We start from the raw sequence: 72,089 nt of genomic DNA on the forward strand, positions 1-72,089 counted from the left end.
GCCCATTGTGTCTACGACCCGTAGAAGGCCCATTGTTTCTACGCCCTGTAGAAGGCCCATTGTTTCTACGGCCCGTAGGAGACCTAGTGTCACTACAGTAAATATGTAGCCCATGGTTATTGTGGCCTAGTTTTAAAAAAATAGGTTATTGCGGCCACTAGCAAACCGTGGAAAAAGAACTGCACTCACTACAAGCAAACAAATAAACAAGACAACAAGGAAATAAATAAGCAAGCAACTTATGCTAGGCTATCACGGCTATTACACATATTACATCTACTGGGCATCAAAGTTCGCCACCAGTGCAAATAAATGCGCCGACAAAAGAATATACAAAACTGAGAGCACTTCAGAAGGCACTAGGCCTGGCCCGGACGGGCCTCGCAAGCAGCCGAACAAGCTGATGTGACCTCAGTTCTGTCAACGATAGATGCTTCATCCCTAGCTATATGGCACGATAGTGCGCAAGGCAGTCCTCTGACATCTTCATTACATCTTTGACTTCAAGTCGGAGCTAAGCTGAAGCAATCCTTTCTGCTTTAAGTTGAGACTGAAGAAGTCAAACTGATTGAGGTAGCGACTGCACAGAGGTTGTCTCACACCTGCTGGTGAGTAGCTTCAACTCATTGTCTTCGTCAAGACATGACCTTGGGGTCATCTCACTGTCCTCAAGATGGTTTGGCTCACTATCTTCCCTAAAGTTCTGCCTGGCATAAGAGATACGACTCTGAAAGAGAAACAAGGAGACTCGTAACAAGTTTCACAATTATGGATCTGTTCTGCATAAGGAACCTATTTTTACAACTACAATTTAAAACTAGTAGTTGTTGCAAACATCCAATTAGATGTAAACAGCAGTGGAGGAAATGTTGCCTATACAAATCTATACTAGAACAAAGTTTGAAGGCTTGAGAAGGATGAACTTACATGACATGTTAACACGGGCTGGACAAAGCCCTTCTCCATGTTGATAGAAGGATAATTCAATAAATTCCCCAAAGAAAATTCTTTATAAGCGTCGCCATTATTCTACATTTTGCAAAGAGTAAATATAGATCAAATAATATTGGAAGAAATAGAGGATAATGAAGCTCAGGTGCATACTGATGATACATAATCAAATAGCAATTAATTAAGTACAGCATTACAAGGCAAAAGGGCAAGAGGTACTCACAAGAGCAATGCAGAGCCCAATATTGTTGTGAGATCGTATGATCCTTTGACCAAGGAGATTAATCTGGAATTAGTTTTCACACAAGGGAGAGGGTAAGGCACATGCAGAAATTTAGGAGTTCAAATTATAGACAGTACCTGACGCTGGGCTCTCAGCAGTTCTAATAGGGGTTTGGCCACTGGAGTAGGGGTAAAGTGTGGTACAGTTGGGCCTGTGTTTTCTGTGGCTGCTGATCTATCTGATTTAACAGGTATCACTACCTTTTCCAAATACCTAGTTTGTACTCCTTGAGGATATGCACTCACCCTCTTCCTTTTGGACATCTATTACGAAAGAACAACATTTGACTGGAAAAACATAGTATGACGACACATGGAATAGGTACAGAAAATGGATAGGTATGGCATATACTCATATATGATGCTTAAACTAAGAAGATGGTGTAACAAAGTAGAAGTAATGCAAGAGGTCAGATGCAAAATATGTCCGACCAATACAACCAGGGTCGGGCCGGCAAAATCCAAGGCCCTGCGCGAAACTAAAAGGAGGCCCTATCTCACTAAAAATGAACTAACGAGCAATTATTGAAACACCAGATAGAAAAGATGAATAAAATAAAATTGAAGCTATATAGTAGCATATAACAATTGGAATGCGTCAATGTTTGACAATTAGACGAACTGTCTAACTCATCTAGTTCTCGGTCCTGTCTGGTTAAACGGTTGCACTGTGATCTTTAACTTTTGAGATAAGAACCGATCTGTAACAAAGTAACGATCCCTGCCAAAAGTTAATTAGGAAAATACAAATTAATTAGAAGTACGAACCAAAGTCAATCGGAAAGAAGAACACGCTAAGCACCTGAAGGCTGGTGTTAGTCACAGATCGATCCAACGAGGCGACGAGTTTGAAATTTGGAAGAGGAAGCTAGAAAGGCAACAACGGCCTGAATCCGATCGATTTGATGAGGTGAAGGCCACAAGATGATCATGTTTGCTGTAGCGAAGACCACGTGACCAGTCTCCAGATAGAGAAACGAAACGATCCAGATGGACTTCTGTAGTGATCCCTTTTTTCGACCGACCATAGCATTTCCATATTATCGATCGAAATATTGATCGAGCACCAACGCTCATGCGCTCGATGGCCTCGAGGCCCAGCTCCAGATCGACTTAGGCCCGGCTCCAGCGCCTAGGATTTTTTTTGAGAAATACTACTATGCCTATATAGTAAATTTGGGGCCCCTCAAAATTGTGGGCCCTGTGCGGGCTGCACATTTGGCACCACCATGGGCCCGACCTTGAATACAACCTTGCCAAGTTAGAGCAAGCACCTTGATGGGTGAATAAGATAGGTCATCCTCCACCATGCCAAGTTTTTTAGCCAGTGGATTGTTCTGCAATATTCCTCTCGTGCGCCCATTCTCATATTCATTTTGATAATGTTCAATATTTGACATGCATGAAAACATAAAAACAAGTGAGGTTATCTTTGTAATGCAGAAGTGATTCTAATCCAATACTGCCTCCCTGTAAACCCCTTTGTGCTATCTGTGCAATTCTTCTAAGAGATGCCATGCATGCTGTAATTTGGTGTGTGCATTAATATAATGTGGCCTACTACTCAAAATATGAGAGCTCCAGAAGTGATGACACTTCGCAGATGAGAACTTCAACATATAGTAAAGAAGAACAAGTTGACCTGACCTGACAGATTCAAATATACTAAGGGAGAATAACTTGACCTGACCAGTCGACTGATACTTCCATTTTGCATCATGCTTTTATATCAATAGTTATTGCATTATGGGCTGTTATTACACATTATGTCTCAATACTTATGGCTATTCTGTGTTATTTTACAAGGTTTACCATGAAGAGGGGGAATGCCGGCAGTTGGAATTCTGGCTGGAAAAGGAGCAAATACTGGAAACCTATTCAGCACAGCTCCAAAAATCCTGAAACTCCACGGAAGTTATTTTTGGAATTAATAAGAATTATTGAACGAAGAAAACACCAGAGGGGGCCCACACCCTGGCCAGGAGGGTGGGGCGCGCCCACCCCTACTAGGCGCGCCCCCTGTCTCATGGGCCCCCTGGTGGCCCTTCGGTGCCATCTTCTGCTATATGAAGGCTTTTACCCTGGAAAAAATCATAAGCAAGCTTACGGGACGAAACTCCGCCGCCATGAGGCGGAACCAATCTAGGGCTCCGGCAGAGCTCTTCTGTCGGGGAAACTTCCCCCCGGGAGAGGGAAATCATCACCATCGTCATCACCAACGATCCTCTCATCGGGAGGGGGTCAATCTCCATCAACATCTTCATCAGCACCATCTCCTCTCAAAACCCTAGTTCATCTCTTGTATCCAATCTTGTATCCAAACCACAAATTGGTACCTGTGGGTTGCTAGTAGTGTTGATTACTCCTTGTAGTTGATGCTAATTGGTTTACTTGGTGGAATATCATATGTTCAGATCCTTAATGCATATTAATACTCCTCTGATCATGAACATGAATACGCTTTGTTAGTAGTTACGTTTGTTCCTGAGGACATGGGTAAAGTCTTGCTATTAGTAGTCATGTGAATTTGGTATTCGTTCCATATTTTGATGAGATGTATGTTGTCTCTCCTCTAGTGGTGTTATGTGAATGTCGAATACATGACACTTCACCATTATTTGGGCCTAGAGGAAGGCATTGGGAAGTAATAAGTAGATGATGGGTTGCTAGAGTGACAGATGCTTAAACCCTAGTTTATGTGTTGTTTCGTAAGGGGCTGATTTGGATCCATATGTCTAATAGTACCCAAGCACCAGTCCACCCACATATCAAATTATCAAAGTACCGAACGCGAATCATATGAGCGTGATGAAAACTAGCTTGACGATAATTCCCATGTGTCCTCGGGAGCTCTTTTCTCATTATAAGAAATTGTCCAGGCTTGTCCTTTGCTACAAAAAGGATTGGGCCACCTTGCTGCACTTTATTTACTTTCATTGCTTGTTACCCGTTACAAATTATCTTATCACAAAACTATCTGTTACCTACAATTTCAGTGCTTGCAGAGAATACCTTACTGAAAACCGCTTGTCATTTCCTTCTGCTCCTCGTTGGGTTCAACACTCTTACTTATCGAAAGGAATACGATAGACCCCCTATACTTGTGGGTCATCAAGACTCTTTTCTGGCGCCGTTGCCGGGGAGTGAAGCACCTTTGGTGAGTGGAACTTGGTAAGGAAACATTTATATAGTGTGCTGAAATTTTTTGTCACTTGTTACTATGGAAACTAATCCTTTGAGGGGCTTGTTCGGGGTATCTTCACCCCGACCAGTAGAGCAAAGAGTTTCTCCTCAACCTACTGAACCTACTGAAAATATATACTTTGAGATTCCTTCGGGTATGATAGAGAAACTGCTAGCTAATCCCTTTGCAGGAGATGGAACATTGCATCCTGATTTACACCTTATCTTTGTGGATAAAGTTTGTGGATTACTTAAGCTTGCAGGTATTCCCGATGATGTTTTCAAAAGGAAGGTCTTCCCTTTATCTTTGAAGGGAGATGCATTGACATGGTATAGGCTATGTGATGATATGGGATCTTGGAATTATAAATGATTGAAGTTGGAATTTCACCAGAAGTTCTATCCTATGCATCTTGTTCATCGTGATCGTAATTACATATATAATGTTTTACCTCGCAAAGGAGAAAGCATCGCTCAAGCTTGGGGGAGGCTTAAGTCAATGTTATATTCATGCCCCAATCATGAGCTCTCAAGAGAAATGATTATTCAAAATTTTTATGCTCGACTTTCTCTCAATGATTGCATCATGCTTGATACTTCCTGTGCTGGTTCTTATATGCTGAAGACTAATGAATTCAAGTGGGATTTATTGGAAAGAATTAAACACAACTCTGAAGATTGGGGTTCCGACGATGGTAAGGAGTCAGGTATAACACCTAAGTTCGATTGTGTTAAATCTTTTATGGATACCGATGCTTTTCTGGATTTAGCGATAAGTTTGGACTTGACTCTGAGATAGTAGCTGCTTGTTGTGAATCTTTTGCTACTCACGTTGATCTCCCTAAGGAGAAGTGGTTTAAATATAATCCTCCCATTGAAGTAAAAGTAGTTGCACCTATTACAGTTGAAGAAAAGACTGTCACTTATAATGATCCTATTGTCCCTACTAGTTATGTGGAGAAACCACCTTTTCCTGTTAGGATGAAGGATCATGCTAAAACTTCAACTGTGTTCATAATAGTAATACTAGAACTTATACACCTCCTGAGCAAATCAAAGTTGAACCTAGTATTGCTATGGTTAAAGATCTCTTCGGTGATAATTTAGATGGGCATGTTATTTACTTCTGTGAACAGGCTGCTAATATTGCTAGACCAGATGCTAAGATACATAGACCTGTTGTAGGCATGCCTGTTATTTCTGTTAAAATAGGAGATCATTGTTATCATGGCTTATGTGATATGGGTGCTAGTGCTAGTGCAATACCCTTTGACTTATATACAGAAATTATGCATGATATTGCACCTGCTGAAATAGAAGATATTGATGTTACTATTAAGCTTGCCAATAGGGACACCATTAAGCCAGTCGGGATTGTTAGAGATGTTGAAGTCTTGTGTGGGAAGGTTAAATACCCTGCTGATTTCCTTGTTCTTGGTTCCCCACAAGATGACTTTTGTCCCATTATTTTTGGTAGACCCTTCTTGAATACTGTTAATGCTAGGATTGATTGCAAAAAGGATGTTGTTACAATTGGCTTAGGGGATATGTCTCATGAGTTTAATTTTGCTAAGTTTCATAGACAACCCCGTGATAAAGAACCACCTAGTAAGGATGAGATTATTGGTCTTGCTTCTATTACCGTGCCTCCTACTGATCCGTTAGAACAATATTTGCTAGACCATGAAAATGATATGTTTATGAATGAAAGAAGAGAAATAGATGAAGTATTCATTCAACAGGGTCCTATTCTGAAACACAACTTGCCTGTTGAAATCCTAGGGGATCCCCCTCCACCCAAGGGTGATCCCGTGTTTGAGCTCAAACCATTACCTGATAAGTATGCTTATCTTGATGAAAAGGAAATATATCCTGTTATTATTAGTGCTAACCTTTCAGAGCAAGAAGAAGAAAGATTATTGAAAACTCTGAAGAAGCACAATGCTGCTATTGGATATACTCTGGATGATCTTAAGGGCATTAGTCCCACTCTATGTCAACACAAAATAAAATTTGAGGAAGATGCCAAACCACTTAGAGATCCTCAATGATGGTTAAATTCTAAGATGAAAGAAGTGTAAGAAAGGAGATACTAAAACTCCTTGAGGCAGGTATAATTTATCCCGTTGCTGATAGTGAATGGGTAAGTCCTGTCCATTGTGTTCCTTAAAAGGGAGGTATTACTATCGTTCCTAATGATAAAGATGAATTGATCCCGCAAAGAATTATTACAGGTTATAGGATGGTAATTGATTTCCGTCAATTAAATAAAGCTACTAAGAAAGATCATTACCCTTTACCTTTTATTGATCAAATGCTAGAAAGACTATCCAAACATACACAATTTTGCTTTCTAGATGCTTATTCTGGTTTCTCTCAAATACCTGTGTCAGCGGAGGATCAATCAAAAACTACTTTTACTTGCCCTTTCGGTACTTTTGCTTACAGACGTATGCCTTTTGGTTTATGTAATGCACCTTCTACCTTTCAAAGATGCATGATGGCTATATTCTTTGACTTTTGTGAAAAGATTTGTGAGGTATTCATGGATGATTTCTCCGTTTATGGATCCTCTTTTGATGATTGCCTGAGCAACCTTGATCGAGTTTTGCAGAGATGTGAAGACACTAGTCTCGTCTTGAGTTGGGAAAAGTGCCACTTTATGGTTAATGAAGGCATTGTCTTGGGGCATAAGATTTCCGGGAGAGGTATTGAAGTTGATAAAGCTAAAGTTGATGCTATTGAAAGATGCCATGTCCCAAGGACATAAAAGGTATAAGAAGTTTCCTTGGTCATGCCAGTTTTTATAGGAGGTTCATTAAGGACTGTTCTAAAATCTCTAGGCCTCTGACTAATTTATTGCAAAAATATATTCCTTTTGTCTTTGATGATGATTGTGTAGAAGCATTTGAAATACTTAAGAAAGCTTTGATCACTGCACCTATTGTTCAGCCACCTGACTGGAATTTACCCTTTGAAATTATGTGTGATGCTAGTGATTATGCTGTAGGTGTTGTTCTAGGGCAAAGGGTTGATAAGAAATTGAATGTTATCCACTATGCTAGTAAAACTCTTGATACTGCCCAGAGAAATTATGCTACTACTGAAAAAGAGTTCCTAGCAGTCGTATTTGCATGTGATAAGTTTAGACCTTACATTGTTGATTCTAAAGTAACTATTACCACTGATCATGCTGCTATTAAATATCTTATGGAAAATAAAGATGCTAAGCCTAGACTCATTAGATGGGTTCTCTTGCTCCAAGAATTTGATTTGCATATTATTGATAGAAAGGGAGCTGAGAACCCGGTTGCAGACAACTTGTCTAGGTTAGAGAATGTTCTTGATGACCCACTGCCTATTGATGATAGCTTTCCTGATGAACAATTAGCAGTCGTTAATGCTTCTCGTACTGCTCCATGGTATGCTGATTATGCTAATTACATTATTGCTAAATTTATACCACCTAGTTTCACATACCAGCAAAAGAAAAAGTTCTTTTATGATTTAAGACATTACTTCTGGGATGACCCACACCTTTATAAAGGAGTAGATGGTGTTATTAGACGTTGTGTACCTGAGCATGAACAGGAACAAATCCTACGCAAGTGTCACTCTGAATCATATGGAGGACACCACACTGGAGATAGAACTGCACATAAGGTATTGCAATCCGGTTTTTATTGGCCTACTCTCTTCAAAGATGCTCGTAAGTTTGTCTTGTCTTGTGATGAATGTCAAAGAATGGTAATATTAGTAGACGTCAAGAAATGCCTATGAATTATTCTCTTGTTATGGAACCATTTGATGTTTGGGGCTCTGATTATATGGGACCTTTTCCTTCCTCTAATGGTTATACACATATTTTAGTTGATGTTGATTACGTTACTAAGTGGGTAGAAGCTATTCCAACTAGTAGTGCCGATCATAACACCTCTATTAAGATGCTTAAAGAAGTTATTTTTCCGAGGTTTGGAGTCCCTAGATATCTTATGACTAGTGGTGGTTCACATTTTATTCATGGTGCTTTCCGTAAGATGCTTGCTAAGTATGATGTTAATCATAGAATTGCATCTCCTTATCACCCTCAGTCTAGTGGTCAAGTAGAGTTGAGCAATAGAGAGATCAAATTAATTTTGCAAAAGACTGTGAATAGATCTAGAAAGAATTGGTCCAAGAAACTTGATGATGCATTATGGGCCTATAGAATTGCGTATAAAAATCCTATGGGTATGTCTCCATATAAGATGGTTTATGGAAAAGCATGTCACTTACCTCTTGAACCTGAGCATAAAGCATATTGGGCTATTAAAGAGGTCAACTATGACTTCAAACTTGCCGGTGAGAAGAGGTTGTTTGACATTAGCTCACTTGATGAATGGAGAACTCAAGCCTATGAGAATGCCAAGCTGTTCAAAGAAAAATTTAAAAGATGGCATGACAAAGGATACAAAAGCGTGAGTTTAACGTAGGTGATTATGTGTTGCTATTCAACTCTCGTTTAAGATTTTTTGCAGGAAAACTTCTCTCTAAATGGGAAGGTCCTTACGTTATCGTGGAGATCTATCGTTCCGATGCCATAAAAATCAACAACTTCGAAGGCACAAGTCCGAGGGTGGTGAACGGTCAAAGAATCAAACATTATATCTCAGGTAATCCTATCAATGTTGAAACTAATAATATTGAAACCGTAACCCCTGAGGAATACATAAGGGACACTTTCCAGAATGTTTCAGACTCCGAAAAGGAATAGGTATGTGGTACGGTAAGTAAACCGACTCCAAAACAGTTCTAATGGCAATTTTTCTCCGTTTTGGAATATTTAATAATTTTGGAAAGCAAGAAGTAATCCGGGAAGGACACGAGTCCTCCACGAGGGTGGAGGGCGCGCCCCCTATCCCGTGGCCACCTCGTGTGCCTCCTGGACTCCGTTTTCTTGCACGTTACGTATTTTAGTCGGTAAATATTCATTATATAATCTCCCAAGGCCTTGACCACCGTATCACGCAAATATCCTCTGTTTTCGTTTCGAGCTATTTTTTCTGACAGATCTAGAGCACCATGATGTCTCCAAGCGCTCCCAAGGACAAGTTTTTCAAGAGGGTTATCAACCCCTATCTCGCGGAGGTGCTGCAACACCCTCAAACCATTGAGATGCGTGAGGGGGTGCTGCACATCCGCGATGTGGAGGCACCAAGGCATACCGGAAGCATGGAGACAAAGCTTGAAACCATGGAGCAACAAGTTTTCAAGAGCCAAGGGATGGTGGAGCATGGACTCAATGCCAACCAGATGATGATCACAGAGTTCACCAACAACCACAAGCTGGATGCCAAGATCATTGGGGAGACCATCTTTAAGCTTCAAGAGAAAATCGAGCACCTCCAAGCCCAAATCTATGACCTTCAAAACCAAAACTGTGAGTATGAATATAGATTCAAGAGGATGAGTTTGGCTGCAGATTTGAGGATCCCGGAGACTCGATCATCCTTCTATGAGGGTGAGCCTATGCCTTGGAAGATGGACAACAAGCCTACATCATCAACAACTCCTACTTCACCACCTCCGAGGACATAATCACATGGGTATGGGCACTCCCTTGGCAACTGCCAAGCTTGGGGGAGGTGCCCCGGTATCGTATCACCAGCACACTCCTATCTTTACCGTTTTACTTAGTTCGATCCTTTTAGTAATACCTTGATCTAGTAGATTGAAATTTTGGTATGAATTAGTTTTGAGTTTTGCTTTGTGATCCCTTCTATGTAATCGAGTCCGTGAGCTATCTATAATAAAGATTAGTGTTGAGTCAAGGACTTTGCTATCTTGCTATGATCTTGAGAAAGTAGAAGAACAAAAAGAAATAAAAGAGTTCATATTGATCTTATGGATAGTAATGACTTCACATGTAAAAAGTATGAGGCATAAAAGTTGTTGAGAGTTGACAAACATAGTTTTGGTCATCGTTGCAATTAATAGGAAGTAATAAGGAAAGAGAGGTTTTCATATATAAATATACTATCTTGGACATCTTTTATGATTGTGAGCACTCATTAAGTATGACATGCTAAAGAGTTGATGTTGGACAAGGAAGACAATGTAATGGTTTATGTTTTATCACATCTCAGTTAAAGTATATTGTCATGGATCTCTCAGACATGTTGAGCTTGCCTTTCCCCCTCATGCTGGCCAAAAATTCCTTGCACCAAGTAGAGATACTACTTGTGCTTCCAAATATCCTTAAACCCAGTTTTGCCATGAGAGTCCACCATACCTACCTATGGATTGAGTAAGATCCTTCAAGTAAGTTGTCATGTTGCAAGCAATACAAATTGCTCTCTAAATATGTATGACTTATTAGTGCGAAGAAAATAAGCTTTAAATGATCGTGTGATATGGAAGTAATAAAAGCGACGGACTGCATAATAAAGGTTCATATCACAAGTGGCAATATAAAGTGACGTTCTTTTGCATTAAGATTTTGTGCATCCAACCCTAAAAGCATATGACAACCTCTGATTCCCTCTGCGAAGGGCCTATCTTTTACTTTATGTCTTTTACTTTTTGCAAGAGTGAAAGTGATCCTCACCTTTCTCTTTTTCATTTTCTCCTTTGGCAAGCACCTCGTGTTGGTAAGATCCTGATATATATATCCAATTGGATGTAAGTTAGCATGAACTATTATTGTTGACATCACCCAAAGGTGAATACGTTGGGAGGCAACACAATAAGCCCCTATCTTTCTCAGTGTCCGATTAAAACTCCATAACCACAAGTATTACGTGAGTGTTAGCAATTGTAGAAGACTATATGATAGTTGAGTATGTGGACTTGCTGAAAGGCTCTATTGTTGACTCTTTCTGATGTTATGATAAATTGCAATTGCTTTAATGACTGAGATCATAGTTTGTTAGTTCTCAATGAAGTTTTTGAACCATACTTGACATTGTGAATTGATCGTTACTTGAGCATAAGAAACCATATGACAAAATCTATATATGTTGTTGTTATAAGAATGATCATGATGCCCTCATGTCCGTATTTTATTTTTATCGACACCTCTATCTCTAAACATGTGGACATATTTTTCGATTTCGGCTTCCGCTTGACAAGCGAGGTCTAAGCTTGGGGGAGTTGATACGTCCATTTTGCATCATGCTTTTATATCAATATTTATTGCATTATGGAATGTTATTACACATTATGTCTCAATACTTATGGCTATTCTCTCTTATTTTACAAGGTTTACCATGAAGAGGGGGAATGCCGGCAGCTGGAATTCTGGCTGGAAAAGGAGCAAATATTAGAAACCTATTCAGCACAGCTCCAAAAATCCTGAAACTCCACGGAAGTTATTTTTGGAATTAATAAGAATTATTGAGCGAAGAAAACACCAGAGGGGGCCCACACCCTGGCCAGGAGGGTGGGGGGCGCACCCACCCCTACTAGGTGCGCCCCTGTCTCCTGGGCCCCCTGTTGGCCCTCTGGTGCCCATCTTCTGCTATATGAAGGCTTTTATCCTGGAAAAAAAATCATAAGCAAGCTTACGGGACGAAACTCGGCCGCCACGAGGCGGAACCTTGGTGGAACCAATCTAGGGCTCCGGCGGAGCTGTTCTGCCGGGGAAACTTCCCTCCGGGAGGGGGAAATCATCACCATCATCATCACCAACGATCCTCTCATCGAGAGGGGGTCAATCTCCCTCAACATCTTCATCTGCACCATCTCCTCTCAAAACCCTAGTTCATCTCTTGTATCCAATCTTGTATCCAAACCACAAATTGGCACATGTGGGTTGCTAGTAGTGTTGATTACTCCTTGTAGTTGATGCTAATTGGTTTACTTGGTGGAAGATCATATGTTCAGATCCTTAATGCATATTAATACTCCTCTGATCATGAACATGAATATGCTTTGTGAGTAGTTACGTTTGTTCCTGAGGACATGGGTGAAGTCTTGCTATTAGTAGTCATGTGAATTTGGTATTCGTTTGATATTTTGATGAGATGTATGTTGTCTCTCCTCTAGTGGTGTTATGTGAATGTTGACTACATGACACTTCACCATTATTTGGGCCTAGAGGAAGGCATTGGGAAGTAATAAGTAGATGATGGGTTGCTAGAGTGACAGAAGCTTAAACCCTATTTTATGCGTTGCTTCGTAAGGGGCTGATTTGGATCCATATGTCTAATGTTGTGGTTAGGTTTACCTTAATACTTCTTTTGTAGTTACGGATGCTTGCAATAGGGGTTAATCAAAGTACCAAACGCGAATCATATGAGCATGATGAAAACTAGCTTGACGATAATTCCCATGTGTCCTCGGGAGCTCTTTTCTCATTATAAGAAATTGTCCAGGCTTGTCCTTTGCTACAAAAAGGATTGGGCCACCTTGCTGCACTTTATTTACTTTCATTGCGTGTTACCCATTACAAATTATCTTATCAGAAAACTATCTGTTACCTACAATTTCAGTGCTTGCAGAGAATACCTTACTGAAAACCGCTTGTCATTTCCTTTTGCTCCTCGCTGGGTTCGACACTCTTACTTATCGAAAGTACTAAGATAGACCCCCTATACTTGTGGGTCATCATCGACCGCAAGAGAAGATGATCATCTTAAAGAAGACCAGAAGAGCAAGTAGATTGAAGATATTACAAGTCTTTCAATACAATGTCGGTTTGCCACCCATGATGAACCAGAGCACACAAAGAAATACTATTCCTTCTGGTCTCTCCATATGTGGCTCACATGCATTGAAACTAAAGTAGGAACATTTAGCTGACCAATTAAACATCTCTCAGTTTTACTAATATTAGCATAATATCTGATTTGAATTTGTATAACTAAGCTTGTTTAGCTCGATGGGTGGAGCAGTGCTATTATGACACAAACCACGTAGGCTGATCATGGTCATCATAAAATGGGGAAACCGTAAGCATGATGAGTATAGTATTGACCATGGCAGTGGGATGGCAGATGTGAAGCTGGAAACCGCGCAAATGGTAGTTAGCAACCGATGTTTGCTTTGAAATAACAGCTAAGATTTGGTATGGACAAGAAAGTACAGTCAACAAGTGACAAAGAAATGCAATTCTGCTGTCTCTCTATATGTCGCGACATGCATTTGGAAACTCAAGTGGGACCTCTAGCTAACCAATTAAATGTATGTTAACTAATATCAACATCATATCACAATCATATTTGAACAACTAAGCTTTGGAATGTTGAGTGTTGTGTTGTTTAGCTTGAAGGGTGGAGTAATGCTAGTGCGACAGAAAGCACCTACGTAGATCATAGTAGAGTAGATAAAAGGGGAAAACCCTAAGCATCAAGAGTAAAATCAGGAAAGTGGAACTAGCTGGACCAGTGGGTGGCGCAAATGCTTTTCGAAACGAATATAGGAACATTAGGTGTCCAATTAAACGTTCTTTGTTTTAGTGATATGAGCATCATATCAGATTCGTATTTCAACACGTAAGCTTTGGGTTGAGGTCTTGAGGAGCAGTGTTAGCACGACACGAAGGACCTACGATGATGGTAGTGAATATAAAGGGGGGAAACCATAAGCTTTACGAGTATAGTCACCGTGCCATGGTGGATCTGAAGGTGCAAACCAGACAAAGCTACTTCGCAACCAATGTTTGCTTTCAACTAGCCACTACGATTTTGTATGGACAAGAAAAGTACAGTAAACAATTTACGATCTATTTTCCGGGTGAGATCAATAACTTAAGCACATATGGAAGAGTACCACCTCTCTTGCGTTGCCGTGTAGGCCTCTGCTGATACATTGAGGGTGCTGCAAATGCAATGGCTGTCGGCGGTGGGGAAGAAGACTTTAGACGGCAGATGGCTGGGTCGTGGGATAAATCATGTTGTCGTGGACGAGGCGGTCATAGAAGCGGAAACAGCAAGGTGGACGATGGCGCCGATGAAGCGAGAGGACACGATGAAAGGATCCTGGTCCAGCGCCGTGGATGAGAGACGTCCATCTCTTGCAGTGGACGATGGGGTACAGGTAGCGGCTCCGGCAAGGTGGAGGATGGGGTGGCGAACGGAGGAGGCTGGCCGCAGTGGGGAGGTTGTCGTGGCGCCAACGGTGTATGAATGGGGAAATAGAGGGGGAGGGTGGATCTCAAACTTTGGGACACGCTTGTCTGAAATGTGGGAAAGTTATGAACTTATCCCCCATTTAAAATTTCGGACATCACGTCGGTTGGGGATAGGACGGTAATCTCGCATCTCCCAAATATTTGCCGGTAATGATTTTGGGCGAGGAGAGGGTGTTTTGCTACCCACGGTTGGCGCCCACGATGTATGAACGGGGCTGACAGGTAGGACGGTTGTGTCACGTCTGAGGGAAGTTACACATCTACCCCTATTTAAAATATTAGCCTACATCGATTTTGGACGAGGAGAGTTTGTTTTTCCGCCCACCATGTATGAATGGGGAAATGGAGGGAGAGACACATGTCTTTTGGACGAGCTTGAATCAAATGTGTTTTGCCGCCCACGTTTGGCGCCCACCGTGTCTGAATGGGCTCAGAGGCCGTCGTGTCATGTCTGATTGAAGTTACTAGTCTACCCCTATCGACAGCAGTGTAAATCTGGTCGATAAGGATGTCAAGTGTCAGGGGTAGACAATAATTTCCATCTCGCAAACACTTTCTTCGGGCAGCACACAAATTATAGTGGGTGTTTAGCCGCTTCGTTCAAAACTTGGGAGAATTAGCATTCACGTTTGCGCTGGGCCCTGGTAACTAAATTCAAATCCAATTTTTATTTGATTACGAATATCCATAGATAATTCTACGTTTTGTTATTTATTTCTTCAAAACCACAACAAAGATTTATTCCACCTTTATATATGATTATGATTTAGAAATGCCGTGATCTTCGAATTTAGTAGGTTGGATACACTTTGAGTCAAACAGTTATTTCATCCAATACAATATGCTCACACGAAAAATAGTTCACCTTATGTCAATCATACAAGTACTGAGTATTACCTTGCCTAAAAAAATTCGGATCATTACAACACATGGACAACATAGGGGGTCTTACAACATAATCCATTCAGAGACATGACACAACATGCAAGTACAATAATCTAATGACAATTTCAACTGGTATCCAAAGAAGAACCTGGATTACCCTGGGCTTCAGATAGCAGAAACAACAGGACCTCCTCGTCTTCAAATGCAACATTCTTACTTCCTCCAATTCTTGGGTTGCTTGCATAATGCGTGCCGCTAATGGCATAATTTCCAGCCTCAAGATCAAGATTACCTCATTCATGGCAGCCACACCATCTCTTTCTGCCTCTAGTAGAGCCTCAAGAACTATAATACCTATGCTCAGATTGCTCTCCGACGGTGTTGCCACTGAACTGCTACCATCTGGTAACATGGATGGCGCACTGCTTCCACAAATAGATTCTGGGGTTTACATTGTGTCCTAGTGGGAACGACATCCTGAAAGTTTTTCGCTGGACATAAGTAAGAGATAGTTATCGCATGATCCAGGCAGTAATCTTACATGGTAAACGACATATGAATTATTGCCGAGCATGGCAAGCTATATTTAAATGGTTCGAAGCAGCATCAGCCGAAAAGAAATTAAAATGGTAAGATGAAACTAGGGATGTTTGGCAAATAAACGACATCCACCAGTCCCATGTAGTTAGTTTTTGCTAGCTCCCTAGTTCATTTTCCTCAAAAAACAAAAACTCTTTTGAACTATCATACCACTAGTTGACTTTAATCGGGATTAAATGGGACCCAGTTGACATCCCTAGTTGAAAGGGAGTGTACCACTGCTATATTTAAGTTGCCAAGGCATCTAAGCAGTTGAAATAATCTGAGAAAGCACTTAACAGTGTGGCCTCATATAAACTACAAAGACAGTCTTGTGATGAAGTTCAGAGGAAAAGTTAAGGACTCAAATGAACTAGGCATGCATTTCTTTATGATAGTACAACAGGCACTACTGGCATATTGGCCAACTCAGGTATAGCATAACAAGTAACAAACAAGCATTCGAATTAAGCAATACAGCAAAGCAGACAACTAAACTATTTGTAATTCTGTAGGACTACAGGTTGAGGGCACAAGCCAAGAAAGCAGCCCACTCACATTACATTTCACATGTACTAAAACACACTCGCTTACCATATGTTGTCGTGAAGCCTCGCTGCTGGTGCAATGTTCTTTGAAGATATCGTCAGGATCCCGTGGTTGCAAATCTAGTTGTTGTAGTTTATTCTGCACCCTCTATTTAGGTAAAATTAACTTTAATTGCATGCACTGGTTCGAATTGATCATCAATGGTTCATCTAAACTAATGAAAGAAGGGTGTGTGCATACATGACAATATATCTGCTTCCCTCTATTTTTATGCTTGTTCGGGGTATCAGCCCCAAAAGAACAAATATTTTGCTTGATGGGGTTGGCAGCTCCATAATTAATAGAAGCATCAAATTAGTCATGCAACTTGGGAATATCAAGAACACATAAAAAAAGTAATGAACAGAGGCTCGGAGCAGTGATGTAATAGCTAGCATCAGAAAATGTAGGGTAAAACAAACAAAAAGCAGCGGAACCACATACTAGTTTGCTGATGTGTAATTAAGCATAGAGAACATGAAGCAGTCTGATGGAACCAACAGGTGGCATTAGAACAACACCACTATCATAAATATAGCGTGCAAGAAGTAAAATAGTAGGTGATGATATCTAGGAAGTACAGTAATACTTAGGACAAAACTAAAGCATATTAACTATATGTGCACTAGTATGTAATTTAGCACATGTAACATATTCACTGCCAGAAGTATGACCATACAGGTGCAAGCAGAATAACGTGTCTCATGGAAAATTGAATGATGCCCTGAAGAAATTCAAAGGTGCGGTGCTTATGCTAAGAAAGTGAACGTAGGCGCCGACCGTTGGATAATAGTATCTGATTCTCGGTGGCGTATGGGTATCGTTGTCATACTTGATATCTAAGGATCATAGATGGTGCTCGTGTTGCGGTTGAGTTTGGGCCGGCTGTCGCCGTTGCTGAAGTGGCTCCGGTGCTTCGGTTGCGGCGCCTGTCGACATACAAGAAAGCTCATCTGTGGTAAGTGAACAGTTGCACGATAAAGAAGAGAAAAACCAAAGGAGTACAAATCAAAATAACCTGATGAGGCTACGACGTCGATAAAGCAGGGCCGGTGGAGTTGAATATGGCGCCCGTGGAGCAGGTCTGGTGCAGTGGATGAAGGCTTCGGCGGGCGCGGTGTACGATGCTTTCGGTGAGGCGGATTTGTTGCGGCGGACGAGGGCTTGTATGAAGGGCCAGCGATGGGGCGGACGAGGGAGTCAGTGAAGGGCCTACACTGTGGTGGACGAGGGCGCTGGTTAAGCAGATCCGGTGTGGTGGACCATGATGGCGGTCATGGAGATCTGGAGCGGTGGAAAAGCCAGTCGCTGAAGCGGCTCCGGTGAAGTGGTGAGTTGGCAGTTGGGGGTTCCAAGGTGCGGAAGGTAGATCCGGCGGGGTGTGAGGTCCACCACTGTGGCGGAGGACTAGATTCAGCGGCTTGCCGTGGTTGGGGGGGGTCGGGAAGGGGAAGGGGAGGGGCTCTGGGGAAGAATGTTGGGGGCAAAGAGGGGAAAACAATGTAGTTTCCAAAGCAGCACTTTTCCGTTCATGTGGTAGGGGTAAAACAGGAATATCTCAGGGCTAAACTTTTGGGCGCGAGATATTTCGATGTGAGCGGGAAGTTTGAAAGCTTTTGGTGCTTGAAATTATATTCTGCTCTTGTACGGCCGACTATGATATCATGGCCGAGAATTCGTTTGTTTTGCACGCAAAAAAAAGTGCATGTTTTGAAAATCAATGTCTCCAACTCGAAACTTAGATTGCCCATTCAATTCAAATATGGTTCATTGAGCTAGTACACGCAAATATCATCATACGGTCCAATTCAAATGAAATTCCAAATGTGTTTATCCTAAATATGATGACAAAAGCAAAACTGTGTATGTGTATGAATAAAGTGGATGATTATAAAGTTTGAACATGCCCGTATGTGTATATCTCTAGGTTTGATATATGAATTTGAAATCATGATATCCCGGCTTAAAAAATGTACCTCCGTTAAATGAATTACAAAAGCTAATGTTGGAGTCGAATTCCAAAATTCCAATCTTAGGTTTGTAATTCTGGTACATCAAGGCATATCGCGCATGTTCAAAAGTACCATTATCTCATAGTCCAAACTGTGAAACAAATTGATCAACCATGAGTGCACACACTATTGACCATATATATCTCAATTACGCTAAAGTCCCTCAAATATAGACACCTCAATCTTTATCTGAAGCCACCCCCCACCGTCGCCCCCACACACAAGTCGTTCTCTCCCCCAGACACGAACACACAAGCACATTAACACCCCTCTCTCTTCTAAAGTCCAGACCCCAATATAGGTCTCTATCACTTTGTCTCTTGGGCATGCACACATCTCTTCCCCCACTCTCTAGGTCTCCCGGCATCTCTCTTTCCCAAGCACACGCACTATGTAGAGTGTATCTTTCCCATACACACAAAACATCGCCCCCAAACGTCTATCTCCCTAGTTATGTGGTTCTCGCACACTCACCTCACACACCACCCCCACTGCAAACAAGCACACTTTGTCTCCTTGTGCACCACTCTCCTCTTTCTATCTCTCCCACATGCGGACCTGCCCCAGCTCCTTCCATGTATACATATATGCCGTGACTCTTTCGATAGCTCCCAAATGTATCAGCGTTCTCAATCTCGCACGTTGTTCTCTACACCATCTATTCTAGATCTCTCATGAAGCCCCTATCACACGCACAATGACTCGCTTCCCTTGCGTCTCAGTACATAGGCCAATTTCGAACAACATCAACATTGTCTCCCTATCTATACGCCATTTATGGACACAAATGACCCCTCTCTCCCCCTCTTCCTCTCTCTCTCTCTGTCGCTAGCTCTCTCTCTCTCTCTCTCACACACACACACACACACACACACACACACACCCCTCTCCCACACACACTCGATGTCTCTTCCAAATAGTCTGCTCGCCCCGCCCGCACCCATGCTATCCTGCTACTACACATGTCATACCATTCCCCCTTCCCTTATACTAGGTTTACATCATTAGTGGTGTCTCTACTCCACATACACCCACTCCCTCTCACACACAAACACGCGCACAAACACACACAGACACGCACAAACACCCATTTATCTGGATCCTCATCTCTCCCCATGTCCGCATGTGTATCTCACACACTCACTCTCTGATTATGTATATGTGTCTCCATGTTACACAACACAAAGCCCCATGTACATGTCTCTCTATATACTCCACACACATAGACACAAAGAATCTCTTATCATTGCCTCAGTCTCTAGACATATCACACACACACACTTTGTCTCTCTGTCTCGCAAACATGCTCAACAAGGGTATGCCCATGAATAACTTACCGTCTATTCATCAACAGTCGTGGCAGTATGGCGAACACGAGACATGAAAAATAATAAATCTACACGTGCTTAGACCACCTAGTATGACTACTAGGACTAGAGCAAGCCGAAAGCATGCCACCGTTACCCCCTCCTTATCGGCGACGGGAAAACCTTTGTTTTACACAGTCGAGAAGTCATTGTGCTAAGGCCCCACATGCTGAGGCGTTGAACAGAATGTAGATCCTAGTTTACGGAAACAAGTATCGATAATACATTTGTATCTCCATACTTATATTTCTTCTCTTATAAAAAATCGAGTTGGTGATGATGGTACGCGTGCCATCTTGCAATATAGACCGTCCGATCTATATTTGACGGATGGAAATTAAACTGAAAGATACCCGCACCTCTCTCCACATTTGCAGACAGGGCCTTCCTCGTTCATCCTTATCTCCAACAACCTTATTGTCGAGCAATTAAAAAAGGAAACCTCTGGAACAAACTGGCCTGGTGACCGCTGCCAACGTCGTCCATCTACATGCCTCCACTCAGTCTGACCACCAATCACCACCATGCCCCACTCCTCTTCACCTTATCTCCTATTTCTCAAGATATCATTAGTTTTTACACATGGGATTACACCCGCATGGGTCAATCACAACAAGTGTTTTATAAAAAAATGCATCTTGATGTTCCGTGCAATGCACAGACATCTTGTTAGTACTCCTACAGAAGACTAAGTTGGTGATCATGGTGTGTCTGCCATCCGTCATTTCTGACCATTAGATCTACATCTAACGACTATGAGGTAACTTGTTTCCTTTTCTCACCAACATCCCACTTCTCTACCAATTTGCAGAAAAACCCATAATTAGTATCTTAAAACCAACCACATCCCTCCCTCACCTCACCAAAATAGCCCAAGGAATATATTTTGATTGAAACATAATATATCTCTAGTGATATATGTGTATCAAAATTAGAGTGTTTTGTATCAAGTTTGTGAATAAGTATTATTCTAATTATGATCCGTTGCAACGCACATGAACATTGCTAGCATTTCCAACCATGCAAAAAACATTTCCTAGTATTTCCATAGTTTCGAGTTTTCCATCAAGATATTAGTCACTCATGGTTGATATTAACTTTCAATCACGTACACATATGCACTATGTAACTAGCCTTGATTATTCGCTTCCAAAGCTTAACTTTCACTCCTACTTACAATATGTAGAGTATTTAACAAAAAACTACCACTTTCAACCAGCCCTAGGAAGAAACTATTGTACAAAAAATAGCAAAAACATACCCGAAATTTCTTAATCCACGTCAAAAACTACTAGCTAGTGCCGATTAGGCTCGTTTAAACCCATTTATGACAGGGTTGGCCCACACGTCCGTGCTGACGAGGTAGCTTGAACCAACACATTTTGTTTGACCATTGACACGAGGGACCCACATCTGACCTTCTATCCTGTTATTCCCCCTGGAATCATTATTTTTCCTGAACATTACTTCAAACAGTACTAATGCGTCTTCGTCGGTGGCGCCGGTGGTGAGTGAGTTGGCCGCCGCTCCGCGGACGGGCTGGATGCCACGCTGGCCTCCACACGGCTTGGCAGGTTGGCCCGAGCATGACTCACGAGCGAGCAAGTCGCTGCGCTGGCCTTTGCTCGAGCGAGATGGCTGGCCTTAGCGCGGCGCGCGCGAGAAAGCCGCCGCGCCACCGTGACAATCTAGCTAGCAAACCTTGTAGACAAGCAGCTAGACGGAGCTATCTTGGCTAGCTAGCGGCCGCGAGTGCCGGACGGAGCTGGTATCCGGGCTGCCGCAAGATGGGCTCCGTACCGCCGACGGTTTTGGCCTCGCCTTCTGCCGGTGGCGGTAGCTGCGTCCCATGGCCAAGGATGACTAGGTGGATGGGACGGAGGTAGGAGGTCACTCGGGGATTTTTGTGCAGACTGACATGTAGGTCCCATAAGTCATAACACGTAACTTCCCGGTCGAATAGAAGGCGTTGACTTAATGGGCGACATGGGTTGAAACGTGCCTATAACAACACTTTGTAGAGTAGTCGTTTCGTGGTAGGGCTGGTTGGTAAGGACATGTACAATGGTTGATAAGGTAGTCTTATCTTAAGTCTTCCACGCATGCAAGTGGTAGTAGTTTCTTGGCATTATTAGTGGTTTCTTGGCATTATTAGTGGTTTGTTGGCATGATTAGTGGTTTCTTGTAAGGAACAATGTACTACTAGCGACAAAAGGCGATTCTAGGTTGCATTGTACTCCAACGAGTACTACTAGTGGTCGCGGGAGTGTATACCTCGTTTTGTGGGTTCAATCCCGGCCGAACGCACGGCGGCCTTTTTTTAGTAGTAACTTCGCTGCGAGCCAATATTGTACACGGGTAGTTTGAGTTTTGAAGTCGAATGGACGTGCGGCACCACAATCTGGGTGCACTGGATAGCCTAGCCATGTGTACGGGTTTTCCTTCCCATCATCTCGTGGCTCGCGTGCTCGCCCTAGCTGCACCTCGCTTGCAGCTTCCTCATCAGCTAGTAGCATATTTAAACTAGCGCCTCCTGATTAAGCCCGAGGAGCCGGAAAAGCCTGGCGGGGCATTGGGAACTGTGCAATATGGCTTTGTACGTAAAGTGTTACTAGTACTCTACTATTCTGTAGCTTGTGGCATTGCACGCATGAACTTCACTCCATTATCGGCTCTACAAAAGAAATTCCTCTTGACGTAATTTTTTTTAAACGGAGGCAAAAGCTTTGCCTCATCTCATTCATAAAGAAGGAACTACTAAAAAGTTTGACGAGATCCATTACACCTCCACAAATGGAAGCGAATAGCCTAGTCTCGCTGTATCAAATAACTCAAATGTTCTGCCCCCGCAGTAACTGTCGCTGATAAACAGGCTGCTAGTGTGTGCGTGAGAGGAGCAGCTGAGTAGGCCAGCTACGCGCTTGAATAGAGCACCGAGAATACCCACTACACGGGTGTACTTTCCCTGCATTAATAGTACAACGATGGTTCTAGAGAACAGTAGTATCCTCCACTTCCAACTGTAGCTCCTTGGCTCTGAGATTCAAGAGTTCAAAACTGGTGCACTATACTATAAGTACAGTACATTGCACTACTAGTTGAGAAAGTAGTACTAGTATTGCTATAGTACGAGTACGCATTAAATAATAGCTTCACCCCTTCGCTAAGGAACGATTGAGGAGCTACAGTTGGAAGGGACGAGGCCCTGCGGTTACTATGCTCTTATCTCCTCCTCGCCAGTTCCTCCCCCCCCGAAAAGAAGGCAGTTCGTTGCTGCTCCCATGGATTTGCCAGGCAGTTCTCCTCCTCATCGGGGCTGGGAGACCTTGGACGAAGATCCTCTCGGAGAAATGCATGCCGCGCCGATGTCCTCACCACTGCAAGACTTGGTGATTCCCGCACCAACTTTTTCAAGACGGTGCTTAAACATGCTTAGGAAAAGGCCATGCTTGTTGGTATTCCATGCGTCCTCGAGGAGAAGGATCTTCTATGGGACAATCCTTCGAACAGTCCACCGCTCCCTGGCCATGGTTGCACGTTGACTCCGCTAGAGTTGCCAATGTTGAGAGGTAGTCGGATTTTGTCCGATGAGCAGGTCAGTCATGGAGTTTGATCATGTAGTACTTAGTTATTCCATTTCCATCCCATAATTTCTCCGCTGCCCATCGTCTTACATATAGGTCTGGGTCGGTGCCAACAAAGATTGGCTTGCATACCTCTGGCCGGATACCATCATCATTTTGCACAACAGCCACAGTAGTGCGACCGTTCCCGTAGACCCCTTCTCCACCATTGGGATCGGCCTTCCAGACCTGCTGGGCTTGAATACGTATGATGATGCCTACATGAGATTGAAGAAGATAGCAATTGCGGACCCGCTGACAAAGCAACGCGGCTACGACGATTACTATCTCATCGCGGTGTTTGACATAAGGATTACCATCAATGCAAGAGGCAAAAAGGCAGAGGCTAGCGGATGTTGGCGGCGATAGATTTGTACCCCTACATGTTCGAAGACACCGTGCGCCATCTAGGCCGCATCTTCGCAGTGACAAGCCAGGGGAATTGTTTCATCTGGTTGCCATCCTACGGTACGTGAGATTACAAACAGAATGCACAAACCATCATTTGCATCCCTAATGGTACTCCATTATTTTGCAGGGACCAGTCATCCCCCGATCAAAATAAGATTGCCGATCCTGGATGTGCGTTTGCATTCACGATTCGTTCTAACCTGGAACCTTGTAGATGACTTTGGCATATTGGGATCAACTATCTGAGCAGTCGTTACCCATGGTACCACTGATGTGCAACATGGTCACACAATCTACCACGATCGGACTGTCACCATCTACCCAGGTATTCCATTTAGTATTATATTTTTAACCCTCTCGCCTTCTCTTTAATTGTTATACAACGTACTAGTACTAGTAGGAACCTTGGAGGACGCGTATAGCTAGCTAGGCCCTTGAAGACTTGAACCCACTAGCTCCCACCATTTTTGTTTTTCCATGTCTTACTCTCTCATCCATGTAGCCAAGAGTGGCTATATATAATAAGCCGGTTATTTTACTTCCTCTATAGCGGAGTAGTACTATTTGTTGCATAGTATTACTGACCGCCATATTTGAGCACAACATTATTATGCATGGACCTTGACTATGTACGTCACCACGTGTCCAGATCTGAGATGCCGCGTGTACCAGATGAACGGCGCCGAGTTCGACCCCCGTGATGCTACGTGGGTGCCGAGGAACACTCTTGGAGAGTACTCGCTTTTCATTGGGGACAACTACCCCATTGTGAAGCGGATGCCACCTTCCGTGCACGACGCTGAAGGCCTGGCGTTCATGAAGCATGGTTGTCTATTCAGTGTGCACCACTGGATGAATGACATGCTGGGACACGCTATCCCTGATTTATGCCACTTCAGCTTGGATGAGTCTCCATCGTGTGGAACCGGACTAGAAAGCTGCGACAATGATTCCCGTTGCTCACTACTATGGATCGTGCCATCCATGAAGAACACCTGGGACTGGAAACTAGAGGAGGACATGTAGCCCATCTATAACGTGTAAGTGGAGTATGGTAAATTGTGAACGGTAGCGCTGTGAATATATGTAGACTAGTCGTGAACAAATTTATCACATGAATTGAAGATGAACTTGTGTGGCATACTGGCATTTGTCCTTTAGAATTTTTTACTAGTAAATGTGTTATATGTATTTGCAACTTGTGTGGTTGTTGCACGGGCTCTGATGACCCGCAAGTATACGGGATAGTTGTAGCCTCTTTCAATAAGCAAGAGTGTCGAACCCAACAAGGAGCTAAAGGTAGAACAAATATTCTCTCAAGTCCTATCAGCCACTGATACGACTCTATGCACGCTTGACGTTCACTTTACCTAAAACAAGTATGAAACTAGAAGGACTTTGTAGGTGTGATAGGATAGGTTTGCGAGAAAATAAAGAACGCGTAAATAAAAACTAGGGGCTGTTTAGAAAAAGAAGCAATAAATTAAATATAACGAGTGTGGCAAAGTGGTGGTAGGAGTTGTGGAATTGTCCCTAAGCAATTGACTATGTTACTAGACCGGTAATCGCTATCACAATTCTATTTGAGGGAGAGGCATAAGCTAACATACTTTCTCTACTTGGATCATATGCACTTATGATTGGAACTCTAGCAAGCATCCGCAACTACTAAAGATTCATTAAGGTAAAACCCAACCATAGCATTAAACATCAAGTCCCCTTTTATCCCATACGTAAACAACCTACTTACTCGGGTCTGTGCTTCTGTCACTCACGCCACCCACCATAAGCAAATCATAAACATATTGCAAACCCTACAGCGGGAATCCCTCACGCTTGCACGAAACGGAGGGCACAATAGGACATCACCAATAATAAAACATGCAACTCAAACCAATCATAGCAATTCACCAATCACCAATAGGACAACGAAAATCTACTCAGGCATCATAGGATGGCAACACATCATTGGATAATAATATGAAGCATAAAGCACCATGTTCAAGTAGAGGGTATAGCGGGTTGCGGGAGAGTGGAGCGCTTGTTATAGATGGGGGAAGGTGATGGAGATGTTGGTGAAGATGACGGTGGTGTTGGTGAAGATCCGGTGATGATGATGGCCCCCGGCGGTGTTCCGGCGCCACCGGAAGCAAGGGGGAGAGAGCCCCCTTCTTCTTCTTCTTCCTTGACCTCCCCCCTAGATGGGAGGAGGGTTTCTCCGCTGGTCCTTGGCTCCCATGGCGTGGGAGGGGCGAGAGCCCCTCCGAGATTGGATCTATCTCTCTGTTTCTGTGTTTTGTTCTGGCTTTGTTTCACCGTTTCGTGTATATATGGAGATCCGTAACTCCGATTGGCCTGAAACCTTCACCGTGTTTTTTTTCCGAATATTAGCTTTCTTGCGGCAAAAGAAGAGCGTCAACCACCTTATAGTGGGCTCATGAGGGTAGGGGGCGCGCCCTCCTGGTACGGGCATGGGCCCCTACCTCGTGACCACCTCGGGCACTGTCTCGCGTGGATTTTTCTTCCGGAATTTTCCATATTTTCCAAAAATAAGCTCCGTCCGTTTTTATCCCGTTTGAACTCTGTTTGATATGGGTATTTCGCGAAACATAAAACATGCAACAAATAGGAACTGGCACTGGGCACTGGATCAATAAGTTAGTCCCAAAAATAATATAAAAAGTTGCCAAAAAGTATATGAAAGTGAATAATATTGGCATGGAACAACCAAAAATTATAGATACGACGGAGACGTAGCAGCATCCCCAAGCTTAATTCCTGCTCGTCCTCGAGTAGGTAAATGATAAAAAAGAATAATTTTTGATGTGGAATGCTACCTAGCATAATCTTGATCATATGTCTAATCATGGCATGAATATTAAGACACGAGTGATTCAAAGCAATAGTCTATCATTTGACATAAAAACAATAATACTTCGAGCGTACTAGTAAAGCAATCATGTCTTTTCAAAACAACAAGGCCAAAGCAAGCTTATCCCTACAAAATAATACAGTTTGGCCATGCTTCATTTTCGTCACACAAAATGCCCCCATCATGCACAACCCCGATGACAAGCCGAGCAATTGGTTCATACTTTTTAACGCACTTCAGCTTTTTCAACCCTCACGCAATACATGAGCGCAAGCCATGGATATAGAACTATAGGTGGAATAGAATATAATCATGGAGGTTATGTGGAGAAGACAAAAAAAGAGAAAGTCTCACATCGACGCGACTAATCAACGCGCTATGGAGATGCCCATCAATTGATGTTAATGCAAGGAGTAGGGATTGCCATGCAATGGATGCACTAAGAGCTATAAGTGTATGAAAGCTCAACAAAAGAAACTAAGTGGGTGTGCATCCAACTTGCTTGCTCATGAAGACCTAGGGCATTTGAGGAAGCCCATCGTTGGAATATACAAGCCAAGTTCTATAATGAAAATTCCCACTAGTATATGAAAGTGACAACATAGGAGACAATCTATATGAAGAACATGGTGCTACTTTGAAGCACAAGATATGAGACTCACTACATGAAGAACATGGTGCTACTTTGAAGCACAAGTGTGGAAAAAGAGATAGTAACATTGCCCCTTTTTATTTATTTTCTCTTTCTTTTAGGTGGGCTTCTTTGGCCCCCTTTTTTTTATTTAGGCTTCTTTGGCCTTTCCTTTTTTTCTTTTTTTTTCTTTTTTTTTCATGGGGCAATGCTCTATAATGATGATCATTACACTTTTATTTACTTACAACTCGATATTACAACTCGATACTGGAACAAAGATATGACTCTATATGAATGCTTCCGGCGGTGTACCAGGATGTGCAATGATCTAGCATAGCAATGACATCAAAAAACGGACAAGCCATGAAAACATCATGCTAGCTATCTTACGATCATGCAAAGCAATATAACAATGAATGCTCAAGTCATGAATATGATGATGATGGAAGTTGCATGGCAATATATCTCGGAATGGCTATGGAAATGCCATGATAGGTAGGTATGGTGGCTGTTTTTAGGAAGATATAATGAGGTTTATGTGTGATAGAGCGTATCGTATCACGGGGTTTGGATGCACCGGCGAAGTTTGCACCAACTCTCGAGGTGAGAAAGGGAAATGCACGATGCCGAAGAGGCTAGCAATGATGGAAAGGCAAAAGTGCGTATAATCCATAGACTCACATTAGTCATAAAGAACTCATGTACTTATTGCAAAAGTTTATTAGCCCTCGAAGCAAAGTACTACTACGCATGCCCCTAGGGGGATAGATTGGTAGGAAAATACCATCGCTCGTCCCCGACCGCCACGCATAAGACAATAAAAGAAACACCCCATGCTTCAAATTTGTCACACAAGGGTTACCATACGTGCATGCTACGGGACTTGCAAACCTCAACACAAGTGTCTCTACAATCCACAACCACCCACTAGCATAACTCTAATATCACCATCTTTATATCGCAAAACTATTGCAAGGAATCAAACATATCATATTCAGCGTTCTACAAGTTTATGTAAGATTTTATGACTAACCATGTGAATGACCAATTCATGTCATCTCTCTAAATAGATATAAGTGAAGAAAGAGAGTTTAATTCTTTCTACAAAACATATGCCCACGCTCTAACAAATATAAGTGAAGCAAAAGATCAATCTACAAATGGCGGTTTTCTATGTAAAGAGAAACAGACAATCCAACTTCAAATGATATAAGTGAAGCACATGAAGCATTCTATAAAGCCATACTCAAAAGATTTAAGTGAAGTGCAATGAGCATTCTATAAATCAACCAAGGACTATCTCATACCATCATGGTGCATAAAATAAAAATGAAAACCTAATTGCAAAAGACGCTCCAAGACTTGCACATAATGCATCAATGAAACGAATCCGAAACATACCGATACTTGTTGAAGAAAGAGGGGATGCCTCCCCAGCATCCCCAAGCTTAGACGCTTGAGTCTCCTTGAATATTTACTTGGGGTGCCTCGGGCATCCCCAAGCTTGAGCTCTTGCCTCTCTTCCTTCTTCTCATATCGAAACATCCTCGATTAAACACTACATCCACACAAAAACTTCAACAGAAAACTCGGTAAGATCCGTTAGTATAATAAAGCAAATCACCACTCTAAGTACTGTTGCAAACCGATTCATATTTTGTTTTTGCATTGTGTCTACTGTAATATAACTTTTTCATGGCCTAATCCACTGATATAAATTGATAGATTCATCAAAACAAGCAAACTATGCATCAAAAACAGAATCTGTCAAAAACAGAACAGTCTGTAGCAATCTGAACATCCACCATACTTATGGTACCCCAAAAATTCTACCAAAATTAGGAGAAATAAACAAGTTGTACAGAAAGACAGTGCAAAAGGAATCAGAACCATTTGACGTTCCAGTTAAAAACGTAAAATCGCACACTACAGACAAAGTTTCTGTCCTGCACCGCACAAACCAACAAACATTGTAAACATCCTAAAGGCAAACCTTGACACATTATTTTTATAATACAATGGAATTATACAAGGGGATACTTATTTTTGATGAAAAGTTTCTGTAATTAGGATTCACAAAGTTCTCATGGGCATGAACAAAGTTCAAGGACGTCCCCCACTTTCACAATGCTCGTCTCTCTCACTTTCACTTCTCTTTTTGAAAAGTTTTGGGTTCCCCTCTTTATTTTTGTTGTTTTTAAACTATATGAAAGCACTCAACAGAAATAAATGACTCTCTAAAACTTCCGGGTTGTATCCCTCGCAGCGCTTTCTTTAAAGCCATTAACCTAGGCATATAGTGCTCAAGTAATGAATCCACCTGGATCCCAAGGTATATCAAAGCCAATTTTAATTAACAATGATTTGTAATTTAGTAGTGAGCACAAAGTAACATATATCATGCAACAACGAAGTCTAACTCTCTTCCTATGCATCGGCATGTCATAAAAGAACAATCATGCACACCAAGTAAAGGCCAATGCACAGTATAAGCAATTTCTTGCAATTTTATCGTGTGGGAAACATCGAGAGGTGGAGATATAGTTCCTCTCTCATAATAATTGCAAGTAGGAGCAGCAAGCACATGCATATTACATTCATCAAAATCATCATGTGCAATGGTAAAAGGCAACCCATCAATATAATCCTTAATAAGCACAAACTTCTCCGATATAGTGTAGTCGGGAGAATTCAAAAAGATAATAGGACTATCATGCGTGGGTGCAATAGCAATAATTTCATGTTTAACATAAGGGACTATAGCAAGTTCATCTCCATAAGCATAATTCATATTGGCATCTTGGCCACAAGCATAGGAAGCATGATCAAAAAGGGATATTTCAAGAGAATTAATGGGATCATAATAGTCATCATAGCAATCATCATTCAGTAAGCACGAAGGGGAATTAAACAATGTATGAGTTGAAGAGTTACTCTCATTAGAAGGTGGGCACGGGTGATCAATCCGCTCTTCCTCCTTTTGTTCTTCGCTCTCCTCATCATCTTTTTCATCCAATGAGCTCACAGTTTCATCAATTTCCTCTTCCATAGGCTCCTGCAAAATATTAATCTCTTCTTGGACAACGGGGTAAGCCTCGATATATTGTTTAACATAGGCATTAGAAGCATAATTCTCATAACAATATTCAAGCATGGCAAAATTTTCAGATTTGTAAAGAGTAGCATCATACTTCTCAATCAAAGTAGCAATTTCAAAAGCACCCTTAAAAGCAACAAATTCTTCAATTTGTTGAACATCATAGTAACTATAAACACCCTTAGCATACGAAGATAAGATCCCATTATCAGTAAACTCACATTGGTAGGGAAGGTGTTTTTTAGGGTTTTCAGAACAACAAGTAAAATCATATTCCCAACATAAATTCCAAGCATAGCATTGTAAACGTTGAATTTGATCACATAATAGTTTCCCTTTTTCAGATATACGGTGTCGCACATAACAAGCATGCTCATCTAAAGATTTGCCCTCAACTAAGCTAGTTGGGGTTTCAGCATGAGCACATAGGGATCGAAGATGATCCAAGTAAAAAGCTTCAGTAGTGTGATAGATTTTGAGTGGTTCTTCAACCATTGGAGCAGTAGGTACAACTAATTTTTTTGGTATTTTGCGTTTCCTACCCATGACTAAAGATAGAAAACAACTAAGGACAGCAAATAAAAATTACTTAGTGATAAAGCAAACAAGCACACATGAGAATATTCACCCCACACTATGACTCCCCGGCAACGGCACCAGAAAAAGGTCTTGATGACACGCAAGTATACGGGATAGTTGTAGCCTCTTTCGATAAGTAAGAGTGTCGAACACAACGAGGAGCTAAAGGTAGAACAAATATTCTCTCAAGTCCTATCGGCCACTGATACGACTCTACGCACGCTTGACATTCGCTTTACCTAAAACAAGTATGAAACTAGAAGGACTTTGTAGGTGTGATAGGATAGGTTTGCGAGAAAATAAAGAACGCGTAAATAAAAACTAGGGGCTGTTTAGAAAAAGAAGCAATAAAGTAAATATAATGAGTGTGGAAAAGTGGTGGTAGGAGTTGTGGAATTATCCCTAAGCAATTGACTATGTTACTAGACCGGTAATCGCTATCACAATTCTATTTGAGGGAGAGGCATAAGCTAACATACTTTCGCTACTTGGATCATATGCACTTATGATTGGAACTCTAGCAAGCATCCGCAACTACTAAAGATTCATTAAGGTAAAACCCAACCATTGCATTAAACATCAAGTCCCCTTTTATCCCATACGTAAACAACCTACTTACTCGGGTCTGTGCTTCTGTCACTCACGCCACCCACCATAAGCAAATCATAAACATATTGCAAACCCTACAGCGGGAATCCCTCATGCTTGCATGACACGGAGGGCACAATAGGACAACACCAATAATAAAACATGCAAATCAAACCAATCATAGCAATTCATCAATCACCGATAGGACAATGAAAATCTACTCAGGCATCATAGGATGGCAACACATCATTGGATAATAATATGAAGCATAAAGCACCATGTTCAAGTAGAGGGTACAACGGGTTGCGGGAGAGTGGCCCGCTGGATATAGATGGGGGAAGGTGATGGAGATGTCGGTGAAGATGACGGTGGTGTTGGTGTAGATCGCGGTGATGATGATGGCCCCCGGCGGTGTTCCGGCGCCACCGGAAGCAAGGGGGAGAGAGCCCCCCTTCTTCTTCTTCCTTGACCTCCCCCATAGATGGGAGGAGGGTTTCCCCTTTGGTCCTTGGCTCGCATGGCGTGGGAGGGGCGAGAGCCCCTCCGAGATTGGATCTATCTCTGTTTCTGCGTTCTGTTCTGGCTCTGTTTCATCTTTTCGTGTATATATGGAGATCCGTTACTCCGATTGGCCTGAAACCTTCACCGTGATTTTTTTCCGAATATTAGCTTTGTTGCGGCAAAAGAAGAGCGTCAACCGCCTTACGGTGGGCTCACGAGGGTAGGGGGCGCGCCCTCTTGGTACGGGCGTGGTCCCCTACCTCGTGACCACCTCGGGCACCGTCTCGCGTGGATTTTTCTTCCGGAATTTTCCATATTTTCCAAAAATAAGCTCCGTCCATTTTTATCCCGTTTGGACTCTGTTTGATATGGATATTCTGCAAAACATAAAACATGCAACAGACAGGAACTGGCACTGGGCACTGGATCAATAAGTTAGTCCCAAAAATAATATAAAAAGTTGCCAAAAAGTATATGAAAGTGAATAATATTGGCATGGAACAATCAAAAATTATAGATACGACGGAGACGTATCAGGCTCCAACATGCTCTTTGAGAAAAAAAGGTCGCACAGCTTTGGATATAGGTGACGTGGAGGTATCATATGGTAGCATCGTTTGCTATAGTTGTAGTATACTCCTAGGACGACAACTCCTATAATACCTTCGCTTGGCTCTTTACCTCTTCGGGAGGTTCAACAGTTCGTACTCGTGTGAGCCTTCCAGTTGGCACTTCGCTTCTTCGGAAGGTCCAACAATGATGTACTACAGTACAATATGCTTTTGGCAATCTGACACCGATTGAACTATTGCATGTCCACCATGAGGGCGAGGGCGAGTGAGAGGGAGAGGGAGATGGCGCTGTTGTCAAAACCCTCTCCTCATCCTGCGAGCCACCGAGCGTGTGGGCGAGGGAGAGGCGTAGTAAGCAAGCTTCTCCTCGTTCGGCGAGTTGACGGGACACATCAAAGCAGTACTAGTACTAGTCCATACCGCGTCCTTTCTGGTTAATATTGCTTAATTTGAAACGAGAAAATACACTGGCGGTGAACGTATGTAACAATACGCTCTTTACGGTCACTATATATAGTTTTGCGGTGATTATACAATCACTAGCTCATCATAGAGCACCGTATTGCACCCTACTGACCGGCCACATAGTCGATGTGGCACTTTGTTGACTGGTTAAATTGTCACCCAGTTTCTGGGTCCCACCTGTCAGTTGGCAGAGCAAAGAAATCAGTTAAACAAAACTTTGCGCAGGCGCGACATGAGTCCATGCACATGAACCACCCTGGCTGTGTATGTGAGTGCATGCACGTGTACTCCCTTGGTCTTCCAACAAAGAGTGTACATCGGCTAAAAAGCAAAGAGTGTACATCTACACTTCCAATGCATTTAGCCTTTAATCTAAATAGATATTGATTGACTAATGCACCAACTTGTGCTCTAGGTATAGGCTACATGTCTATCCTTAATTACAGCATGCAACAACCTTCATTTAATCTTCTTCTCTCAATGGTCGCATGCACACATAAGTCTGCTACTTTTGGGCATTTATGCCCTGGTCAATGTGTAAATCTCTAAATGTACAGTCTTTCATGGACGTAGGGAGTAGGTTGAGCACTTGAGCGTGAGCGTGTGTGTTGCGTCGTGTGTTGTGTGCCGCATGGGTGTGTGAGTGTTGCGAGCGTCCATGTGTACATGTGAGTGTTGCATGCATGCATGCATGCATGAGGCTTTTACTCCCTCCCATTGACACGTTCATATTTCAAGCTTCCTCTGTTCCCTCCATATGGTGATACTCCCTCTGTTCCCAAATACGGTGTAAAATCCCCCCTCCGTTCCCAAATATGGAGTATTTGTCTTTCTAGAGATTTCAACAAGTGACTATGTACGGAGCAAAATGAGTGAAGTGAGCGTAGAGGCATAGGGATACTGTAGATAGGAAGTCTTGGCGATCCATTACTCCCCATCTCAGTCAGAGAGAACTATTCAACTAGTCTTTGCAGTGAAGTGACAATACACGCTGGAGCAGATGGGACACTTAATTAATAAGCTGAACCAACGTGTTGGTGTTACTAAATCAACCTTACCCAGTATTGCCATCATGTTTCCCAGTAGAGCACGCCTCCACAAATAAGCCTACGCACCTCTCTCCTCCATTAACTGACATATGGGTGTAAGTGCATCTAGTGCCCCTTAGTGATTTTGGTGTATTGAAGACTTATAGGTTAAGGGTCTAATGTGTTTATGAGTGTACACAGGTCTATAAGTCTATGAGGAGTTTGATATTTACAGAGAAAGTCGACCCCTAAAAATGAATATCGACGACTGAAGATTTTGGTATTTCTGAAGACTTTCATGAAGACTTTGAAAGTGAAGAAATTGGTGTGTCCGTAAAGACTCGATATTCATGCAAGGAATATGAAGCTTGAAGACTTTTGTTTTCATAGTTTTGTTTTTCTCTTTCTTGAGTCATAGGAAACGCCGTACTGTTAAAGGGGGTCGAGGAAATACTAAGGAAAAATTTCCATGTGATGCTCAACTCAAAATCCTACACCTACCAATCCCTTCGAGTGAAGCCATTGGAAATCTCATACAGTTCAGTCAATTTCTTTAGAGACAGAGACAAAGTTCTTCTGGTCGCTGAGGAATTTGTTCTGACTGACGAGTTAGGAATTCGCCAGTGCAGATTGCCTACACAGTGAGGAACATGATAGCCCTGAGGAATTTTTGAGAGTCAAATTTCCGACCATTGCTATGCTCCGCGCCAGCTCTCCCAAAAGTATCTCATCCACATAACGGTCATATCATTGAAGGGCATTTATGTCTTATCATGTCAGGCTGCTCCCTAGGCTATAAATAGCCGCCCCTACAACCACTAGCTGGTTGGCTGCTCCGAGAGAAACTAACACTTGTCATTTGAGAGCAACCCATCCTCCGAGGACTTTGAGCGAAAATCATCGAGTGAGGAAAATCCAAACCCAAACACCCACAAACCCAAAGTGATTGAGCATCACTGAAGAGATTGATCCTGCGTGGATCCGACGCTTGTTACCTTTGAAGACAGTGCTTCTTCCAGACGGTTAGGCGTCATGGTCTAGAGCATCCAAGAGGAATTGTGGATCACCGAGTGACCGAAGTCTGTGAAGGTTTAGAAGTCGCCTGAAGACTTACCACGAGTGATTGGACGAGGTCTGTGTGACCTTAGTTCAAGGAGAATATGGTGAGGACTGGGTGTCCTGAGCTGCGTGCTCAGTGACTGGGTGTCCGGGACTGTGTGTCCTCGAGTTTAAATACTTAGCCGCTCCAACCAGATGTACATCTGAGGCAGCAGTTGGAACTGGTCTACCAAATCATTGTCTTCACCAACCTTACTGGTTCTATTTCCTCAACTCTTCCATTTCTTCATTACTGTGTTGAGTGTTTGTTCATATCTGTGTTTGAAGACTTTGACTAAAGACTTTCTCAATTTCCTCAGTTCAATTTCTTCAGTCTGTTTGTCTTGATCTTGTGTTATCCTGTGTTTACGCTTTCTGTAGTCTGTGTTTGTCTTCATTTCATCATGATGACCATGTGTGTATTCTGTCATGCTTACTTCTGAGTACTTATTCCGCTGCAAGTAGTTCTTCGCTAAGGAATTTCCTCACCGGCAAATTCCTCAGTGAAGAATTCATAAAAATCGCCTATTCACCCCCCCTCTAGTCGATATAACGCATTTTCAATTGGTATCAGAGCAAGGTACTCCCTTGTTCTGTGTGATTTTGGTTTAACCACCTGGAGTTCTAGTTATGTCGACCGTAGGTACGATCAAGGTCTCTGCTGAGTGTCCTACCTTCGATGGCACAGACTACCCCTACTGGAAGAATAAGATGCGAATGCATCTTGAAGCAATTGACAACGATCTCTGGTACGTTGTGGAAAATGGTGTTCCCTCAGTCACACCTTCGCTGAATGCTGCTGATGTGAAGAGATTCAAGCAACTCGATTCTCTAGCGAAGAATATCATATGTGGTCATCTGAGTAAAGGGCAGTATGGTAGAGTGAGTGCTTTGGAAACTGCTAAGCTTATCTGGGATAGGCTCTCCAAAGTAAATGAAGGAGTCTCAACTCAACGTGACTCTCGTGTTGACGTTCTTCACAATCTCTTCAACCGCTTCAAAAGACTCGACAATGAAAATGTTCAGCAAACCTTCGATCGCCTCACTGATATCTCAAATGAGCTTCAAGCGCTCGGTGCCACTGACATCACCGATCATGAGGTGGTGAAGAAATTGCTGAGATCACTCGATTCGTCATTTGACACTTTGGCACTGATGATTCAAGAGCATGCTGATTACAAGTCACTAGATCCCGCTGATATCCTCGAGAGGCTAAATACTCATGAGTTCCAACTTGCTGAAAAGAGAGGTCTCTATGGTTCAAGCTATGGCAAACCACATGCCCTGAAGGCCAAGGCAGTGTCTTAATCGGAATGTGAAGATTCTGGTAGTAGCCTTGGTGATCCTGAAGAATTGAGCCAGGAGCTAGCACTACTCGTGAAGAAGTTCCAGAAATTCTCAAGACGTGGTCGCTTTGGAAAATCTTCAAGGAGCAGTGATTCCTCATCAAGTGACTATAAGAGAAGGCTATGCCACAAATGCAAGAAGCCTGGTCACTACATTCAAGATTGTCCTCAGTGGGACAATGAACTAAAGAAGAAGAAATACAAGGATTACAGTTCTGATGATGCCAAGAAGAAGAAGAAATCTTCAAAGTCTTCATCATCAAAATCCTCGAAGTCTTCATCTCACAAGAAGAGCAGCTCCAAGAAGGCTCGGGCATTCATTGGCAAGGAAATGGATTCTGAGGCTGAATCTGAGGATAATGAGGAAGAGGAGGCATCCGAGGAGTCTGAGTCAGGTGTGGCAAGTCTAGCTCTTGCTACCGCATTTGTCAGCGAGTCTATCTTCAACTCTGAAGAAAATGGCAACACCAACAACGCTGATGAAGGCAATGACGACTACGCTCCCACCTATTGATTCATGGCAAAGGCTGCCAAGCTAACTAAATACCCCTCCTCTGAATCAAGTGAGGATGAATCTGATGCAAATCTTAAGCCTAGCTACTCCAAACTTGCTAAGATTGCTATGAAACAACAAAATGTTATTGAAAAACTTCAAAACATGCTAGACAAAAGTGATGATATGTTGGGTGATGAAATGGACCGCACTAAAGACTTAACTGAAAATCTTCAGAGACTTCAGTCTAAGTTTGACAACCTTTAAAGTCATCATAAAACCCTCTTAACTGATCACGAGAAGCTTTCTTATGAATTTCTTCAAAGAAAGCAAGATCTTGAGAAGCTAAGAGTGTGTTATGAAGATCTTCAGAAGGAGCGCGATTCATTACTTGCTCAACAAATCAGCGCTACTCAGGAAGAATTTGATCCTCCATGCTTAAAGTGCATTGAACGTGAATCTGCTAATTCTTCACCTGAATGTTCAAATGCTTCAAATGTTACAAATTCTTCACCTGCCTCTGCTATCACTAATTCCTCATCTGAGGACATTGCTAGTATCACTGACGATGCAGGGCTGAAGGAATTGTATATGACAGGCATGTACAAAAGTCTCAAAGGGCATCAGACTCTTTGTGATGTGCTTAAAAAGCAGATCCTCAACAGAAACCCTAGGAAAGAGGGTATTGCCTTTGAGAGGAAACTCAATGCTGATGGAACATATTGGAAGCCTGAGCACTACCCCAAAACCTCATGGGTTGCTGCAAAGGGACCTCCAGTTGATCCATCTAACTTATCTGGCTTTACATGTGAATCTCCTCATTCTTCTGATGAGTCATTTGACTCCAACTATAAACTGTTCAAAAATCAGAATGGTGAAGTATTTGCTAGATATGTTGGCACTAACTGCAGGAACGGTTCCCCTATGAAGAAAATTTGGGTTCCCAAAAGTTATGTTGAAAGTCTTCAGGTGAATGTCCTCATGACACCACCAGTGAAGAATAGGAAACCCAGATCAAACTCTTCATATGGACCAAATTCTTCATATGGATCCAAGTCCTCATACGGACCAAATTCCTCACATGGATCAAATTCCTCAAAAGGATCAAAATCCTCATATGAACATCATCGTGCTAACAACTCTGTTTCGCAGGGTAGAGCTAAGGGCTATGAATATGTGCATTATTCTTCAAATCATTATGTTCATAAGTCCTCGAAGAATTTCTCTGCTTATTCATATGCTTACCCTAACCCCTCTTATGTGAAACAAAGTGGACTGGCGTCCATGCCACCTTTCTCAAATGGTGCTCGCAGAGTGATGAATTCTTTGCCACCCCTCCAGATGTGGGTGGTGAAGAAAAGGAACTAATCTCTTATGCAGGGTCAGGTCTCCAGTCATGCTCAAAACGACTGAAGCATTTGCTGGAGACCTGAACATTGCCTGAAAGGACACTGGCGAATCATGATGAAATGAACTTTCATTTCACCCGTGCTCATACTGATTATCTGGTCAAATTACTTGATGAAATTGAACTGATGATACTGATGTCATATTCTTCACTGATGAAGTATATGAGTTTGTAAGCTGCACTAATTCATCTACAGGATGATCAACCCAAAGCAAATGAGTGGTTCCTCGATAGTGGATGTACAAATCACATGACTGGTGACAAGAATCTTTTGATGGATGCTCCCTTAACACCGTCACATCTGAAGCATATCATCTTCGCTGACAAAGGCAAAAGTCAGGTATTGGGTCTAGGTAAGGTTGCGATCTCTACGGATCGACACATGGACAAAGTCATGCTTGTCGTGTCCTTAGGATACAACCTCATGTCTGTCTCAATGCTTTGTGATCTTGATATGGTTGTTATCTTTGGCAAGTATCGTTGTGTTGTGATCATGGAAGCTGACAATTCCAAAGTCTTCGAAGGCTTTAGGAGAGGAGACTTGTACATTGTTGATTTCTCTACAGGACCACAACCTACCGTGTGCTTACTTGCAAAAGCTTCAGAAGGCTGGCTATGGCATCGACGACTTGGTCATGCAGGCATGAGGAATTTGCACACGCTTGCGAAGAAGAAGCATGTCATTGGCATTGAAAATGTCAAATTCCTCAAGGATCACTTGTGTGGTGCCTGTGATGCTGGGAAGATGACTAAGGCCAAGCATCCAGCGAAGACTATCATGACCACCACTCGACCATTTGAATTGCTTCACATGGATCTCTTCGGTCCTAATCATTATTGTGCTGTGACTAATGATGCATCTCTATATGGCTTTGTTATTGTTGATGATTACTCTCGTTACACATGGGTACACATTGTTACTTACAAACATGAAGTGCAGGAAGTCTTCAAACGATTTTCCTCGAGGGCTTCAACCAACTTCGGTGTGAAGATCAAGCACATCAGGAGTGACAATGGAACTGAGTTCAAGAATTCCGGTCTTAATGACTATCTTGATGAACTTGGTATTACTCATGAGTTATCTGCTCCTTATACTCCTCAGCAAAATGGCGTCGTGGAGCGCAAGAACAGAACTCTTGTTGAGATGGCTCGCACTATGCTTGATGAATACAAAACGCCTCATCATTTTTGGATTGATGCAATTGATACCGCATGCCACATCATCAATAGAGTATATCTTCACAAACTCTTCAAGAAGACTGCCTATGAACTCCTCACTGACAAGAAACCCAATGTGAGTTATTTCAAAGTCTTCGGTGCTAAATGTTGGATTAGAGATCCTCATCACAATGCTAAATTTGCACTGAAAGCACATGAAGGTTTTATGCTTGGTTACGGAAAGGACTCGCACACCTACAGAGTCTTCAACATCACTCTTCACAAGATTGTTGAAACTGTAGATGTGCGGTTCGATGAAACTAATGGCTCGCAAAGAGAGCACCTACCTTCTGTGATAGATGACCCAGCACCTGAGGATTCTATCAAGTTCAAGGCTACTAAGGATGTCATTCCTACCGAAGAATCTACTGAAGAATTCATTCCAGAACGCGAAGATCATCGAGCTGATGTACCTGAGGAAAATGCTGAAGAAAATGCTGATCAAATTCCTCAACGACAACCAACTCATCCTTGCGTTGCAAAAGAAGTGCAAGTTGAAAAGATCATCGATGACATTGAAGCACCAGGTCCTCTCACACGCTCAAAAGCTTCACATTTATCTAACTTTTGTGGGCACTATGCTTTTGTCTCTATCACAGAGCCCACTAAGGTAGATGAAGCATTTCTGGAGCCTGAGTGGATTCAGGCCATGCAAGAAGAATTACATCAGTTCGAGCTTAATAATGTCTGGGAACTGGTCAAATGTCCAGATCCTTGCAAGCATAATATCATCGGCACAAAGTGGATCTACCGCAACAAGCAAGATGAAAATGGCCTTGTGGTGAGGAATAAGGCACGACTTGTAGCTCAAGGCTACACACAGGTTGAAGGAATTGATTTCGATGAAACTTTTGCACCTGTTGCTAGACTTGAGGCTATTCGCATATTACTTGATTATGCTAACCATCATAATATTATCTTACAACAAATGGATGTGAAAAGTGCATTCCTCAATGGTAAGCTTGAGGAAGAAGTATATGTTGCTCAACCCCTAGGTTTTGAAGATCCAAAGAATCCTGACAAAGTCTTCAGACTCAACAAGGCCCTCTATGGCCTCAAGCAGGCCCCTCGGGCGTGGTATGATACTTTGAAGGAATTCTTCGTGAAGAATGGCTTCACACCCGGTTCACTCGACCCTACTCTCTTTACTAAATCTTATGATGGTGAACTGTTTGTGTGCCAAATATATGTTGATGATATTATCTTTGGCTGTACTGACCAATGTTATAGTGATGAATTTGCCTATATGATGAGTGAAGAATATCAAATGTCTATGATGGGAGAGTTGAAATTCTTTTTAGGTCTTCAAATTCGTCAACAGCATAATGGCATATTCATAGCTCGGGAGAAATACCTCAAGGAAGTTCTGAGGAAATTCGGCATGCAAGATTGCAAAGGAGTCAAAATTCCTATGCCCAGAAATGGCCATTTATGCATTGATAAAAATGGTATTGACTTCGATCACAAGGTATACCGCTCCATGATTGGTTCTTTATTGTACTTATGTGCATCTAGGCCAGATATAATGCTTAGTGTTTGCATGTGTGCCCGATTTCAAGCAACACCGAAGGAATCACACCATAAGGCTGTGAAACATATTCTTCGATATCTAGCTCACACACCAACACTAGGATTATGGTACCCCAAGGGCTCTACTTTTGATCTCATTGGATATTCTGACTCTGACTATGCTGGTGATCGTGTGGACCGCAAGTCAACATCTGGTACTTGCCATTTCCTCGGACGATCTTTGGTTTGTTAGTCCTCGAAGAAACAGAACTGTGTATCACTGTCTACTGCTGAAGCTGAGTACATTGCTGCTGGTTCTTGCTGTGCTCAATTGCTGTGGATGAAGCAAACTCTCAAGGACTACGACATCAACATGAAGAATGTGCCTCTCTATTGTGACAATGAGAGTGCCATCAAGATTGCTCACAGCCCAGTTCAACACTCGAAGACAAAGCACATTCAGATTCGTCATCATTTTCTTCGTGATCATGTGTTGAAGGGGGACATTTCTATTGAGCATGTGAAGACTGAAGAACAGGTAGCCGATATCTTCACAAAGCCCTTGGATGAGAAGAGATTTAGCAAGTTGCGGTGTGAGCTAAATATCTTAGAGTCTTCGAATGTTCTTTGAAAAGGACACACATCCTAACACTTATGCAAAATTGATGACTTAGATGTGCAACACATGAAGAAACATTTTTCTTAAATCAATGAAGAATAACACTCTAAGTGTGAAGAAATTAATGAAGAATTTGATTCTCAGAACCCTACGACAATTGTACGCGGTGTCTGAAATCATCATTCTTATACGGTGGGTCACGCCACCACAAAAGTTGAAAATCTTCAATTTGAGTTTTTCCTCAGTTTTGAAACTCCTCAGTTTTTAAAATTCTTCAACTTTGCAAAATCTTCACTGTTTCCGTCGGTTTTCTTCATTGGCTATATATATGTATGGGTTTATGTCCTCTACAGCATTCACTTATGGCTATTTCTTCAAGTTGCATTTTCTGCTAAGTGAATGTGATCGGACCCTTCCCCCTCTATGCTATACTCAACCCAATCTATTCACAAATTCTTCATGTGCATTCTATTTGAAACTCGTTCAAAATCTTCACTGTGTCCTGTCAGCTGAAGAAATTGCTAACGGAACTTTAAAACTAATCTTATCCAAATCTTTGTTTTGCCGCTCAAACCGTCCCGTATTCCACGATAGACTTATCTATTCACCCACGATCTCACACAATCTCCACCTTCAGTACGTGGGTGACACATGTCAAGCAAATGAGAAGGGCCAGGGGCACATTCGTCCTAAATATTTGGGCGAACAGTTTTTTCACTGCGACTATAAATACCCCCTCACCCTTCCTCACTTCCTTTACTCCGCTCGACCGCTCTCTCTCTCTCTCTCTCTCTCGAGCTTCTCAAACCCTAGCGCCGCCGCTACTCCATCGTCGCCGGTGAGGAAGAGCTTCAGTGCCTCGAGCTCATCGCCGTCGTACTCGCGCCGATTGCGGAAATCTTCACTCCGCTGTCGTCGTAGCTGTCTTCCTCCGCCAACTTAGGGCGTGGAAGATCTGAACTGACGAGCTTAAAATCTACACTTCTCAGTTCGTCGTGTTCGTCATCAAGGGTAATTAAAAGTCACTTTTACTACCCTCTTTGATTCAAATTTTCTCTACAAAATCTTCAAAGGTGTTTTATTCTTCAAATCCTCACACACACAAAACACCTCACTAGTCATCTGTTCTTGATTCGTTTCTATAAGCATCATTTATATTCAAGATTCCTCAATTGTGTGGATCCTCAATCTATACAACTCTGGAACCTAAGACAAAGAACGCTTAGTGAAATTCTTCAAGACTCATCTGGTCAAATTCCTCAAACTTGTTCATTTTGAAAATCTTCTGAGAACGCATTTGACCTCTTCAAATTCCTCGCAACTATACTTTGTTCACAGGTACTCATGTCCACTGCTGAATCACTAGGTTCTCATCAACTTAACTCATTTGCAGCGTTCCTCGAAGAAAAGTTGCATACTTCTTCAGAGAATTCGATTGTTCAAATTCCTCATCTGAAGAATATGGCAGACGGTAAGAAACCACAGAAAGGAGGAAAGAAGCCTGAAGTCATGACTGCATTTGAAATTCCTGAGGACATCTATGCTGACTATTGCACACCTGATGAGGCCAAGTTTGGAAAGGAGAACAAAAATCAGCGCAAGGTGCGCATACAGAGGATTGAAAGGAGATGGGCAAGAGAATGGAGGGAGTACAGATATGTAACTCCAAAGTATATGAAGAAATTCGCTCTAAATCCTCCATGCCCAAGAGCTCCATTGGCACCTGGTCAAAAAGCTGATCCCACCAGCCTCATGCGCGGTGAGGATTTTCCTGAAGAATGGGCCAAACGCCAAGCCAAGTTGGCAAGACAAGTCAAAGAAGCAGTGAGGAAATTTAATGAAGACTCTGCTGCTGCTGCTGCCACAAAGGCCTCTGACAAGCCTAGAAAATCAATGGCAAAGAAGCCTACTCATGAGCCAAGTGCTTCATCAACTATGCCCTCACGGCCAAGTTCCTCAGCAATGCCCTCTCGGCCAGAATCTTCAAAGCCCTCACGGCCAATGCCTCATGCTGCTCCCGCTCCTCCAAAGTCCTCAGTTGCTCCGGCAAAGTCCTCAACACCTGTACATCTAGCCACATGCCAAAGGACTGCAGGCATCTCCATTGCCTCTGGTGTTTCAGCGAGTTCCTCAGCTGCACCAAATTCTTCATCAGGCTCCACTCTGCTGAAGACCAAGGCCACTGCTGGACGAGGTCCTCGGCCTAGTCCGAAGAATAAACAAGTTGCCTTCCAAGTGCCATCTGACGATGAAGCTGATGATGATGAACTTGCAGAAATCATCAGAGATAGGCAAGAAAGGGCCACTAGAGCCAAAGGGACAACTGTGCCACTGCTTTTGGATCCAAAGGCGATCCTCGACTACATTGATCTTTGGCACAAGGACCCAAACACTCCTATGCCTGATTTTCATTTGACTCCTGGCCAAAGTCACATGCTGACCCATTTCATCTCTGAAGAGAAATGGAAATTTGAGAAGGCTAGACAAATCAAGAAGGCTCAGTTCAGGAAAGAAAAGTCCCCGAAGAACAACGTTGTCAAAATGACACCTGATGAACTCCTCATGATCCAGTCTGAAATCAAAGCCCTCAGCGATGATTTCAATGCTTATTATGCTGATTGGCAAGGAGCCAAAGTCAGCTTCGTTAAACGGACTGAGAAGTTCACCAATGTTGCAGCACCATCACAACAAGAAATTCCTCAAGCTGAAGCCTCTGCTCAGCAAACTGAAGAACATGCCAGCACCGCTGATGATTTTCAAACTGCTGAAGAAAATGCTAGTTCCAGGGCTGATGACTCCATTCCAGCCGCTGAAGAAACTGCCAGGGCATCCACTAGTGGTGCGCCTGAAGAAAATGAAGAAGTCAGGGCAACTGTATCAGTTGCACTTGAGGAAATACAGACAGATTCCTCAACTCCTCCTGCGCCTACCCCAACTCCTACCCTACCATCTGCATCAGATGTGAGGAAGACCACGGCTGCAGAAAAAGCTGCAGTGAAGAAAAGGAAAGCATCATCTGCTTCAGATTCTTCAGCTCCGAAGAAAATGAAGCCTATGACCAGCTCACTTGAGAATCCCATTGATGCTGTTCCGATTTCCACCATGCCATCTAAGGACCTTGTTCCTTATGGTGAAGAATATGTGATCCCTAGCGGATCTGATGAAGAAAATCATTCTGATGCTTTGTCAGAATAGATTGATGAAGAAATTGAAGTGGATGCTATCCCTTCAACACATGTTGCTTCCTCGCCAATGCCTCAGTTCACAGCTGAAGAGGCTGGCGTTGAAGAAATTGAAGATGAAGACGTGGATATTGGATGCACCGTGCCTGTGATGAATGATGACTTTTGGGAGAGTCAGCAACCCAATTCTCCACACTTCACCCCACTACAGCAGATACCTCAGTCCCCCGCACCAACAGTTCACCTGGGCTCTAAAGAAACTCATCCCACCTCGTGTGTGCATGAAGAAATTCCAGTCACTAGTGCTGAAGAAACTGCGGCCGCTGATATGTTGAACATGCAGACTGCCACTGAAGAGGAACCAGAAATTCCTCAGCCTGAAGAACCGGAGATTGTGATTCCTGAGGTTGTGACGCAACTCACTAACACTCCTGTGCCCAAGCCAAAGGATCCATTCTCAAAGAAGCAAAAGTTCAAGGCTGCTGATTTCTTCAACGAGCATGTGTTCTTCATTGCCTATAATCCCTATGATTCTGCTCGCATAAGGAAGAGGCGTTTCTGGACTGCTAGTCAAGCAAATTTCTATTCCTCTGTACTATTCGACAAAGACAAAGTCTTCGATCATGCACACATTCCTCACGTGGTCATGGAATCTCTGCCGTGCTTCGAGCCAGTCCTCAGTGTTCTTCACGAAGCTGGATTACTGAATTTCTGCACTGACATCTGTGATTGGAATGAAGAACTCATTCTTCAATTCTATGCGACGCTGCACATCACAGGAAATTCTAAAGATGTGAACTCATGGGTGCTGGACTGGATGTCAGAAAATACTCACTACAAGGCACCAGCAACTGAATTGCTTCGTGTCCTCCCACTCAGTCCTCCCCTTGATGGTGCACGTTGCATCTAAAATGAACCTGAGCTTACAAATCATTACATGCAAGTGCTGATGAAGCCTTTGAAGCCAGGGCAAGCTCCTCGAACCAAATTCCTCGTCAAGGAATTACTGTATGTGCCACGGATTGTCTATCGCATTCTGATGAAGACAATGAGTCCTATCAAAGGCCACGACTCAAATGATGAAGAAGTCGTTGGCATCATGAAGAATATGCTTTTCAATATCGTTCATGGCGTTCCCGTCAACTTCCATGATTTCTTCATGAGGACTCTGTCAAATATTGCTATGTCACCGTTTGAGCTGAAGCCTTATGCGCCATGGATTATGAAATTCATCAGGACAAGGTCTTCACTCAACTACAAGCCTGATACTCTGAACCATGGCAGTTTCTTGCCTCCAATTGAAGTTCTCAAACAGACATTTTCCTCAGCTAATGACAAAGGCAAGGCAACTGCTGTGATAGATGAAGGCATTCATACATTGGATGGTCAATTTCGCAAGGCTGCATCCTACTCCACCAATGATGACTCTGCCACACATGACTCTGCCGCCAACACCTCTGCCAAGCAAATTCCTCAAGCCACAGCACCCAGGGTGATGACTGATCGTGAGTTACTCCTCAGTCTTCATCAGAAAGTTGATCGCAATCATAAATGGGTCAAGCGTCAGTTTGGTTCAATTCTTTACAACATGACCTCAACCCACAATGCTGTGAAGAAAAACCAATACTACCTCCATGAAACCTTCAACCATACCTGGGCTATTCTATCTCATATCTACAACGCCGAAGATCTGAAGAACATGGGTCTCAAGGAAGAATTTGACTGGTCTGCACCTCCACCGATGAAATTCAAGAAGGTTAAGGTTCCTTCCTTGGTGGCCAGCTCCTATTCTTCATCGCGCGACACTAATGAAAATGAAGACTTGGATGACACTGTGGCAGGCCCTACTACGACAACCGACCCCGGCAACGCTGGCGCTCCTCCATCAACTTGATATTCTTCAGGGGCGTTACTCCTCAGTTTTGATCCTTTTGGTCATTTGATGCCAAAGGGGGATAAATCTGAGTTAGTCTTCAAGCGGGTCTATTATATGGGCGTTTTTTGCTAAGTTACAACTCTCGTTCTTCTGAAACTTTTATTGGATCGAGTTGTAATCTTAAACCCGATGGTGCTCTGATACTTTTGATGCATTGTGCTCTGATATTATTTCACGCATGTTGAGTCTCTTCAGGCACCATATTTCATCATGCATTTCAAATTCTTCATATTATATGTCAAATGCATGTATGAATTACAAGATATAGGGGGAGATCTCCATGATTCAACTCTTCAAGTGTGCATTCCTTCAAAAGCAAATTCCTCTCTATGCACATCTTCAGGGGGAGTTCTTCTATATCTTGCAATGAAATTCCTCAATATCAGTACTTACACTTCATATGTTTATCCCCGTTGAAAACTTAACCTATATTGTCATCAATCACCAAAAAGGGGGAGATTGTAAGTGCATCTAGTGCCCCTTAGTGATTTTGGTGTATTGAAGACTTATAGGTTAAGGGTCTAATGTGTTTATGAGTGTACACAGGTCTATAAGTCTATGAGGAGTTTGATATTTACAGAGAAAGTCGACCCCTAAAAATGAATATCTTCGACTGAAGATTTTGGTATTTCTGAAGACTTTCATGAAGACTTTGAAAGTGAAGAAATTGGTGTGTCCGTAAAGACTCGATATTCATGCAAGGAATATGAAGCTTGAAGACTTTCATTTTCATAGTTTTGTTTTTCTCTTTCTTGAGTCATAGGAAACACCGTACTGTTAAAGGGGGTCGAGGAAATACTAAGGAAAAATTTCCATGTGATGCTAAACTCAAAATCCTACACCTACCAATCCCTTCGAGTGAAGCCATTGGAAATCTCATACAGTTCAGTCAATTTCTTCAGAGACAGAGACGAAGTTCTTCTGGTCGCTGAGGAATTTTTTCTGACTGGGGAGTTAGGAATTCGCCAGTGCGGATTTCCTACACAGTGAGGAACATGATAGCCCTGAGGAATTTGAGAGTCAAATTTCCGACCATTGCTGTGCTCCGCGCCAGCTCTCCCAAAAATATATTATCCACATAACGGTCATATCATTGAAGGGCATTTATGTCTTATCATGTCGGGCTGCTCCCTAGGCTATAAATAGCCACCCCTACAACCACTAGCTGGTTGGCTGTTCCGAGAGAAACCGACACTTGTCATTTGATAGCAACCCATCCTCCGAGGACTTTGAGCGAAAATCATCGAGTGAGGAAAATCCAAACCCAAACACCCACAAACCCAAAGTGATTGAGCATCACTGAAGAGATTGATCCTGCGTGGATCCGACACTTGTTACCTTTGAAGACTGTGCTTCTTCCAGACGGTTAGGCGTCATGGTCTAGAGCATCCAAGAGGAATTGTGGATCACCGAGTGACCGAAGTCTGTGAAGGTTTGGAAGTCGCCTAAAGACTTACCACGAGTGATTGGACGAGGTCTGTGTGACCTTAGTTCAAGGAGAATACGGTGAGGACTGGGTGTCCTGAGCTGCACGCTCAGTGACTGGGTGTCCGGGACTGTGTGTCCTCGAGTTTAAATACTCAGCCGCTCCAACCAGATGTACAACTGAGACAACAGTTGGAACTGGTCTACCAAATCATTGTCTTCACCAACCTTACTGGTTCTATTTCCTCAACTCTTCCATTTCCTCATTACCGTGTTGAGTGTTTGTTCATATCTGTGTTTGAAGACTTTGACTGAAGACTTTCTCAATTTCCTCAGTTCAATTTCTTCAGTCTGTTTGTCTTCATCTTGTGTTATCCTGTGTTTACGCTTTCTGTACTCTGTGTTTGTCTTCATTTCATCATGATGACCATGTGTGTATTCTGTCATGCTTACTTCTGAGTACTTATTCTGCTGCAAGTAGTTCTTCGCTAAGGAATTTCCTCACCGGCAAATTCCTCAATGAAGAATTCATAAAAATCGCCTATCACCCCCCCTCTAGTCAATATAACGCACTTTCAATGGGCCCTCTTGAGGTAGACCCACATGTCATCGGTGTAACTATTTACACTCTGAAGGATGGTATATCCTGGTAGTAGTACTAGTAGAATTGAGATTTAATGCACTTTCTTCCCCGTCTTTCACTCTTCTTCCTCCTCTCTTCTTCTTCCTCCTCTCTTCCCCATCATCAGCCGCACACCATTTCCCTCTGCTCACTGCTCGCCCACCCGCGCCATCTTCCTTGGTAGCTCGCGCGTACCATATCCCCTCGCTCACTGCTCGGCCACACGAGGAGAAGCTTCTTCGCTCGCCCGCCCGAATCCACTTCCCCGCTGGCTCACAGGCACCGAAAACCACAATGGCAGAACCGACTGACATGGAGAGTCGCTATTGGAATTCCCTCCCCGATGTTCTCTTGGAGCAGATCTGTAATGGTATGGACCTACTCAGCACCGTCCGTCTGGCCGCATGCTCGGTGTCGTTGTACCGTCTACTCGTCTGTAACCGGCCGGCTCTTTTCAAGACACCCTGCTTGCTGATGCCCGATCCTCGCAAGTGGCCCAGACACCGACTTGACGATCCTACTGAGGTTGTCGTGGTGCCCCTCGACATGCTACCACTACCCGTCCACCTGTCCTTCATGCATGGCCACTACTGGGCAGGCATGAAGGCCAACTGGATCGTCCTCATCCACCAATCTGGTAGTCTGTGGCATCTCATGGATATCTACACCCAACGAGAGATCACCATTCCATCGTTGGATACCACTGCCATCAAGCTTCGCGGCCGGCCGGACACTCCTGCCTACTACGCATGAGACACGTCAAGCTTTTGGCTCGACCTCTGTTTGCTGAAAGTTGTAATCTGCGAAGTGACCACACCATCAGAAGACTACATGTATTACAAGCTCATTGCCTTATTGAACATGGGATTAGTCTATCTGGAATCCGGTCGCCATACATGGTTATGGCTCATCGTCAATCCTGTTGAGGCAACATTTCTGTCTGATGCTATAGTGCATGATGACATCGTTTATGCGGTCGACGCACAGATTTGCTGCCTATACTGGTGGAATATATTGTCGTGTAATTGTTCTATCTCATCTCATCTTTACCTTATGAATACGACTGCCTGTTCATTGTTACAAATTTAGAATAGATAGTATGTCTATAACCACATCATTGCTATATGTTCCTCTCATTTCCTAGATTTTTATGACCAAACATGTTATTGTTAGAGTAGATATGAGAACAATTGGCATCTAATGATTGTTAGAATAGATATTATGAGCATAACCTCATGATTGCTATATGTTACTCTCATTTCCAAGATTTTTATAACAACACATGTTATTGCTTAGAGTTGATATGAGAACAGTAGTAAGTGCTATGGTAGAATATGAGTAGGCCCTGTCATAGATGTTTTCCTCTCATTGTTACATGATGTTTGAACCATGACATATTGCTAGAATATGAAAGCCATTGGCTTATTTTTTAACTTGGGGTATGATTATGACCACGACATTGCAATTCTCTGTCTATGATATGTGTCACTGTTGTAATAATCTTAATTCCACAAATACTCTAAACATGATTGTTTATTTTTGTCCTTTTGGTCTGCAATTTGAATTGTTGCAGCAGACGCAAATGCGCAGGCCTTCATGATTCCAAGACTTGGAATCATACCAGCGGATGGGTGGTGGTTTATCGCTCGTTCAGCTGATGGTGGTCATTTGATGCTCATTCGCACGTACCAAATTGACCAAACCATTACATCAAACCACATGCAGTACAATGCCTGGGGAGTTCGTGGCATTGATGGCTATGGCTGCTTCAACTGGAGGCGGGTTTCTAGCCTTGGCAACCACTCCATGTTCCTCGGGCTCAATTATCCGATCATCCAACCAAGCACCGATCATATCACCGGTGATGATTACCGTGCTATGCAACTTCCATTCGCTGGGGGGACTATGTTTACACATCATACCATGGGTTTCATTAATCACCATATCCAGAGATTCGTCAACACAGCTTGTTGCCAGATAATCTTCAGTGTGTGAAAGACATCAAGCTTCCATGTGATGGATGGCTTTTGCAAACCCGACATGCGGCCATGTGGTTCATGCCAACAAAAAATATGCACAACTTGACTCGTACTGATATCTAGACTAAGCCATGTATTTTGTTGCTATAGCACGACCCTCTTTTGTTGGATATTATGTACTGTTGTTAGTTTGAAGCACTCCTCTGGTTTGAAGGATAGATACCTTTCTGGGATCAAGTGCATCCTAACTCACCTGCGTAGGATGTACTGATAATGATGATGGAGATGTTGTGCAGAAGCCATATATATAAATTAGGCTTCAAGTGTGTACTTGTTAGTTAAACCTATGGTTAAAATGTGACACTAAATACGACTAGTAAGTAGTACAGTAGCAGTATTAGTATACGTCGGTCAAATTATTCATCATGTCCACACATTGAATTGACGTGACAGCATGCTGCGCGTGAGGTGACACCAGAATCCCGGTTGCGTGTTCGGGTATTCTGGACTTCAGATTTGGAGTACCACTTATCTGTTGAAATCTTTCATCATTCACTTAAAACAGTCGATTGATCATACATTGAGTACCATATAACTGGCATTAACCGATGCAAGTCCAAGAAGGATTGGCCGGTGCTGCGGGCTGGCATCAAGTTCGATCCCACGGATCAGGAGCTGATTGAGCACCTTGAGGCCAAAGTGAGTGCTGATAGCGCGAGATCTCACCCTCTCATCGATTTGTTTATACCAACCATCGAAAGCAAGCATGGCATATGCTACACCCATCCTGAGAAACTTCCAGGTAAGACAGCGATCGGCTGTCTACTTGCACAAATATATTCCTTTGTTTATAGCTCTATTTTTCTTTTTAGACACAGACCTAGTGAAGCAATTACAATTTGACAGTTAATAAAAAGTGAAACAAGTGACTGCAACATGCCAAAGATGTTATGAAAATGCCAACTACGTACACTAAAACATGTATTCGACAATACTGCAGGTATCACACTGAGTGGCCTAAGCAAGCATTTCTTCCAGCGCAATTCTAGGGTGTTCAAAAGGGGCACATGGATGCGTCGCAAGATAGAGTCGGAGTGCGACATGCACGCGATGTGGCACAAGACCGGCAATACCTTGCCGGTGATGGTCAACGGCCCGCAGACGGGCAACAAAAAGGTTCTGGTGCTGCACACCAACAAGACCTTCGACCAGCGGAGGACCAACTGGGTGATGCACCAGTACCACCTCAGTGACCTGGAGCAAGAGAAGGAGCGGGAGCTGGTCCTCTGCAAGATTTTCTTCCAGACAAACACTAGGGCCAGGAGTAAAAAGATTATAAGTTAGTTTGGTATTGGTACTTGTACAACCTTGTCGTCCGCAACTTGGTATTGTTGTTAACGATCGGTATGAACTTGGCATTTGCTTCCAACCATCATGCTGAGGGTCGACGTGGATATAAAGTTGACTCATTTGTTTTGAAACGAATTTTCAGGCACCCGATTTTTATTTGATGGGTAGCATAAGCACCTGCCGTTCGAATCCCAGTTCTCCATTTTTTTTGAAACAAGTGCATGCACTTATTATCACGATGAAAAAACAATATACCTTCTGCATCCCAGCTATCAGTTTGTACTTGCAGAATTCTCTCGTTTATTGAGCAGGTATATTGTTTTTTTAGGTCGAGCAAGTTTTAACTGGGCTGTAGACTGCCCAGGGTTGGTTTTGTTTTTAATAGGCACAGCCCATGACGACAACAAGGCAGAAAGATCCAGCAGGTATCTACTGGCCTCTGGCCTGCCAGCGTTAGTTATATTTTGTCTTACAACATCCGCAGACAGTTTTTTTACCGAATCAAACACAGAGCCCAGTTCTATTTTCCTCTTGAAACGCCATGTCCTACATCCATTTTCTAATCTCTACCTATAGTTTTACTAGTTCATATACACGTATCATTATATTGAAAATACATAGAATTCTCTTTTCATATTTAAATCCTTATTTTTGTTGTTGTTTTCTCGCCCGGCGCTGATTTTTTTACCACTGGTTTTCCCTTAAACCAACTCAATTGTCCCACGTCTTATTTGCTTACAATAACAAAATGATTTTTTGGGCAAATCAATAAGTTCTTAAAAAATATTTATCATTTTTGGTACAACAGTTCGGACTCCACCAAAATATGCAAAATAAGGTTGAACTTTTTGACCGCGGTCCTTGTGACGCCCCAGATTCAATCGTACACTAATCGTACACGCAAATGTGTACGATCAAGATCAGGGACTCACGGGAAGATATCACAACACAACTCTAGACACAAATTAAAATAATACAAAGCTTTATATTACAAGCCAGGGGCCTCGAGGGCTCGAATACATAGCTCGATGCATAGGAGTCAGCGGAAGCAACAATATCTGAGTACATACATAAGTTAAACAAGGATGCCTTAAGAAGTCTAGCACCAAAGCAACACGATCGAAGAGGCAAGGCCTCCTGCCGGGGACCTCCTAACTACTCCTGGTCGTCGGCGATCTTCACGTAGTAGCATCCATCTGCGGTGGCATCTGGCTCCAGGGTTCCACCATCTGGTTGCAACAACCGGAAAGAAGAAAGAAGGGGGAAAAGGGGGTAGCAAAGCAACCATGAGTACTCATCCAAAGTACTCGCAAGCATCAGATCTATACTAAGTATGCATTGGTATCAAATGGATGGTTTGTATCTGTGGATTGAACTGCAGAATGGCAGAATAGAGGGGGGAAGGCCTAGCCTATTAAAGACTAGCATCTTCAAGCAGCTCCAAGCATCTTGCAGCATGTAGAAGAGAAAAGAGTAGCATTTTAATATTTAACAAGCATGTTGTAGCATCAATGCCCAGAGATCCTTCCTCGACTCCCTACGAGAAAGCAATCTCGAAGCCACATATCCATCACATACCTCAAGTATCCATTTCTAGTTATATAAGATCCGGATACAAGTCTGAACGTCCATTACCGTGGACACAGTATTCGATATATATCTTCCCTGCAGGGGTGCACCACATTACCCAACACACTTGATTACTCTGGCCGGACACACTTTTCTGGGTCAATGCCCGGCCTCGGAAGATCAACACGTCGCAGCCCTACCTAGGCTCAGCAGAGAGGTCCCTGCCAATCTACATCCTAAGCACTCCGGGGTCTTGGGCCCATCGCCCATAGCACTCTGGGTCGTTGCCAGTAGGGTGGATACCCGCACCGCCTCAGATGGCCAGCACGATCCGACCGTGCCGCACTGCTGAACTTGACGTTTGACAAAGCTTCGGCTGATACTGCGACGTCGAGGCCCATAACTATTCTCGCGTGGTGGTTAGTGCGTAAAGGCCAAGGGCCAACTCAGAACAAATACTCGAACCTGTTAGTGCATTGGGGGCTCGCGGAGACGAGCAGAGACTCACGATAATATGACCCCGTCGCCCCGTCTCATGGACTTACGGCAAGGGCCCAGACTACCCGACCATGCCACATAGAAAACTCGCGGGTGCTCAACGGGCCCGCCCGACTTTCACATCAACTAGCGGGTACCCCTCAGGACCGACCCGACTTCAACAATGGTCTCAAGTAAAGTCAAGGTAACCGTGTGTCCAAACATCAAGGGGAAAACCCGAGGAATCACCCACGGAGGATTCCTTTCAATGTAATCATCAAGGTGAACATAAGAGGAACCACCCTTGAGGTTCACACTTTAGGTGTTGGACGACAGAGCCGTATCAGGAATGGTGAAGGAGGAACCACCCTTGATGACCACGACCGAATAGCTACACTACAGAGACCTCATCAGGAGTGATGTATGAGGTTCCACCCTCAGCACTCGATGGTAACTCTGCAGAGTCGAGCAACAAAAAGGGGCGTGATGTGAAGTGAGGTGCCGGGCTCTGGTCGTCGATCACATTGATCGAGTCATAGATGATGAAGCAGGGGCAACAAGGACAAGGTGGGGGTCACTGATGGATCACTAACCAACCTATACTAAGCAGTTTAGGGTAAGCAGGTAAGGTACAATAGCAGGTACAAAAGCAGGCAATGCATCAGAATAGGAGCAATCAATAACAATAGCAAAATCTAATGCAAGCATGAGAGAATGGAATAGGCGATATCGCAATGATCAAAGGGCGGGCTTGCCTGGAAGCTCCGCTGAAAGGGAGGAAGTGTCATCGTCGACGTAGTCCAACACAGTGGCATCAACATCGGTCTCGGGGTCTACCGGAGAGAAGAAGGGGAAGAAACAGTAAATACACGCAAACATATGCATAACATGACAACAAGCAAAGCTAGACGTGTTCTAACATGGTGCTACACGTTACCGGCGATGGGGGATAGCATCCGGAATGTTTCACCAGGTTTGGCATTTTCGGATAGGTAGAACAGAGGGGGAAGGTTGCATGTTTGCTATGCTAGGGACGTGCGGCGGTTGAACGAACTGCGTATTCGGATTCACCTCGTCGTTCTGAGCAACTTTCATGTATAAAACTTTCTCATCTGAGCTATGGTTTATTTGCTATTATTTTTCAAAGTTTTATTAATATTCTTCTATTTTTATTAATTCGAAAATAATGAGTAAATGCTAGGTGCACCTAGATCTATGTACACAGAAGTGTACCAGAGGATGACATGTGGGTCCAGGGGGTCCCAGTTGACCAGTCAACATTTGACTGGTCAACAGGGGGGTGGGGCCCCCTGTCATAGACTATTTGATTAACTACCTAGTGTAATTGGTTAAACTAGGTAATTAGCCTAATTAAATCAGATTAAACTAATTAATTAATTAATTAATTAATTTGATTATTATAAATATTTTAAAAACATATATTCTAATTTAAACCTTTTTTAAAGGGCATGGCATGGGGCCCACTGGCAGTGGCACCAGGCCAGCCTAGCGGGGTGGGTGTTAACGGGTGCGGGCGCCCGTGCCCAAGGAGCACTGTGCCCGAGCGCGGGGCGAGGCCACCGGCGATGGGGGAACCTGCCGGGCGGCATGGTGAAGTCGGTGAGCGGGGGGCTCTGACGGAAGCGCGTGGGGGCGAGCAGCGCGGTGGGGGAGCCTGGCGCGAGCGGGCAGTTGGGGGCGCGGCCGGAGCTGGAGGGAGCCGCAGGATGGAGCGGGAGCGCAGGCATGGGCTCGGCCGACGAGCAGTATATGGGGCGGATGGGTGAGGCTGGGCGCGCGCGGCTGCGACGACGGAGCAGCAGAAGCGAGCCAGCAGTAGCAGCAGCACGACAACAGCAGTGACGGGAAGGCGCGGGGCAGCAGCGGCGCAACGACAGGTTGCAGCGCATCTCAGGCGCGGCAATGGAGCAGAGCGGCGTGAGGACGGCGGGGCAGGGCAGCAGCGAGGGGCGAGGCCACGGGGAAGCAGCGGGGCAACGCAAGCGCGGGCGCGCTACGAGGTAGGGGCGCAGCCATGGCCCGCGACGAGCACGATCTCACCAAGAGCTCAGCCATGGCAGGGCGGTCATCCTACGGCGACGGTGAGGAGGGGAGAAGGGGGAAACGGGAGTGGCTCAACCCGGGGAGGTCGGGGGCGCGCCTGGGAGGCCGGTCGGGGAGGAGTTGGGGACGAGAGGGCGGGCGACGGGGAGGCAGGACGATGCGGTGGTCGCGGCGTTGGCCGATGCAAAGGAGCGGCGTCGATCCTTCGATGGGGGCTCCGCAGCCTCGTGCTGGTGGGCGGGACCAGCGAGCAACAGCGCGGCAGAGCTCCAGATCATGTCGGTGTGACGAGGGAGGGGGCCGAGGGCATGGCAACGGCGACGACGTAGCCGTGATGGCGCTCGGGCGCGGACGAGATTGGAAGGGGAGAGGAGAGTGAGCGAGGGAGAGAGGGAAATATCTGTGCGGGGGGAGGGGGGAAGCTGACAAGAACGAGGCCGAGGGGGAGACTTATCCCCTTGGCGGTGTGGGTGGCTCGAGTGGGCCGGCCTGGCCGACCAGCTGGATGGCCAGCTGGGCCACGAGGCCCACTAGGGGGGGTGGCCTTTTCTTTTGTTTTATTTTTTTATTTGCCTCTGTTTCCTATGTAAAAGAGCTACTGAATTATTTTTGTTAAATGTGGCACTCTGCACAAAAATAGATAGGAACAAAGCGATGTTGCATAAAAAGTTTGGGGCCAGAAGGAGTTGGCTAACCATTTTTAGAAATTGGAAAGGACAATTTAATTATTGTTGGACCACAAGATAAAATCCCAGGGGCATTTTGGGAACTCAACTGAGGTTGGTTCAACATGAAAATGATTAGGGGAATTTATAGGATAATGTGAACATTTAGGTTTTAATGTGTGACAAAATTTGAATTTGGACTTTAAACTTGGTTTCGAATTTCTATTGTGATTTGGATCAAGCAAATATTAGCAACAGTAACATGATGACATGGCACCATTAACACGGGTTTACTGTAGCATAATTATCCGGGCGTTACAGTCCTGGGGAGAAAATGGGTTGTAATAAATTACTTAAGAATTAGCAAATGGGCTGCAAATTATTAAAAAAAAATTAGCAAATGGGCTCTATGTTGTCTGCCACAGATTTGGAGGCTGACTTGTGGGCCTACTAAGTTCAAGCGTACACAAGGTTTCTAAAAAAAGAAACTTAGTCAACAATCGACTCTACCAGCATCAGACCGTTAGTTGTCAATCTAACTGCAATAGTGCTTCTTCAGTCTATGATCTTCTTGCTCTAGCCGCCCAAACCAGCGCCGGCGGAACCGCCTGCTCCTGCCTCCCATGGCCGGCTGTGCTGCCGGGTAGGCCTCATGGCTCCACCATACTCGCATCCCTGGCCTGTCTATCCCTCTACTCACCCACACCTCCTGTTATTTTTCGGCGACGGTAGCCAAACCAGTCAACCCTCATACTCACCATCGCATGGGCAGCCACTGTCGTGTCTTCCCCGGCTCCGTGTTGTTCCCTTTGTAGGCCTCATCGTCGTCCACCGCCCTGGTGCTCTCGGCGCGGCGTGGTCAACATGGTCAACGAACGACATCCATCGGAAGTGGATTGTACATGGAGAGGCTGACAGCTGGGTCCACGACCGCACACAAGGAAATCCCTCCTTATTACGTGCAAAATAATGATTCCCCCACCTGACATCTGGGACCCACCGAAAGGGCCTCTGTATTTCGTGAAAAAAACGTTCCCCCGCTGACAGGTTAGACACACCAGCTATATATTCGCACGCAAGGAAGTGCCTCCTTATTATGCACACAAAAAATGAATACCCCCCTGCTAGCTGGGACCCAGCATAGTGGGAGGCTGACTTGTGGGCCTACTAAGTTGACGGGGATGGAGGGCTTTGTCAACTTAGTCAATATGAACGATTCTAGCTCCACTGACCGTACGATGTCCATCCAACGGGCGTAGTACTTCTTCAACCTCTGGTCTTCTTGCTCCAGCCGCCCAAAGCAGCGCCGGTCGTGCCGCCTGCTCCTGCCTCCCATGGACGGTTGTGCTGTTGCGGAGGCCTCACCGACGCTACTACTCCCACCGCTGGCCAGGCCATCCCTCCACTCACCCACACCACCTGTTATTCTGCGGCGATGAGAGCCTCACACCGCAGCCAAACCAGTGAACCCTCTTACTCCTCTCCGCGTGGGCATCCACTGTCACGTCTTCCCTGGCTCCGCGTTGTCCCCTTCCTAGGCCTCGCCGTCGTCCACCGCCCTGGTGCTCTCAGCGCGGCGTAGTCAACATAGTCAAGGAACGACTTCCATCGAAAGAGTACTGTTCGTGGAGAGGCTGACAGCTGGGTCCACGGCCGCAGCAAGGAAGTGCCTCCTTATTACTCGCAAAATAATGATTCCTTCACCTGACAGCAGGGACCCACCGGATGGTCCACCGTGTTTTGCAAAAAAAAAACCCGCTTCCCCCCTAACTGCTAGGACCCACCAACTACATCTTCGCACAAGGAAGTGCGTCCATATTACGGGCAAAAAAATGATTCGCCCCCCTGACTGCCGGGACCCACCATCTACATCTTTGCACGCAAGGAAGTGCCTCACAGTCAGGACCCACCTGGTCGAAGCGTATGTAGCATTGTCATTCTGGTCAAGAACGTGTACGTACACACTGGTCGATGTAGAGGCGCGCACTGTCATAGTAGAGGCGCGCGCGTGTCGTAGTAGAGGCGTGCACGTAGCATGTACACGTACGTACAGCGGCCAGGGTGCAAGAAAGAAAATACGGCCACGTACGTACATACGGGCAGTGTCTCGAACGCCTAGTCGCGCATACGTATGGCCAGGGCTCGTGTACATTGCTGGGTCGAAACGGGGAAACTGTGTCATCGTTGTGTTCATGGGGAGCCAACCGGCTGGGTCGGAACGGAATGTGTCGTCGTGTTCATCGGGAGGGCTTGGACAGAATAGCCCATGGAAACGAGGCATGGCATACCGTACAACGGAGGAAACGGCCTTGTGTTCGAGCGGCCACGCTCGAAATGTGATCTTGTTCATCAGGAGGGGTCTGGCGTGCCACAAAACAGAGGAAACAGACTTCTGTTGGACCTCCTACGGTCAAAAGGGGTCCTGTTGATCGGGAGGGGTGTGTGGCATACCGGAAAGCGAAGGAAACATACTTGGGTTTGAGCGCTACGGTCGAAACGGGGGTCCTGTTCATCGGGAGGGGTGTGGCGTGCCGCAAACCGGGACTCCATGGGATACTCTTCATCTACACCGTCGACCTCCTCCAGCCTCCACGGGTTACTGTTCATCCACCGTCGACCTCCTCCAGCCTCGACCTGCGACTATTCATCCACGGGCTCCTGTTCATCCAGCCTCCACCGCTCCTCCACCGGCTACTGTTCAACCAGCCCTCTCCACGGGGTCCTGTTCAACCACCCCTCCACGGGCTACTGTTCATCCAGCCCTCCACCATTACTGTTCAACCAGCCCTCCACAGGGTCGTCCTGTTCATCCAGCCCTCCACGGGGTCCTGTTCATCCACCCCCAACCGACTCAATCGGGGTCCTGTTCATCCAGAGGCAACACCAAGGGGTCTTGTTCATCCACCCCCATCGGGAACTATTAATCCAAACCCCCGAACAATGCTCATAGTTCATCAAGGGAAGTAGGCAGCAGGGTTCGATCGGCTTCAGTTAGCAGCAGTAGCAAAGGAATCACTCGACTTCAGTTAACAGCAAGGGATCGATCGCTCGGGTTCAGTAACGTAGCTAGTGCAATCGCTCGGGTTCAGTTAGAGTCCAACGCCTCACTCGGGTTCAGTTAGCCCAACGCCTCGCACACACGCGCATACGTGTACAAGAGAAACGCAAATCGCTCGGCCCCCGACCACCCATCGTAACCGGGAACTCCCCGAAATTTTCCTCGCCCTCGCTTCTACGATGGTTTTTTCCGTCATGGATGGCTCAAAGAATGTCATGCAGCTGCGTCCCCGGCCCGCCCAAGACGAAAAGCCCATTTTCTGTCATGATTTTTTGTCATAGAAGTAGGACCCCACCACATCTATGATGATACCGGGTTTTGTCACAATTATCTTCATAGAAGTGTCATAAGCATGACAATTTTTTTTGTTCAGCCCAAAATGTCACGGATGTGTCTTTTTTTTGTAGTGATGACTCCTGTAGGGAGATAGAAGGTAAAAATAAAATATAGGCCCTCGCAGAGGGAAGCAGAGGTTGTCATGCGCTTTTATGGTTGGATGTATAAAATCTTAAAGTGAAAGAACATCACTTTATATTGCCGCTTGTGATAAAGAACTTTATTATGCAGTCTGTCGCTTTTATTTCTTCCATATCACAAGTTCGTATAAAGCTTATTTTCCTCACACTAAAAGATCACACATATTTAGAGAGCAATTTTTATTGCTTGTACCGATGACAACTTACTTGAAGGTTCTTACTCAATCCATAGGTAGGTATGGTGGACTCTCATGGAAAAACTGGGTTGAGGGGTTTTGGATGAACAAGTAGTATCTCTACTTGGTGCAAAAGATTTGGCTAGCATAGGATGAGAATCAAGCTCAACATGTTGGAGGATCCATGACAGTATAACTTCTATTTGGATATAAAGAAACATAACCCATTATGTTGTCTTCCTTGTCCCACATCAACCTTTTAGCATATAATATTTTAATGAGTGCTCACAATCACAAAAGATGTCCAAGATAGTATATTTATATGTGAGACCTCTCTTTCTTTATTACTTCCTATTAATTGCAACAATGACCAAAACTATGTTTGTCGACTCCCAAAAAATTTCATGCGATATACTTCTTATATGTGAAGGCATCACTTCCCACAATGGGTTAAAACTCCATGCTTTCGGTCCTCTTTGGTCCTTGGACATCGCGGATGTGCAACACCCCTGCATGCATCTAAATGGTTTGAGGGTGTTGCAGCACCTCTGCAAGGTAGGGATTGATGACCTTATCGAAGAACTTGTCCTTTGGAGCGCTTGGGGACGTCATAACAATCTAGATTTGTCAAAAAAACAGCTCGAAACAAGAACAGAGGATTTTGCTGTGGTACGATGGTCAAAACCTTCGGGAGATTATATAATAAATTTTCACCGACTATAAGAAGTATACTACAAGAAAACGGAGCCCGGAGGGCACACGAGGTGTCCACAAGATTGGGAGGCGCGCAGGGGGTAGGGCGCGCCCCCAGGGCTTGTCGCCTCCTCGTGCACTTTTCGTATTACTTTTTATTTTCCTATTTTTTTAAATATTCCAAAACGGAGTAAAGTTTCCATTGGAAAAGTTTTGGAGTCGGTTTACTTACCATACCACATACCTATTCCTTTTCGGAGGCTGAAACGTTCTGGTAGATATCCCTTATGTACTCCTGCGGTGTTATGGTATTAATAATATTGGTTTCAACATTTATGGGAGTACCTGAGATATAATGTTTGATTCTTTGTCCCTTTACCGCCTTCGGGTTAGTGCCTTCGGTGTTGTTGATTTTGATGGCACCAGAACGATAAACTTCCTCGATAATGAAAGGGCCTTCCCATTTAGAAAGAAGCTTTCCTGCACAAAATATGAAATGAGAATTGTATAGCAAGACATGGTCACCTACATTAAATTCCCGCTTTTGTATCCTTTTATCATGCCATCTTTTAACTTTTTCTTTAAACAACATGGCATTCTCATAGGCTTGGGTTCTCCATTCATCAAGTGAGCTAATATCAAATAACCTCTTCTCACCAGCAAGTTTCAAATCATAGTTGAGCTCTTTAATTGCCCAATAAGCTTTATGTTCTAGTTCAAGAGGTACGTGACATGCTTTTCCATAAACCATTTTATAACGAGACATACCCATAGGGTTTTTATAAGCAGTTCTATAAGCCCATAATGCATCATCAAGTTTCTTAGACCAATTCTTTCTGGATCTATTAATAGTCTGTTGCAAAATCAACTTTATTTCTCGATTACTTTCTTCTACTTGACCACTAGACTGAGGATAATATGGAGATACAATTCGATGATTAACATCATAATTAGCAAGCAATTTACGAAAAACACCATGAATAATGTGTGAACCACCATCAGTCATTAAATATCTAGGGACTCCAAACCTCGGGAAAATAACTTCTTTAAGCATTTTAATGGAGGTGTTATGATAAGCACTACTAGTTGGAATAGCTTCTACCCACTTAGTGACATAATCAACAGCAACCAAAATATGTGTATACCCATTAGAGGAAGGAAAAGGTCCCATATAATCAAATTCCCAAACATCAAATGGTTCAATAACAAGTGAATATTTCATAGGCATTTCCTGACGTCTACTAATATTAACAATTCTTTGACATTCATCACAAGACAAGATAAACTTACGAGCATCCTTAAAAAGAGTATGCCAATAAAAACCAGATTGTAATACCTGTGTGCAGTTCTATCTCCAGCATGGTGTCCTCCGTAGGCCTCGGAGTGACACTTGCGTAGGATTTGTTCCTGTTCATGCTCAGGTACACAATGTATAATAACACCATCTACTCCTTCTTTATAAAGGTGTGGGTCATCCCAGAAGTAATGTCTTAAATCATAGAAAAACTTTTTCTTTTGTTGGTATGTGAAACTAGGTGGTAAAAATTTAGCAACAATGTAATTAGCATAATCAGCATACCATGGAGTACTACGAGAAGCATTTATGACAGCTAATTGTTCATCAGGAAAGCTATCATCAATAGTTAGTGGATCATCAAGAACATTTTCTAACCTTGACAAGTTGTCTGCTACGGGGTTCTCAGCTCCCTTTCTATCAATAATATGCAAATCAAATTCTTGTAGCAAGAGAACCCATCTAATAAGTCTAGGCTTAGCATCTTTATTTTCATTAATATATTTAATAGTAGCATGATTGGTGTGAACAGTTACTTTGGAACCAATAATATAAGATCCAAACTTATCAAAAGCAAACACAACTGCTAGAACTTCTTTTTGAGTTGTAGCATAATTTCTTTGAGCACCATCTAGAGTTTTACTAGCATAATGGATATCATTTAATTTCTTATCAACTCTTTGTCCTAGAACAGCACCAACAACATAATCACTAGCATCACACATAATTTCAAATGGTAGGTTCCAATCAGGTGGTTGAACAACAGGTGTAGAAATTAAGGCGTTCTTAAGTATTTCAAATGCTTCTACACAATCATAATCGAAAACAAATGGAACATATTTTTTCAAGAGATTATTGAGAGGCCTAGAAATTTTAGAGAAGTCTTTAATAAGCCTCCTATAGGAACCAACATAAGCAAGGAAACTTCTTATACCTTTGATATCTTTAGGACACAACATTTTTTCAATAGCATCAACTTTAGCTTTATCAACTTCAATACCTCTTCGGAAATTTTATGCTCCAAGACAATGCCTTCATTAACCATAAAGTGGCACTTCTCCCAATTCAATACAAGATTAGTTTCTTCACATCTCTACAAAGATCGATGAAGGTTGCTTAAGCAATCGTTCCATAAACGGAGAAATCATCCATGAAAACCTCAACAATCTTTTCACAAAAATCAGAGAATATAGCAGTTATACATCTTTGAACGGTAGCTTGTGCATTGCATAAACCAAAATGCATACGTCTATAAGCAAAGGTACCAAAAGGGCATGTAAAAGTAGTTTTTCTTGATCCTCTTGTGACACGAGTATTTGAGAAAAACCTGAATAACCATCTAGAAAGCAAAAGTGTTTATGGTTGGATAGTCTTTCGAGCATTTGATCAATAAAAGGTAGAGGGTAGTGATCTTTCCTAGTACCTTTATTTAATTTTCTAAAATCAATTACCATTATTATATAACCTATAACAATTCTTTCTGGGATCAACTCATTTTTATCATTGGGAACAACAATAATACCTCCCTTCTTAGGGACACAATGAACATGACTTACTCATGTACTATCAGCAACAAGATATATTATACCTGCTTCCAGAAGCTATTTCATTTCTTACCACTTCTTTCATCCCAGGATTCAGCTTTCGTTGGTGATCGACAACTGGTTTAGCATCAGGTTCCATATTAATTTTGTGATGACATAGAGTGGGTCTGATGCCTTTAAGATCATAAAGAGTATATCCAATAGCGGCACGGTGCTTCTTCATTGTTTTCAATAATTTCTTTTGTTCATGCTCTGAAAGGTTAGCACTAATAATAACAGGATATATCTTCTTTTCATCAAGATAAGCGTATTTCAAAGTATTAGGTAATTGTTTAAGATCGAAAACGGGATCACTCTTTGGTGGTAGAGGATCTCCAAGAGTCTCAATAGGCAGATTGTGTTTCAAGACATTAATCTGCTTAAAGAATATTCAATTTCTTTCATTCATGAACATATCATTTTCATGGTCTAGCAAATACTGTTCTAAAGGATCAGTAGGAGGCACAACATTAGAAGCAAGACCAATAATTTCATCTTTACTAGGCAATTCTTTATCATGGGGTTGTCTACGAAATTTGGAGAAATTAACCTCATGAGACACATCCTTGAAACTTACACTAACAATTTCTTTCTCGCAATCTATCTTAGCATTAATTGTGTTCAAGAAAGGTCTACCAAATATAATGGGACAAAAATCATCTTGTGGGTAACCAAGAACTAGAAAATCAGTAGGGTATTTTATTTTCCCACACAAGACTTCAACATCCCTAACAATCCCAATTGGTGATATAATATCTCTATTAGCAAGCTTAATAGTGACATCAATATCTTCTATTTCAGTAGGCGCAATATCATTCATAATCTCTTGATATAAAGTAAAAGGGATTGCACTAACACTAGTGCCCAAATCACACAAGCCATGGTAACAGTGATTTCCTATTTTAACATAAACAACAGGCATGCCAACAATAGGTCTATGTTTATCTTTATTATCGTGTCTAGCAATTCTAGCAGCTTCATCACAGAAATAAATAACATGCCCATCAATATTATCGAACAAGAGATCTTTAACCATATCAATACTAGATTCAACTTTAATTTGTTTAGGGGGTATAGGTGTTCTAGTATAACTCTTACGAACCACAGCTGAAGCTTTAGCATGTTCCTTTATCCTAACAGGGAAAGGTGGTTTCTCAAAATAAGCAGTAGGAATAACAGGATCAATATTATAAGTAATAGTTTCCTCTTCAGCTCTAATAGGTTCTACTATTTTTACTTCAATGGGAGGATGATATTTAAACCACTTCTCTTTTGGGAGATCAACATGAGTAGCGAATGATTCACGGAAAGAAGCTATTATTCAGAGTCAAGTCCATATTTAGTGCTAAATTCACGAAAAGCATTGGTATCCATAAAAGATTTAACATAAAAGCATTGGTATGATGACCCACAAGTATAGGGTATCTATCCTAATCCTTTATATAAGTAAGAGTGTCGAACCCAACGAGGAGTAGAAGGAATTGACAAGCGGTTTTTAGCAAGGTATTCTCTGCAAGCACTTAAATTATCGATAACAAATAGTTTTTTGGTAAGATAATTCGTAACGGGTAACAAGTAACAAGTGTAAAAAAGGTGCAGCAAGGTGGCCCAATCCTTTTTGTCACCAAGTACGAGCCTGGATGAACTCTTATACAAAGCAAAATGCTCTCGAGGACACATGGGAATTACTGTCAAGTTAGTTTTCATCATGCTCATATGATTCACGTTCGTTACTTTGATAATTTGATATGTAGGTGGACCGGTGCTTGGGTGTTTTCCTTACTTGGGCAATCCTCCCACTTATTATTAACCTCTCTCGCAAGCTTTCGCAACTACAAAAGAAGAATTAAGATAAATCTAACCATAGCATGAAACATATGGATCCAAATCAGCACCATAGGAAGCAACGCATAAACTATGGTTTAAGCTTCTGTCACTCTAGCAACCCATCATCTACTTATTACTTCCCAATGCCTTCCCCTAGGCCCAAATCATGGTGAAGTGTCATGTAGTCGACGTTCACATAACACCACTAGAGGAAAGACAACATACATCTCATCAAAATATTGAACGAATGCCAAATTCACATGATTAATTATAACAAGACTTCTCCCATGTCCTCAGGAACAAATGTAACTAGTCACAAAGCATATTCATGTTCATAATCAGAGGGGTAGTAAATATCATTAAGGATCTGAACATATGATCTTCCACTGAATAAACCAACTAGAATCAACTACAAGGAGTAATCAACACTACTAGCAACCCACATGTACCAATCTGAGGTTTTGAGACAAGGATCAGATACAAGAGAGAACTAGGGTTTGAGAGGAGATGGTGCTGGTGAAGATGTTGATGGATATTGACCCCCTCTCTATGATAGGATTGTTGGTGATGATGATGGCTTCGGTTTCCCCCTCCCGGAGGGAAGTTTCCCCGGCAAAATAGCTCCGCCAGAGCCCTAGATTGGTTCCACCAAGGTTCCACCTCGACACGGCTGCGCTTCATCCCAAAAGCTTCCTTCTGATTTTTCCAGGTCAAAACCCTCCATATAGCAGAAGATGGGCACCGGAGGCCTGCTAGGGGGGCCACAAGCCCTAGGGTCGGCCCCCCAGGCTTGTGGCCACCTGGTGGGTCCCCTCTGGTATTTTCTTCGCCTAATACTTTTTATATATTCAAAAATAATTCTCTGTAAATTCTCAGGACTTTGGAGTTGTGCATAATAGGTCCCTCAGATTTTCTCCTTTCCAGTCCAGAATTCCAGCTGCCGGCATTCTCCCTCTTTGTGTAAACCTTCTAAAATAAGAGAGAAAAGGCATAAGTATTGTACCATAATGTGTAATAACAACCCATAATGCAATAAATATCAATATAAAAGCATGATGTAATATGTGTACGTTACTAATGCTCGTAGTAGCGCCTGGGTATTTGATACTGGTTCGGTTGCTCATATTTGTAACTCGAAACAGAGCTGCGGAATAAACGAAGATTGGGTAAGGACGAGGCGACGATGCGCGTCGGGAATGGTTCCAAGGATGTGATCCCCGTCGGCACGCTCCTCTACATCTACCTTCGGGATTAGTTTTAGACCTCAATAATTGTTATTTGGTGCCAGCATTGAGCATGAACATTATATCTGGATATTGTTTAATGCGAGACGGTTATTCTTTTAAGTCAAGGAATAATGGTTGTTCTATTTATATGAGTAATATCCTTTATGGTCATGCACCTTTGATGAATGGTCTATTCTTGTTGAATCTCGATCGCAGTGATACACACACTACTGTAGGATGCTGCTAATACGACACTACGATCAGAGACCCTTTGACGAAACTAGGTGCAATGCATTAATCGCAAACGGTGATGTAAAAACCCCGTCAAAAAAGATGCAAAACATTTGCGACGACGGAGCCATCAAACACGGTTCCGATTTTAGTTACGTGTGTGATGCAGGGCATACAGTTGATCTATTCGAACTCTTTGCAATGAGGCAGAACAACAGTAACGGGCAAACATATCAATGAGTGTGCGATATACGGCATACAGTTTGCTCCGATGAACTATTTGCTATTATGGAGTGCAACAGAAATGGTTAGCCAGATCAAGGTGTGTGTGATATACGACATACGGTTCACTCGGACGAACTGTTTTTGATTAACAAACACAATAGAAATGGTTCAACTTAACAAGATGCGTGTGATATGCGGCATACAGTTCACATGGATGAACTGTTTGTGATGAGCCAAAAGAACACAAATGAGTCGTGTAAACAAGATGTGTGTGATACACGGCAAACAGCCGACTCGGATGAACTGTTTGCAATGAGAAATTACAACATAGACGGTTAATACAGTTAGTTCATGTGCGATTCTGTGTGTACAAAAAACTTTGAAAAATGTAAACTAGTTGCTTGCAGTGGCTAGGAGTATCACACACGATGCGTCTGCGAGTACTCGTGTGTGATTATTAGTAAGTTACACATACGTTTCCTTATATTAACACGTGTGTGAATTTGCAATATGGGCAGTTAATATGCAAATGCCTTCTGGACATCGGGCACACACTTAAACTCAATGAACTGTGTACGATACTAATACTTTCCATGAAAATTTAAGAACTTGGCTAACAGCATTTGAGTAACATAGATATAATGGTTACACTATTCGACAAAAGGAGGATCTTTGTAACACGGTTTTGACAACCATATGGTCCATATCTACATACTTAACATAGTAACAACTATCACATTTTAAGTCGCCGAGGGCCAAACAACCATATGGTCCATATCTACATACTTAACATAGTAACAGCTAGCACATTTTAAGAGGCTGAGGGACAACAACCACAACTATCCGCCAGAAGCAGCTTGATCACGGGGACTCGGCATCTCGTTAATGAAAAGGAAGATCCCTCCTGTGCCTTGGTAGAGCATGAGTAGAATAGTGTCTCCAATTTTCCAATATGGATGCATTGCCACGACAAGCGAGAACTTGTTAATTTGAATGGTTCCATTTCTGCGGGAAATGCAGTACCTTGCAATCACTTTGGCATTATTAGCAGACACAAGTGTAATTCGAGCATGCCGGGAAATCAATCCATGAACTATTACAGCGGGGAATTTCTGTTGGAATGTAGAATAAAAACCAATTGTAAGATATCATTGAAGATATATATAGTTTATGAGCATCAACATTAAAATAAGACTTTTTACCAGCGTTTTGTGCACACAATTGGTCTTGTTCAATGTGTGCACCATAGGTATAATTAATCCCATCCAAAATCCAGCGTTCATACGCTATGCTATCTCTGTCAGATTATCAACAAAGCTTATGACATGCTTCAAGTCCTTCCAGTGAAATTTGGTACGCTCAGTAACATACAGACCGTTCACTATGCATCCAACATATCCTGCTTGAAAGGTGGAAAGGTATTATTTATTCAGAACATAGCAGAAGAATATATAGTGCGCATAAATTGGTTAGAATTTGTTACTGCCTAGGAACGGAGTCAGAAAATGAAATCACAATTGGTTGCTTAAATAGTGATCAATTAGTCAGAACAAATACCCCGATTTTGCTAAGTAATATGCCAGTATGGAGAAAGTTGAAAGGACACTAACCTCGATCAGACTTTGATCGGCTGATGACGTTAGGGAAGTAAACATCCATGTTAATTAGACCAGGTTGTGGTCCATGATGCATTGTCAATATGACATCCATGAAGTCATCAACAAAGTAAAGCCCAAGATTTCATTCTACTCCTGTTCTTGCAAAGCAAGGGATGTACTGCTTGAAATGAAAATTAAGATCATAAATTAGATATACTGAAATAACAGAGCAAGATGCAAATATGGGAGTAACTGATAGAACAGATCAATATATAGATTAAAGCAAAGTACAAAAATATATAACTAAAAATAGATAATGTAACAAAGATTTGATGCAAACATGAGAGTAACTGAATGAACAATACATCATAGATTTCCCTAATATAGGGGGGGCGGCTAAGACATCTAGGCTGCACGTGGCGCCGTACATTTTATCCAAATGTAGCAACAGACGGTATATGTTCACAAATCTAGGCCATGCCGACCGTGGCAGGTTGAGATTGAACATATCAAGCACTCCTTGAAGTCATCCGGAATGGTGAGATAGAACTTTGTTTCCGACTGGCCGCGACCACACTTGCCCGATTTGTGTTTGCACTATGGACACATGAATGAACACACATGAATCAGCTAGAATAGAAATGAATCCATGGCGATTTCCACCAGTTGATTAACAGCGACGGACGAACTGCGGTAAGAGATGAGTCAATATTTCGCTAAGTTGATTACCTTCTCCATGAGAAAAATCCCAGCCCATTCGTGCAGAAAACCCCAATCGACCAGAGTCTAGAATGTCGGTGCAGATAGGCGGCGGAAAGCGGTAGGGGCGAAATCCCGTGTTGTTTGGAGCATGACCTCCGCCCACCGACAACAACCATCGAACTTAGGGTGGCCGCCGCGATAGAAGTTGATGAGGTGCAGAGTTACGGAGGAGTCCGCGGCGAGTGGGTGGGGATGAAGTGGGCGAGGGTTTTCTTTTTTCGTTTTGCATGTGCGGGTGAATACACACAGTTCACAGAGGCGACGAAGATGATTCGTGTGCGATACTAAATCACCGACATTGAATGGGAATCCAAATTTCCTTTGTCCTTTTTCCATGAGTTTTTTCTACGGTGAACATAAATCCTGCAAATCACCGTGTTCAAATTTGGCACTTTTCCGGGTTCATTTACAATATTTAGGGGATTATGTGCATTTTCTAGGCATTAATGCACAATAATTTGAATTCAAACAATCGGTGCATGAAAAGGTGCACGAGAATGGTCTGGAAAACCATGATCGTGCTATTTAGTAAATTCTCATGCCTTTTACAAAGAATGGGCGCAGATATTTCAAGGAAATGTGTTTACTGCATACTATACAAAAATGATATACATGATTGGAAAACATGACGCCTGGCGTGGTGCCATGGTATGGCCTCATCATGCCCTGGTAAAAATTTGAGAATGTTTGTCTTATGCCGTCATGCACGCCATTCATAAATTGAACCATCACCAAGGAAATTTCATGGTTTCGAGGGGGAAATCAACAAGATACAAGGGGCCGGGAATCCAAATTTCCTTCCTAGCTTGTCATTCAGTTTTTTCTACAATCAACATACCCCCTCGAATGCAACGTGTTCAAATTTGGCATTTTTCCGGGCTCATTTACCACATTAGGGGATCATGTGCATTTTCTAGGCATTAATCCACATAATTCAAATTCGAAAAATCGGTGCGTGAAAAGGTGCACAAGAATGGTCTGGAAAAACTATACTCGTGGTATTTAGTAAACTCTCAAGCCTTTTACAAGGAATGGACAAAGATTTCAAGGGAATGTGTGGCAATAGTCAACCACAAATGCGTCATTTACTGGGTTATCAACTATAGAAAAAATGAAATACATGCTTGAAAAACATGATGCCTGGCATGGTGCCATGGTATGGCCTCACCATGCCCTGGTTAAAAGCTAAGAAGGTTTGATTTATGTCATCATGCACGCCCTTTATGTATCGAACCATCCCCGAGGAAGTTCCATGCTTTCGAGTGGGAAATCACCAAGATTGAAGGGGAATCGAAATTTCCATCCTAGTTTGCCATTCAGTTTTTTTTCCAATGATCAACATACCGCCTCAAATGCAATGTGTTCAAATTTGACATTTTTCCGGGCTCATTTAGCATATTTAGGGGATTATTTGCATTTCTAGGCATTAATGCACATAATTCAAATTCGAACAATCGGTGCGTGAAAAGGTGCACAAGAACGGTTTGGAAAACCATGCTCGTGCTATTTAGTACATTCTCATGCCTTTTACAAGGAATGGGTAGATATTTCAAGGAAATGTGTGGCAATAGTCAACCATAAACACGTCGTTTACTTGGTTAACAAATATAAAAAAGTGAAATACATGCTTGGAAAACATGACGCCTAGCATG

The sequence above is a fragment of the Triticum dicoccoides genome, chromosome 7B (genome assembly GCF_002162155.2).
Source record: "Triticum dicoccoides isolate Atlit2015 ecotype Zavitan chromosome 7B, WEW_v2.0, whole genome shotgun sequence".
Taxonomy (NCBI): Eukaryota; Viridiplantae; Streptophyta; class Magnoliopsida; order Poales; family Poaceae; genus Triticum; species Triticum dicoccoides.